Below are 65,000 nucleotides of genomic sequence, written 5' to 3'. Positions count from 1 at the left end.
ATAATTTATTTTCCTGCACACAGCTGACACACGGCTCTGTCAAGCCGGCTCAAACAGGTAGAGGTGTCTCAACAATGTCTGGCGGTGAATATGGAAGGGTTAGGGGGTTTACACTGCTGAACCAAACTCTGCTCTGAGGTTTCCCACTCGTATCAGTAGCACAATGCTCACCTTGATGAGTGCGAGTAAAGGTTACATTTGCAAAACAGAGCTGTGTTGGTAATCGGGGCTGGGCAGTAACCAAGTAAATTTACTCGAGTGCTGTACTTAAGTAGATTTTTGAGTAACTTGTTACTTTTACTCTATTACTATCTATTACTCTTCACTACATGTGAAAGACAAATATTAATATTTATTATATAATATTAATATTATTTTTTATGAAAGTCCCTGTTAGGCTGTTACTTTGAAACATAGCTTTAAAGTCTGTTTTATTTTCGACAATCCGATAGGCCATAAACTATGCTCCTGCAGTTCTGTATGTGCTTTGTCCAAGTGGTTTTGTCGTACCTTGTTGCCCGTGCGCTACTCATATCGGGCAGTTCCTCCATGTTGGATGTAGAGCTAACGTTACACATGTACATCTAGCGAGTCAGTGCATTCAGTAGCAAGGGAGCTGGAAGGTGGGTGCTGAGGGTGCTGCAGCACCCCCTGGTGGCAAGAGATGGGATTTTCGAAATTGTTGGATTTGGCTGTCTTGTGTTTATACCACCAACAAAATGCATTAAAAAAACAGTTTGTGCTTCCCAGCTCTAATCTTATTTCATACGTGTTCTAATGTTATTTCATACGTGTTCTTCAAAAGTGTTATGATTTTCATCATAATCTGGTTTTCCATAATAATAATAATAAGTTCAGTGTTTATGCCTGTGTTGCTGTCTGTTGTAGTGTAAAACGACTAAAGGGAGAGCAAGTGCTTACATGAAAGTGAATGAGAAAAGGAGAAGATACTGAATAATGACATCACAACAGTATAATCCTAATGTCAATTTAAAATTAAATATTCTTCTAAATATGGATGAAAGTCAAAAAAACGTCACATTTTCTTCCCTTCCTAACAGCACGCCCTACCTACAACTTCCAGCGGCACTGTTCAGTAGGTCATTTCAAAGTCATTAGATTCTGTAGAGGCAAGAAAAAAAAGGAGAAAAAAGATTCTGTAGAGGCATTATGGCAATAATACAACAATGCGTTGACAAAGCTTGACATTAAAACGAAAATGTACTTTGAATACATACGTATTTTTAAAAGCAAATACTCCAGTAAAAACGTGACTGAGCAACTTTCACTTTTTTTGCAGTAATATTTGACCAGGAGTATCTCTACTTTGACCAATGGAGTTCTGTAACTTTGTCACCCACTGTTGGTAACAGACGTGGGTAAACTGGTGTTTTTAACTGCCGATGGGTGTGGTTTACTGCACCGGCACAATTCAAATCTGAAGTAGTTTCAGTTTCAGCCTTTCAAATACATTCCCGAACATCTCAACTGTTTGTGACTCATTGAATTCTGCTGCGGCAAACCCCCGCCAAGCAGATCAAAACAACGATCAGTTGCAGTAGTGTTTTGACTCAGGCCCGTTTGGTAGTGATTGAACGGGGCGAGCAGGGATGATTTGGGCCGGGCCAACAGAGGTACAGGTTTGTAGGTTAGAATAGAGGGGAACAGTATTAGCACAGGCTATACTCCAGCCTAGGCTTTAAGCATATGTGATCATCTGGTGACAGTGGCAGGCACATGCTATCATAGAGAGTAGGAGGAGGCTATAGGCTCAGGGAGGTGATATTTTTTTCCCCATGATGGGGAAGGCTAGGCGAAGGCATGACCCGCCCCTCTCAGCCTCTGATTGGCTGACTGTACTCGGCTGCTCCCACCTTCTTTCCAGGCGAGCCAGAAGTATCTCAAACGTGAGCAGCAGGTGTAAAACAATCATTAAATCAACAAGCATGAGATACTTCATTACATGGAACGTTACAATAGCAAACCCTATATCTGAGTTATTTAGGCCTACTAGGCCCACAGACGTGTAATTTTTTCTTGTCATTCCAAATGTAATCACATTGTTGCTCTGATTAAGTAGAAGTACAGTTATTTGTTTAAAAAGAAAGACTGGTAAAGCAGAGGTACTGATTCAACTTAATTACTCAAGTAAAAGGAAAAAAGTACAGGCTCTGAAATGTACTCAAGTATAAAGTAAAAGGTTTTCTGTGCAAGGCGAATAGAAACTCACATCATATTAATATAATTCAAATACTATTCAACTTAAAAGGTCCCTTCGAAACATATTTTAAGATGCATAAAGACTATACTTTAATCTTCTAGTCTTAATCACTATGACCCACTAGCTCAGAGAGTTGGATTGCTCTCTAGCAGTTTGGCGCATGTGGGTTTGAGCCTCAGTGACTTTTGAGGTTGTGGGTTCGATCCTCAGTCAGTTTTGAATGTGGACAGCCAGAGGAAAGAGTCATTTAAAGCCCTGAGAAAACCTCATTCAATCAGTCTGACTTGGTGGCACAGAGAGTAGGCTTGCTGCCTGTCAATATTGAGACCTTAGCCACTTTTGCAGTCGGGGTTCGAGCCTCGGTCAGTTTTGAATGGTGACAGGCAGAGGGAAGAGACAAGAGCGCCCGAAGAAGAGCTGTGAGTGTGAAGGGCAGCTGGTGGTGTGAAGGAATAATACACACAGTGACACCGGGGCCAGAGGTTGTGGGTTCTAATCCCGTTCAGCTGGCACTGCCTGGATCTAAGGGGGGGGATGTTCTCCCCCCCTGACCTCTGCAGAGACATGAGCTGAGGGTTATGAGACAGAAAACCACAGAGAGCTGAAATCTTACTGACATCAGAAGAAGTATGTTATATATTTGCTAGTTGTACCTGGCTGCTGCTAGGTGTAAAAATAACTTTTTGTAAAACTGAAAAGTGTTTGCAGTATGTCCACAGTGTCCATTTCTGTGGATCTGTAGGAGCTGTGTCGCTACGCTACGCTGGTGATGTTAAAGACAGGGCAGTGCTGTAATATGTCTCCTCCATCGGGAATCGAACCAACAGTCTACCTGTCAGACAGTGACGCAGCCACTCAGCCGACTGAGCTATGAGCTGTTGGGAGTTAAGTTTCTGATTTCTACACACTGTATTCACACTGACAATAACACAGAGCATAAAGAGTGAGACAGGTGAGATTTGTACCAGTGAGTTGAGCTAGAGTCAGGGACTGACTAGTCTCCTTCATCAGCTTATTTCTATCAGTGTTCAAACTACTGGTGATGATAAAGAAGGATCACTGCAGCTTATAATGTGAGTGCTCTTTAAGAAATTGCCTGAGGCTGGGATTGAACCAACAACCTTTGCATATCACACAACATTCACATGTTTATCTGAGTGAGCTATAATCCACTTTCTCTCGAGCTCTTATCATATTTAGTCAACCTCATCCTGATTTTATTTGTATAAGTATTTTCATCTCATCTTAGTCAAAGAAAACTAGCTATTCATTAGAATTTCCAAACATATTGTAAAGATATATTAATTTGTTATTCTGGAATTATTTTAAGGTTTGAATGTGCAATACAGACACAGATGTTTAACGTCTTCTTCTCTTCTGATTGGATCTCTTCCCAATTCATCCCTCCCTAACATTTAGTCTAGTTTTCACCAGTGAAAATAGGTAGACTAACATTTTTCCTCATAGTTTTAGTCTACGAAATCAACACTGCTATGGATGCATGTCTCCACCTAGTGGTGCACTCCTCTTCCAAACTCACACACACTTTTCCACAACTACACCATGTATCTGAAACAATGTTTACTTACTGTCAATCTCATCAAAGTGTCTGAAGACCATCTCCACGTGATCCCACTCCATAAAGCTGCATTTCCCAATGAAGGGCTGGGCAAACACCACATACTGATACATATTTCAATTCAATGTGTCAGCCCTGTTACCAGAAAAGCATACATTAAAAAGTTACTTTTTTTGGAATTTTAAATGTAGATATATAAGATAATTTCGGCCTCTCATGAATGCACACCATGTGGTGTTAGCACCTTTACCAGATGGCTAGTACTGGCTGCCAACAACAATTTTCGTCAACCCTGTTACCATTCTACGGTAACAGGGTTGACGAAAGTATGCTTTTGTGTGTACATGAAAATAAACTTTTCTTGCCAATAGTATCATAATTTTTCATCACCTTCTATGCTAAAACCTCTCAATAAATCTGTCACCAAAATATTCTGATTAGTAATGTTGAATTAAAGGTTTATGAATGTCACATAACTAACTCCGTTACAACTCCATAAATAACCCTATTACATCCATAACTATAACTTAAACAGGCAGTATAACCAATATGCTAACTGTTGTCAGCCCTGTTACTTGTATAATATTCGAATATAATTAAAAAAATTAAGACACATGTAAAATAAACGAATTGTATGCGTTAAGTAAAAAGTACCAGTAATCCACTCAAAGAAATTTGGGTATTATTAGTTTGTTTACATAACTTTTTCTTAAACAGAAGATGCTGTGAAAGTGCCAAATGTAAATGGGCATACTCATCCATGGGAAAAAAGTAAACTCCTCAATATTCTCACTTTACAAACACACTTAGTGTAACAAGGGAGACTTTATCTTTCATAATATATCAGATTTGTTCTAAATATGGATTTAAAACCTTTTCCAACAGTAATTGTTATGTCGGTAACAGGGTTGAAAATAAGATAGCCTGAGATGGCACGGCACATTTTCCTGAGAGGTAAAGATCCACTTAATCCAAAAAGGGGCTTAAATACTTTTAAAACAGTACTTTGAAAATCAAACATCAAGAATGCAAAATGCCAAGTTTTCCGATAAACACCCTTCTACTGTAAGTCTATATATTACTGTCAGGTCATCACAGCAAAGTGGAATTTTGATGTCATCACTTCCTAGTAGTGAGCTGGATTCAGCGTTGAGAGACTCATTCATCATTGGACAATACAATGTCAATCTTACTCCAATCAGCAACCAATTAGGTTGAATCAATTAATTGATTGGTAGTGATTGGTGAGGGCGGTTTAGGCTTCACTGTTCCCTGTGAAATGCATTTGTTTTTCAACCAATCATAGATTAGCATGAGATAAAATACCAAGGAAAGAAACGCCCTAGGGGGGAATATCTTTCTACTGTACCCCCTGAGGGCATGACAGACACTGGCACAGACTATGTCTGCATGCCGCTCCATCAGTGCCCTACAGGTGTCACTGTCAAAGCATTTAAGAAGAAACACATTTGATTGATATTTTATTAAAAAAATATATATTATTATATAAAATCCCCCATATCTTCTAAAAAATAAGGGAGGGCCATCCTCCCTTGTACTACATTTAGAACCTCCACTGGTATGTATGTATGTATGTATGTATGTATGTATGTATGTATGTATGTATGCATGTGTATCAGTGTGGATATGTGTGGCTGTGTATTTTTGTGCATGTCTTGTGTTTGTGTGTTTTGGAGGGTTTATATGGTCCATGCCTCCACGTGTGCTTTCTCACCCCTGGAGAGATAATACACACGCTGCCATGTGACCAGGCATCCACGTCCTGACTCCTGGCAACAACACCGCTGTCACATTTCCTAGCAGAAGAGAAGAAAAAATGCTGACATTAGCTGGCCGGCGCCATCTGCAGGCAGGGGTCTGCTGGGGTGTATGGGGGGCTGTTGAGACAGGCAGGGGTCTGCGGGGGGGGGGGGGGGGGGGGGGGGGGCTGTTGAGACCGAGCTCTCAGATGATATTCTTGCCAAACACTTGAGACTCGGAAGTGGAGCAGTGCTGCTTAGGCCTGATTTTTTTTTAGAAGGATATGAATATCAAACAGGGAGGAACATTTTGGCCGATATTAACATTGCTGTTATGGCCGATGACCCATATTTACGGATGTCGATATGATCTGTATAAAAACAAGTTTATATGATAATCAACTGTTTGTACAGACTGAAAAACACATGTAAACACTGTGAATTTGAAAAATGAGGCTACCCTTAGGAAAAATTTACATTTGGAAAAGCCCATAAATCATAGATATCTTTGTTTCCTCTCAATATGAACATTTTGGCCGATACCGATATTAACATTGCTGTTATTTTGCTCATCGGACCGATAAAATATATATTTATATAAAAAAAAAGACTAACATCGGCCAATACCGATATGATACTGATATATCGTGCATCCCTAATATCAAAGTTCATTTCAGGAGCGTATTAGGTAGAGCTCCATATTAGTGTCAATTGTAAAACAAAAAAAACCTTCAACTTAACGTGAAATAAAGGCTGGTTTCATGAGACGCCATGTTCTGACGTGCCGTCACTTTGATCTCGTGCTCGCTCGGAGTGAGAACGTGTTAGAATAGAAGCTCCTCAGCCATTTGGTTCTAAAACCATAATCTGTCCAGGCAGCGACATGACGTTTGCACATCCGACGACGGAGAAGTGAGCTGACTTGCCGCTGTGCTATTTGGTGATGTGCTGAACGCTGCATTGCAGAATAAAACCTCGATCGATGACAATTCATTTAGGATGATCACAGCTGGGGGGTAACTGTGTGCTACTCAAATCTTTGAGACACGTGTATTTTATAAATGGAAAGTGCATAGACTCGATCCACACGATTTAAAAAACACGATTTCAGACGGAAGCCCGTCTTTATTGTCACAAGAACACACTACAACACATGCATGCGGCCACAACACACACTCATGCTGACGGTGGCCAGTGAAATACTCTGCATTTGACCCATCCAGGCTTGTCCTTTCCTCCAGGGGGCAGGCCAGGAGCAGTGGTCGCTTTTTCTTTCCAGCGCCCGGGGACCTTCATTGGACCATCATTGGACCAACTTCAGATGTTGTCGTCACTGGTCGGATGACGATCTTCTGCATGTTTTTAGTGGGGGGTTATGTACGGAGGAACCCCCTGGGGGGTACGGGGAGAACATGCAAACTCCACACAGAAAGGCCCTTTCGACGAGATAGCCCACCTGGGCAGTAGGCACTGAAGATATGGGGGGGTCACAACTCCAGCGGCCACAGCGTCCCAGGCGAGAATCGAACTCAGGACCTTCTAGCTGTGAGGCGACAGCGCTTACCACTGCACCACCGTACCCTGTGTGTATCCATGCTACAGCAGTTGTATGCAGCACAATCCAAAAACTGTTCCAAACATCAACTTCGCAATCAAATCCAAGTACTGTATTTATTTTATTTTATTGAGGCCCCAATCAGCCAGCGGGACCTGCAGCCCCACTGAATGTAGACTAGCTCATCTGACAGCCCAAAGACAAGAGCTGCTGGAGTGAGCACTCCATCCCTTTGAGTTTTCTCTCTCTTTCTCTCAAACGGTGCCCACACACAGTGCAACAAGCTGGCTGCTTAAAAAGAGCTTGTGTTTCTTTTGACATGAGTTGGGGAGTATAGGGTCCTCCTGTAGGTAGGTCCATGCCATGACACTTGCTACCAGTGTTGGGGGTAACTCATTACAAAGGTAACATATTAGATGTAATATATTACTTTTAGCAGTAACTCAGTAATATAACTTATTACTTATATGATTTCAGTAATATTATACCAGTGTTACTTTGTCAAGTAACTCAAGTTACAAATTGAGTTACATTTTATTAAATCAAAGCACATATTTGAATAAAGATACAATCATTTCCTAATCAAACTGTGTGTTTTTATGCAAATAATACAATAACAAAGGGAAAGAATAACATTTAGAATTTTGGATTGTTTACACTGACTTCAAGGCGGTTGAAATTATTTTTCGGGATGGTTCTGGGGCGGCGATGTCATTCTGCTGCCGCTGTTGTTTTGGTAAAAGTAATGCAAAAGTAGTTTAACAAGTAACAAGTTACTCTACACAGAACGTAATATTGTAAAGTAACTTATTACTTTCAAATGAAAGTAACTAGTAATATGTAGTATATTACATTTTGAAAGTAACTTGCCCAACACTGCTTGCTACTGAAGGAAAAGCCTGAGAAGCTGTTTTTCTCTCACTCTATGACTGATCTGATAGTCCGCAAAACTTCCTCCCATGCATACTGAAACTGGCTTAGTTATACGGGTGTTGGGCACAGGCAGTAGATGACTTAAGGTGCATCGAGGGCAGGATTTCCCCAAAAGCATCTAAGCATGAAGACAACAGCAGCGCGACCACAACAAAAAGATGAAATCATCTTAACTCACCTCAGATCTATAAAGAAAATCACACCGAGGTGCTGAAGTGATGTGCTGCAGACATCAGGTACTGTGACAGGCACCACGTGTGACTAAGATAAGATCACAGTTGCTCCAGTGACACCACAGTTAAGCGATTGCAAATGCGTTCAACACACACACACACACACACACACACACACACACACACACACACACACACACACACACACTGCCCGAGTGACATCACTTCCAGGTGACTTCTTAAGCTGTGTTCACACCGAGATATTTATTTTTCTCTCTGTTGCTCGATTCAACCCTTTGGACTCACTCTGTCGCTCTGTTTAAATCGCTCGTCAACAGGCACACGAATTGACGGACATGTGGGGGCTATAAGTAAGGGGTAATGTATATTGAGGCGGTGATTACGGGGGAAATAATGACCGACAGGTGGATTGAGCCCGACGCGCCAGCGGAGGGCTTAATCGTTCACCTGAAGGTCATTATTTCCCAGTAATCACCGCCTCAATATACATTATCCCGCTTAGAACACGGCCTACAACTAAATCATTCAATAATCTGACAAAAATAATTATTCAAATAGATTTTTTAATAGCGTTTTCAACGACAAAGCGGTTTCATTCGTAATTGGCACACAAGACACCACAGCTGCAATTGGTTGGCCTAATTAGTAGTGTCTTGCTGACAAAAAGCTCTTATCAACTGATTAATCCAGGTGTGGCAGAGCAGCGGTCGGTTGTCGAGAAATAATGACCGGTGAATATTGTTGATTGACCAATCAGAATCGAGTATTCAAGAGAGCCGTGTTCTAACGTTACGTAATGTCATGATGTTTGTCCACTACGAGCCACCGTAGTTGTTTACAAGCTAAGCCTATCAGCGTGCTCCTAACGCGAGCTCTCTACCGGTAGTACAGACTTCACTTCATGTCAGCTGTCAGCCTGTCAATCAGCTGTCAATGCGGTTTGTTGCCACACAATAAACCAGCGGTTTGTTCCAAGCCAGTGTGATCCTTGAGTGCCCGAGTGACATCACTTCCAGGTGAGCTCTTAGGTGAAAACATCTTAATAGAGCACCGCAGGGATGACGTATTTTGGTAGGCTTAACCAGAAATCGCCACCATGTTGGTTCATCAGGGGAACAGTCTATGGGGTTTTAGAATGGGGATTTCACTTACATGCATCAAATAAGGTCTGTGGTTAACAAAAGTTTATGGGAGCGCGAATTTGGGTTCAGCATGATCATCTACATGAACGTTGATCACTTTTATGCCTTTTGAAGCGTTTTCTAAAAATCTTGTAAAAAAAAACGCATTTACGTTTCAAAAGTCATAAAAGTGATTGACGTTTGTGAAGATTATCCTGCTGAACCCAAATTACCGCTCCCATAAACTGTTGTTAACCACAGACATTATTTTATGCATTTATGCTAAATCCCCATGTTAAATCCCTGTCGTCGTCGTCGTCATCATGTTTTCCTCTGACAAACCCAAGCGCTACTTCCGGACTCATTCCTGCGGTGCACTATAATTAAATAATAATAATAATAATAATAATAATAATAATAATAATAATAATAATAATAATAATAATAATAATAATAATAATAATAATAATAGTAATAATAATAATAATAAATGCTGGCCATCCTGTAAAGCAAGAGTGAAATAGCTAATAAAAATCACACTGTAGTGTTGAACTCTGTGAGGTCAGTTAGTTTTGGAGCTACAGTGAAACTCACTTCATGTCCTCTGTCTGCAAACACCACATGCAGCGCTGCACAAGGAGCTGTTACTTCTATAAATAGCACTGGCTGCATGAATACCACCTTGGCTACTATTAGACATCAACAAACAGCCATCACCCGGGCCTGACTCTGAGCATAGCATGCACATGGACACACAGAGGCCATTTACATCTGGCGCTAACATGCGTTTTCTGTGATCAGATTGCAATCAGATTGTGTTTTATCACTTGAAAGTACAGGTGTAAACACCCCCAAAACACATTGAAGAAGGATTGCAATCTGATCGGCCAAAACCACCTCCGGAGGTGGTCAGGGATGCATTGTGTACACATTGAACACAAGTGTAAATGCAATGTGTCCTCTCAATCTGGATACAGCAACTTTATGCGGATTGAGAGGACACCCATTTCTGCAATCTGATTGCAATCGGATTGCAATCAGATTGCAGAAAATGCATGTTAACGCCAGGTGTAAATGGAATCAGGCTGAAGTGATAAAATACAATCTGATTGCAATCTGATGGCAGAAAATGCATGTTAACGCCAGGTGTAAATGGCCTCACACACTCATTGCACAAATTCACACACCGCCAATATCAGGTGCGAATCAGTGGGTTTGGTCAGTGATTTCAACCCTGTGAGATGATTTCCTGTTTTCACTGAGGATGTGGTTATATTTTACAGCATTGTATGCTGCGTTCTTTTATTCTTTGAAGTATTTACATGGTGACTGCAGTTCTCTCCCATGGGCCAAATAGCTCACGTGTGTAGCCTACTGACTAAGCAAAGTGACAGCATCCAAGGGAAATGCAACACTAGGTTCATAGAATCACAAATTAACCAACATGAACATGGAATGAGATGCCCCTTCAAATAATGTAAAGAAATATAAAGATGATTAAGGTGCAGAACAATAACAATCATCTGAAAGTCCTCATGGTGTTAAAACATGACTGAGGAGATCTTGCTGCTGAGTCTACCAGATGGAGATATGGCCTCCCATGGCAGCGCAAGTTGGTGCAGCCCAAGGAGAAACAGCAAGGAGACATGGCTGCAGAAAGCTGGATATGGGGCTATGCTGCCCTCTGTTGGCCAACTTCTGTAAGTGAACAGACAACAGTTTTGTACACTGATCATTTAAAAGCTGTTAAACACAATACAATAAAACCTTTTTAATTAAATTAGGAATTCAAATTGTATATATATATATATAACTGTATATTCATGCAGGTTTTAAAATGACTAGTTAACCTTCTTATTACCCACTGTAACTTAAGAAAAAAAAGTAGCACATATTTTACGGTATCAAACTCACATTTACATGTGACGTAGTATCAATATTTGTATGAAGATGCTCACAAGCACCTTGTAACTTGACTCATATGTTCTGGACTTGTCCCAAACCAGCTGGTTTCTGGCACTCCTTTTTTAATATGTGCTCGGGCCTCGGACATTCTGAAGGTGAGAATCTGTCCATCTCCTCATATTGCAATCTTTGGTAGACCATCGGACGAGCTCGTTACGTCGGTCATCCAATCCAATGTTATCGTTTTTGCCTCGTTAATTGCCCGGAGGAAAATTATTTTTCTTTGAAAATCCTCTCAGCCACCTTCATTTAAGCTTGGCTTGAAGACATTTTATTTTTGCTTAAAAAAAAAAAAAAAAAAAATCACTCTGAGGAGCTCCTCTGACCGATTTTACTCGCACTGGAGACCGCTGATCGAATATGTCAAAGGCCTTCCCCCAGACGACGTGGCTCCGTCCTTAGAACTGAGGCCTGGGCCCTCCCAGGGATGGAGGAGTACCTCGCTGCCTGCCCACCACACTCACAGCCGAGCGGTACCCACCTGAGCCAGGGCTGCCCAGCAGAGGGGCACTTAGCCTGGGTGGTGGCAGCCTGGAGGTTGGGGTGGCTGGCCTGGGTGTCTGTGCCCAGCGGGGTGGTGCTGCTGGCAGCGCTCTCCTCCTCTCCTCTCCCCTCTCCTCTCCTCTTCTCCTCTTCTCCCCTCCTCTCCTCTCCCCCTCTCTCGTCCTCTCCTCTCCCATCTCCCCTCCTCTCCTCTCCCCCTCCTCTCCTCTTCCTCTTCTCTCCCCCTCCCATCTCCCCCTCCTCTTCTCTGCCCCTCTCCCATCTCCCCTCCTCTTCTCTCCCCCTCTCATCTCCCATCCTCCCCCTTTCCCATCTCCCCTCCTCCTCTGGTGGTCTCTCCCCCTCTCCCCTCCTCTTCTCTCCCCCTCTCTCCCTCTCCCGTCCTCTCCTCTCCCATCTCCCCTCCTCTTCTCTCCCCCTCTCCCATCTCCTCTCCCCCTCTCCCGTCCTCTCCTCTCCCCCTCCTCTTCTCTCCCCCTCTCCCTCCTCTCCCCTTCCTCTTCTCTCCCCCTCCCCCCTCCCATCCTCCCCCTCTCCTCTCCCCCTCCTCTTCTCTCCCATCTCCCCTCCTCTCCCATCCTCCAACTCTCCTCTCCTCTCCGCTCTCCCCCTCTCCCCTCCTCTTCTCTCCCCCTCTCATCTCCCATCCTCCCCCTCTCCTCTCCCCCTCTCCCATCTCCCCTCCTCCTCTGGTGGTCTCTCCCCCTCTCCCATCTCCCCTCTTCTCTTCCCCTCCTCTCCCCCTCTCCTCTGGTCTCCTCTCGACTTTTATACACGGTCTCAAACAGCGCAGGACAACGTGATTGGCTGGCTCAGATTTGAACAGATCTGAGCCAGCCGATTGGCTGTTATCCTGTGATGACGTAATGTCCTGTGCCCCATGACCACCGGATGGACCATATATGGACTTCCTCCCCCTGACTGGCTTGTGCTATCATAGCTGCTGACTGTTTACTGCACTATCCGTCAGATCCCGTGCAATCCATAAAGGTACATGGACGTTACTCTGCAGAAACTACAGTAACAAAATCACGAATTGCTCTGTTTTTGGAGCTCTGCATGTCTGTGTTTGTCTAGTTAACGTTAGCTAACGGCTAACATTCACTAGTTAGCCAACCAACCAGCAGCTAACATTAGCTAGCTAGCTAGCTTCCCGGAAGCGATATTTTTCTCGGATGATGGCGAAGGCATAACCCACCCCTGGCCCTCTCTGCCTCTGATTAGTGGCAGCGTTATAAACCATAGATATGACTATATTAAAAACATAAACACACACTGGCGTCTTTCATGCAGGCTAGCAAGCGTAACTGCTATATGCCTTTGCCATCATCCGAAAAAAAATATCGCCTCCGGGACAACAACCTTCCTACCCAGCGTGTGCACGTCTTTCCGACAGGGGTGGTTGTTATGGCAACTATCAACAACAACAACAACAACTACTACTACTACTAACTACTACAAGACATAAAGACCGAAAGGCTACCTTGTTAATGTTGAAGCTCCAGCGACCACAAGTTTAATTAAAGCTTATACATACAACGTTTCGATCGATGGTCGAAACGTTGTATGTATAAGCTTTAATTAAACTTGTGGTCGCTGGAGCTTCAACAGTGTGCGGACTTCCTCTTCTTTTATGGTGTGTATTTTTGAGTCCAGCACCTGTAAATTTTCACGGAGATGTGCGTGCTGGTGCCGCGTCTATGTGCCGAAAGGCCGCAGTGCCGACAGGTCGCAATGCCGATAGCCCACAAGCAGAACCAGCTGAGCGAGGCGGCGTGCAGCGTGTCGGTGGAGCTAACCTCCCCAGCCCCCACGCCAAACTTAACCTCCCCCCATGCCTAAACCTAACCTCCCCCAGACCCTAACCCAAAACCTAACCTCTCCCAGCCCCCACGCCAAACCTAACCTCCCCCCATGCCATGCCTAAACCTAACCTCCCCCAGACCCTAACCCAAAACCTAACCTCTCCCACCCCCACGCCTAAACCTAAGGTCGGCATTGCGGGTGGTCGGCATAGCAGGTGGTCGGCATAGCGGGTGGACCCCGTGCGGGTGTGCGGGCTTCCCTTTTTGTTCTGAGTTACCTTGTTAATGTGTCTGTCGGAGACACGGCCTAACGTTAACATTTAATATGAGCCGAATATCAGCCTGCGCTCAGCTATGTATACAGGAAGTAAACCGGATATCCAGGTGGGTTGTGACGGTTGTTATTGTTGTCAAGTTAAAACTGTCTATAGTAAGAAAGAAAGAAAAATAATATTCTTCAGGTCTCCTGCCTGAAATGACATCCCCCAAATGAATCATGATATCTCCTGAACCATAAGGCCTATATGCATGTTTCTGGTCCCCTTTGATAGGTAACAAGTTAAGCAATGAATCCAGTGTAAGTAAACCTTATCTATTACCATTCTAGAGTAAATGGAGATACCAGGCTGAGCTACTGAAGTCACAGTTAACAAAGACACCACCCGTTCTACTATGAATCGGGTGAAGACACAGACTCCTAGAGGCACAACATGATTCAGCCTAAACAAGGGGCGGCTGTGGCTCAGGAGGTAGAGCGGGTCGTCCACAGAAGGTCGGTGGTTCGATCCCCGGCTCCTCCAGTCCGCATGTCGAAGTGTCCTTGGGCAAGACACTGAACCTCAAGGATGGGAGACTGGAGAAAGCCCCACCAGCAAAGAAATTCCATAATCCAGTGAAAAACATGCTGAATACATTCAGTGATATGTGTAAGAAGAGAGAAGTGAGATGAAGCGGGAGGGCAGACAGGTGATGGCACAAGGGTGCAGTCTATGTATGGAGGAGATCCTTTCTCACCCCCCTTGGACCATTCCCCTGGGCCCTGTCCACACCAGATGGATTGCTGAGAAAGACAAATGAAGCTACTTTGGTCACAAAATTGCAGAAAAATGTAGCAGAGCAACTCCCAGGGAACTCTGCTACGGTGGTTGATGGAATGAACTTGATCCAAAGAGTGAAAAGGAAAATGTTCACTCCCAAGATGTGTGTGTTGTAGGGGTGTCACGATACACTCAGTTCACGATACGATACGTATCACGATACTGGGTTCACGATAACGATACGATACGATACGATTTTAACAATATTTTTTTAAACTTGAATAATGACAATATATGACTGGAAAAGTAGTATTTTATTTGAAATGCACAAATACAAAACATGCTGTTGTGGGAAATTGTTATTACAATAACAACTAGAAAAAACATGAGATTGGAGATAAGGCTTATCTTGAAATAGAATGAGTTACACCGTCACTTAGATTTACTTTGAACTAAAAGGTTTCTCAGCAGTATAAATTCTCATTATGCATCTTCAGTTTTTCTTCAAACTCAAACAACAAGACTTTTCTTAGTCTATTTTTTATGCATCTTCAGTTTTTCCTGTCAAGTAAACAGTTTTGCCAGAAACTCAATTGAATGGTTTCTCTCCTGTATAACTTCTCATGTGTCTCTTCAGAGACTTGTTCAACTGAACTACTTTCCACACATTGAACTTCAACAAACAAAGACGTTTCTTAGTCTATTTAAAAAAAATTTTTTTTTTTTTTTTTTGCGATATGAGATTTCATCTCAACGATACATATCGTGACGTTTTACTATCGCGAAATTTCGTGGGACGATATATTGTGACACCCCTAGTGTGTTGTAAATGGCCTCAGGTGTAGACCGGCAGACTGTGAGAAGCAGGCATCCACCTCAGAGAGTGTGCAAAGTTCTGATAAAGATGAAGATGTGGAACACATGGAAGACTTGGACATGAGTGTGATTATTATGTTATTAAAGTATGTAAAACAAAGTATAAGTTTTGTTTTATTATTCATGTTTTAATGTCTGTACTGTAGTACAGTAGTCTCGGCTGCCAGACAATTGGAAAGTGCGACCAACAGCACCACGGATAGAGACCGTCTACATCTAGTCTAGGGAATCTGTGAGAAAAAATGACCCAACCTTAAACTAATTGCAACAGAAATTATTTGTGTTGTATTCAGCTCTTGAAAGCTTCCAATTTAACATACTGAAAATCCCAGAAAATCCCAGTAGTGGAACATTGTCAAAATTGGCATTGTCTCCACAAAGGAGGTGATGTTTTCGGTGCCGTTTGTCTGACCGTTTGTCTGTTAGCAGGAGGATTACGGCAAAACTACTGGGCCGGTTTTCATGAAACTTGGTGGAAGGGTGTAGCATGGGCCAAGGAAGAACCTATTACATTTTGGGGCGGATCTGATCTGGGTCGGCTCAATGGAGGGGGCGGGGCTAGGGAAAAGGGTCCGTTGCAGGTGGGAGGGGGTGTGGTCAGGAAAGGGGCGGGGCTAGGGAAAAGCCCTACCAAACATACTGTAACATAACAAAACAAAACATAAATTATAGCTGCTGCGCAGCAAGGGGTCGTGGCCGGGCAAGTCTCAAGTCTTTTAGCTATATAGTCCAAGTCGCGTCTCAAGTCTTTAGTCACAAGTCCAAGTCAAGTCTCAAGTCTCTTATGGATGAGCTTTCTGTCATCTGCTACATGCAATCCAGTCTGCTTAGATTAGAACACTGCCGTTCATGACAGGGCTGGGGCAGAAGGCAGCAGGTTAAATACATGGCAGTTGAACATAGAAGCGGAGAGAGTAGGGACAGTGGAGGCAGACAGAGATAGACTGAAAAATTGTTTATTTATACTTTGGCATGTATGACATTACCGATGACATGACAGCAACAACTATGACATCACCCACCCAGTCTGCTCAGCCAGGAAGGATGACATCATTGATGACATAATCACTGATAACATCATTGATGACATCACTGATGACATCACTGATGTTGTCATTGCTCAAGTGACATCACATCATTAGGTATAGCTGGTATATATCGTGCATTCCTTTATAACTGGGAACTGGTAATCTTACCGGTTCAAAGTTGATGAGCTGGTACGTGACGTCACTAGAGCTGGTATTTCCCATTCCAAACTGGTAGGAGCCTCAGCAGCCCCGACGTAAAAAATCCAAGATGGCTGATCCGCGCAACAACAGTAGTTATAATCGTATAAATGCTATTTAGCACTTCTGTCTTGTTTGTGTCTCATTAAATCAGCTGTACACACAGCACGGCCTACTTCTATCTGTGTGTGCAAAATGCAAAAGCGCGAAATGCCACGAAATGCCTTGTTATAGGGTGACCATATTTTGATTTCCAAAAAGAGGACACTCGGCTCCGCCTCGAGATACTTTATTATATAGCCTATAATACAAAAAAATACTCTTTTCAAGTCTTACTGGAAAAATAAATACAAAAATATGAAATAATGTTATAATACCTCTGTATTAGAAAATATTTTAACAAAATATCTCTTACAATATTGTCAATGTAATAATGTAAATAATAAAACCATAACAAACCAAAAATTAGGCTACTTCAATATTAATATAATACTATTAATATTACTTCAAGGCACTATAGTGCAATCCATGGACCTGTAGCTGTTGTGGTGTTTCACAGTATGAAATGCAAATCCTCCGTTTTCCCGGGTCCGTTAATTTTGTAGACAAACTCTCCCCCCGCACAGCTTTCTTATGTTTGTCTGTGTCCATGTGAGCTTTCAGATCCCCCGCACCTTTATTTGAAAGGGACACATAGCTTTGCACACAGTGCACTCCGCTTCCCATTTGTCCCGACCAGGACGGTAAGTGGGGAATCTTAATTCACACTTACGCTTCGGCATTTTGTAGTAGGAGGCTCGGAGCCAGTGCTGCTGCTCCGATGTCAGCTCTCTGTGTTTGTGAGTGACACAAGAGCCGCCCACATGGGAGGCAGCCTCTCAGGGATTACGTCACACGCAACAGAGTACTATTTAAAGCGCCAGGCACCGTTATGCCTAATGGTCCTGTGAAAACCCGGACATTTTCAATAATTAATAAACCCCCCCCGGACACCCCGGACAGGACGTGAAAAGAGGACATGTCCGGGCAAAAGAGGACGTATGGTCACCCTACCTTGTTATCTGTTATTGCTAACAATGGCTAGCCTGGCTAGCGAGTGGATCTGACCAGTGAACAAACAGTGAACTTCCCAGCTCAACTTTTCTGCAAATGGAATGCTAACAAAACGGATGTGACGTAATTTAGCCTCCACATCCCAGTTCTTTTGCGATAAAGGAACGCACTTATAATATCTGCTCCTGGAGTTGTTTGAAACACAGTCACTGAAGAACTAAATCTATAAATGAAAATAAATAAACTGACAGTCCTTCAAGTCAGTTTTGGTGGAGCACAAAGTCCTTCATCACTGGTGGTAGTGGTAGGGAGTGGACTTGGTTCAGGCGATGTGTCCCCAGTGCTTGGCGGATCCGGATCCGACACAAGTGGACCAGACTGCGAGGACATCTCTTGGCCTCCAGAAAGACCCTGAGAGCCTCAGGATCAGCCCATTTCTCCAGGTGTGCCTGCTTTGCGGTCACCAGGGCCGGGTCAGCGCCGTGGTCCAGCAGCAGCTGGACGAAGGCCGTGTTGCACCTGTTACGCAGCACCCACTCCAGCAGGTGAGAAGCCACGTCACGGGTCAGAACGCCAGCAGCCTGGAGCAGCAGGTGGAAGCAGTCCAGGTGTTTGTGTGTAGCACTGATGTGGAGAGGGGTCAGGGTGAGTGAGCCGTGTATCCTTCTGTTAGGGTCGGCCCCGGCCTCCAGGAGGATCCGGACACAGTCCAGGTGACCGTGGCACACGGCACCGCGGAGAGGCGTCCAGCTATTCTCACCAGCTAGGTCTACCTGTGCTCCCTGTGTGATCAGGTAGTCCACACAGGCAGCATGACCCAGCCAGGCTGCGAGCACCAGAGGGGTCGTCCAACACCCGTAAAGACACTGCTCATTGATCAGCCTTCTGAAGTGGTCTTCCTGCAGCAGGCTCCTCAGTGTGTCCAGGTCTCCTGCCCTGAGGGCATAATAGAGCTCTGTGTCATCATGCTCTGCTTGAACAGCCATTCCTTCAGATGTGTCACTGTACCACACTGACTTGTATGCTGTGTTTTCCACCACTTATCACAACCTCTTATGACATGACTGATATCACAATGCCTCTGACATCACTGATGATGTCACAATTTATGACATCACTGAGACTTTGTGTGTGAGAGTGATTGGATTCATGACATCACTGATGATGTCATCAGTGGGACAGACAGACAAACAGACAGAGCCCTAGCTCCCTTAGATAGATAGATGTGCTCATTTTTTATGTATTTCCAGACACTTTTAGAGACACTGAGGGAATAAATTCATTACCGTAACACTTTTTTAATTGGAAATATGAAACAACAATTTTTTTTTTCCAATGGCAAGCACTTCAATATGCTCAAGGGTATCACTCAAAATGTGTATGATTAACAAATACAAAGTTGTAGCTAACATTGCGAGAAATGCCATGTTGTATTATGACTACATCATACTACAGTACATGAGGAAAAAAAAATCTGTTCTACTTAGAGACTCAACAACCATTTCTGTGGATTCCTTGCCCCCAAAAATGTGGAAATAGACACCAAATTTGTAATTCTAGGTCTAGTTGGAGTCAAGATATGGCCAACATTTTAATAATGGCAGCCATTTAAAAAAAAAAACGTCATTTTAACATACTTCCACTAATGGGATTTTCTGGGATTTTTCACTACAGTGTTTCGGGTATCAATATAAACATAAAAATGTGAAAATAAATTCTGTTGCAATTAGTTTAAGGTCAAACCTTATTTTCCCTAGACTAATCTGTACTGACAGAACTTATAGTAATTAGTTATAATATAATTATTCATATTGTAATATTCATATTGCTTAGCTTGTTACCTATCAAAGGAGACCAAAACATGCATATAGGCCTTATGGTTCAGGAGATGATATGATTAATTTGGGGGATGTCATTTCGGGCAGGAGACCTGAAGAATATGCTTGGTAGTGTTAGTTAGTCCCCCAAGATGGTACCGACCAAGCCTACTGGCTCACGGCCTATAACCTCATGAAGCCTAAATAGGCCAGTATGACCCTGATGACTTGAGTTATTACCGTTTTCTTGCGATACTACTTTCCACCATGTTTTTTTTCTCCCTTCCCTTTGCTCTTATTTATTCTTTGTTGTTGATGTATAGTTTTATTTTATTTTATTGGGAGTAGGATTGGGTGGTGGGGAGGCGGGTGGGGGCAGATGTGTTGGTTGGGATGTTTCAATGTAAAAAAGAAAAGAAAAAGTAATTACATCTGTTAATGCATTGTAACTGCAATGCTCCCTGCTCAGAAATAAATACTATAAAAAAATAATATTTGTATGAAGAGGTCAGATAAATTTCAGAGAGAAAATAATGCCCAAAATCTAATAAATCACCAAACCCAGTCATGGCATAATACAGTGTAAACAGAGTTGATTAGATTAGATTGTGGCTTTAAAATATTGAGAAGATGGTCAATGGCTAATTTCAAGTAAATAAATAAGTAAAACTAAAAGAAAACACATAAGAGTTATTATATATTTATTGAACAATGTTGAGTATGATAACACTCTCAATGTAGGAACTCTAATAATATAGTATAAAAATTAAAAAAGTACAAATAACAACAAAGACGAGACAAGGCATTGTAAACAACATCCAGAACAAGATAAAGGAAACCGATTTCATCATGGCAGTATTTTCTGAATAAACGTTTTCTTCCCCTTTCTTTCATAAAACATGTTTTCTTTCGCCTATAATTAATAATGTCATCATTGCAAAAACCATGCCTCAAACCGAGACGTCGATCAGAAGCGATCCCAACTATTGGGGTATGAACATAGTGTTTTTTTACTTCCTTTTTTTTTAAGCATATCCAACACAAAACGCTGAAAAAGGCAAAAAAAAATGCAAGTCCATATTGTCATGGGGTACAAAATATGAAATGTACAGAATAAATGTAACGTAACAAAAGCGGGCCAAAAATAGGCTTTTAACAGTTGAAATGGCCACGCCCACATCTGACTCTTCAAGTCGTATGAATGGAAATGCTAAAACCGATGATCACAGACAGGAAGTGGGTGATCCTGCATATCCCATGCTGCCTTAGGGCTGGATTGTGCCACACAAAAATAAACATTCCTCATTGGATGAGGCTGGGAAAGGGATATGGGTATATGCTGGGAACGGGATATGGGTATATAATACCAAAATAATGGTAGTACTGATGGAAGTTGCTACATGTAATGGTCAGTATATGTCCAATATGCAGTGCGTGATATACTGAATGTGGGGATGGGGGGAGGTGGGTTGTAGATTCAGTCCTTGGGAAGGTGGAGGGTGCTTGCTGGCGGACCTCCCTTTAAGAGCGTTTGAGCTTGTCAATGTGGAAGGTGAGTTTGAGGGCGGGGCCCAGCTTCAAGCCCATGTATTTCATCATCATGTCGCTCCGCAGCAGCAGCAGGGCTTTCCCGTCAATCTCCTGGAACAGAGGGAGGAGAGAGAGAGGGAGGAGAGAGAGAGAGAGGGAGGAGAGAGAGAGAGGAGAGAGAGAGGGAGGAGAGAGGGAGGGAGGGAGGAGAGAGAGAGAGGGAGGAGAGAGAGAGGGAGGAGAGAGAGAGAGGGAGGAGAGAGAGAGAGAGAGGAGAGAGAGAGAGAGGGAGGAGAGAGAGAGAGGGAGGAGAGAGAGAGAGAGGGAGGAGAGAGAGAGAGAGGGAGGAGAGAGAGAGAGGGAGGAGAGAGAGAGGGAGGAGAGAGAGAGAGGGAGGAGAGAGAGAGGGAGGAGAGAGAGGGAGAGGGAGGAGAGAGAGAGGGAGGAGAGAGAGAGGGAGGAGAGAGAGGGAGGAGAGAGAGAGAGGGAGGAGAGAGAGAGAGGGAGGAGAGAGAGGGAGGAGAGAGAGAGACAGAGAGAGAGAGGGAGGAGAGAGAGAGAGGAGAGAGAGAGGGAGGAGAGAGAGGGAGGAGAGAGAGAGAGGGAGGAGAGAGAGAGGAGAGAGAGGGAGGAGAGAGAGAGGGAGGAGAGAGAGAGGGAGGAGAGAGAGAGAGGGAGGAGAGAGAGAGGGAGGAGAGAGAGAGGGATGAGAGACAGAGAGGGAGGAGAGAGAGAGGGAGGAGAGAGAGAGAGGGAGGAGAGATTCCAGAGGAGAATGGTGTTACTCGACACTGTCCACCGAGTGCTGTGCAAAACCTGTGAATAAAAGTGCTAAATAAAGTTGATTATTAAATGAAAGGTCTCATGTAATTCAAATTATCTGCACAGCACAGATCCCCCTAGTTTGTCCTGCTGGTGAAGAACACGTATGTAGACAAGTCGCTCGTCCCGATCGCGACTCTTCTCGTCCCCTGGCCCCTCAATGGTGGAATGAGCTCCCCCCTTCGGTCAGAACGGCCGAATCACTGCCAATCTTTCGGCGGAGACTAAAAACTCACATTTTCAGGCTACACCTGGGCCCTTCTTGAACTAACATCTACTTAAAAAACAAAAACTACTAATGCTACATGTTACTTATTCCTTCTCAAACTACTTCCTACATGGTGCTAGTCTATCAAGATATCTTAGCTGTCATTGATTGTGTTGCATAGTGGTTTTCTGTACTGTTGACAAATTGTGATATTGTAAATCGCTTTGGACAAAAGCGTCTGCTAAATGACATAATGTAATGTAATGTAACCTCTACAACTCTATTCCAAAACGTGATATAGATACATTTCAGAGAGAGTGAAGAAAAAAGATATAAAGAAATGCTTTCATTATATTATGTTTTTAGTTTTCTTATTTTCAGACAAATTAGAGTATGGTGTTATTTGACCTGCTGACGGTTTGGGCTGTAACTACAGCCTTCTTCAGAGCTGTCATCTGACTTCCTGGTGATGACGTGGCGGTTGGGCCGGGAACCCTCTGTTGACAGGTTTCCCAGCCCAACCAGCTGATAAGAACCACGTCATCACCAGGAAGTCACATGGCAGCTCTGAAGAAGGCTGTAGTTACAGCCCAAACCGTCAGCAGGTAAAATAACACCATACTCTAATTTGTCTGAAAATAAGAAAACTAAAAACATAATTTAAAAAGAAGACAAAATGAACCTAATTAATTTGCTTTCATTATAGTTTATATTTTATGATGTGTAGAATATAGAGACAGATTACCGTAAATTCCGGACTATAAGCCGCACCTTTTTTCCCCGTTTTTTGGCCTTTTTTGGCCCCTGCGGCTTATCTATGGATTTAAAAAAAAAAAAAAAAAAAAAAAAACTCTCTTTTTTAGCACTCTTTCTAACTATAAATCCTATATAACTATAATAAGTTTTAATTTCCTCTCTTGCCCTCTTTTCACCACACTGTATGACACTGTATGACACTGTGTGCACTGTAAAAAACAACACAGGTGGTGTTGTGTTATGTTGTTTTGTTGAAATGTTAATAAATGGGAGCTTCCTCAAACAGCCATCTCTTTCCCGACAATCCCCTCTGTGCATGAACCCTTACATATGTTAATTAAACATTAAAAAAAAAAAAAAAAAAAAAAAAAAACATTAAAACATTAAAACACCCGCGGCTCATAGTCCGGTGCGGCTTATATAAGAAAAAAATAGTCAACTTTGCAGGTGCGGCTTATACACCGGTGCGGCTTATAGTCCGGAATTTACGGTACATATCAACACCAATTCATGCTAGTATTATGTAAGAGTAGTTCAAATAGTGTCATGTTGGAACAAACCCCTTACGAGATTATACATACATGTTTTCTGAAGAGGTCAGCGTGTGGAGCCAGTACTGGATCGATGTCTCTGATATACTGCATAACATCGTCTACTGTCCACAGGCTGGGGTCCTGACCACTGGGCCTGGGACTCTCCCGGAAACTGCCCGAGCCTGGGAAGAAAGCTCAGGCACTCAGAATAAAACCACTTCATTACAAATCCATAACAGCAGCAGGCATTTCATTTGGCTAAAACAGAAGAGCAAATAAATAACTCAAAAAAGTCTGGTATTATAATTACTCCCGACGATGCAATATTGGACAAAGCGCCAAAATACCATGTAGTGTAACATGGTTTTCAACAGCTGCTGAATATTTGTTCTGCGTATGGAGTCAATTTTGATGTGAAATATAATACTAAAAAAGAGTATCATTATGGTTTGCAGAACAAGAGATGATAAAGATCTCTCCTTCCCTTCTTTGTATTTGTCAGGACAGGTTCTGGAAGTGTGTTGTAGAACCAAGTACCTGGGTCACATTCTCACTGATCAAATGAGTGATGATGATGACATGTATAGGCAGCAGCGTGTCTTGTATGCACAAGCTAATATGCTGAGGGAAAAGTTATATTTTTGCTCTGATGAGGTCAAGATGAACCTCTTTAGAGCCTATTGTACTCCGCTCTATACTGCCCCCTGTGGGTCAAGTTTAAGCAGGCTAGCATTCAAAAGCTTCAGGTTGCTTACAATGACTGCATGAGGATTCTGCTCAGAAAGCCAAGGTGGTGCAGTGCTAGTGAGATGTGTTGTGGTGCAGGAGTCTACACCTTTCATGCCCTGCTGAGAAATCTGACAAGTACAAGTTTATCTGTCGTCTTAATATATCTAAGAACTTGATCATTATGCTGCTGTCTCAACCTGGTCTCAGTGCTATTAAAGTCCCTGGAAACCAAAATCCACAAAAACCTTCTAACTATTAAATTTAGGGTCTTATGTGAGTAATTGTGTGCCTCAGAAAGTAGGAGACATTAGTTTCAACCCAAAACCCCAAAATCGCCACTTTTCTACAAGGTCTGGATTTCCACTTCCTCATTGAAGAGAGCGGTGCACACACACACACAGACACACACAGTAGCGCTGTGCACTCGCAGCGGCAGTCTCTCTTCCTCTGTCAGTATGCGCCGAGCAACGAACGAGCGAACACACACACACACTGCATCTCTCTTTCCTTCTCTCTCTCTCTCTCGCTCTCTCTCTCTCTCTCTTGGAGGAGGAGAAGTCCTGCACGCACACACACGGGACACGCCCACACAATCCGCGGGAGAAAAGACAGTCTAAAATCTAATTGATTCTCATGACTTTTGCCATGACTGTCAAACCTAAATTTATATACTTTGCGACGTTCATCATCGTTCAGATTTGGCTGGTGGCTTATTAACATAGGTTCCTGTGATGTGATGAACTCAAAATGCTAAAACAATATATATATATTTCTGGTTTCCAGGGACTTTAAGCACCAGTCTAGCATTTGGGTACATTGGTACAACCTTTTAATGTAATGTATTTGGCATATGTGTATGTTGGGATGTTGTATTGTTTTTTTTTATGTATCGTCTGTTTTATACTGGACCTTGTGTCTGCTAATAAAGTGATGATGATGATGATGATTACACCTCCGTCGTACGCGTGCTACCAGGTTGAGCCACCAGGAGGCGCTGTTGTTCCAATGTTGTGATGATGAATCAGTGTCTCTGCCGTACCTGTAGAGTTGTGATGCAGCAGCTTGGAGGGCGACCTCAGGCCGGGCGTCTGTGCCGTGGAGTTGGGGGAGAGGGGGCTTTTCTTTAAGTGCTCTGAGCCTCCAACACCGTTCTCTGTGAAGGACTCGCCTGAGAGCAACATGGACAAGAAGGTTCAGCGGTCAGTGAACACACACACGCACACTTACACCAAATAACTTTTATGGAAAGAAATGACAGCTCCATATTGCCCCATTGCAACATCAGCGCCCAGCAGCCTCCGCCATTTTTTTATTTTTGGAAGCGTGACAGCGCCAAAAGAACCTCGCACAGGCTCGCAGTGGTCAGCTGCGGTAGCGCTGGCCCCTATAATCAGCCTCTCTAAACAGTAACTCAACGGGAGAACACTCTAAACTTTGGGGATTCACATCTTCTGCGTACTGCAAATCTTGATTGAAGTGGTGTAGTGCAGGGATGTAAAACAACAACCATATTGTGGAAACTAAGCAAAATTTTTCGTTTTCTTTGTTTAGTTTTTTCAAGATAAATACCTAATGAAAAGGACCCGAGGTTCAACTCCCGTTGAGTTACTGTTTAGAGAGGCTGATTATAGGGGCCCGCGCTACCGCAGCTGACCACTGCGAGGCGCATTCTGTTTCCAAAAATGGCCGGAGTGTCGTCTCTTTCCTTCCACGCTCTTTGCTTACACTTCCTCAAGAACAAAATGGGGTCAGCAACCCAAAACTGCATACTAGTGAATCTAAAAAGATAAGAATACAAAATGTAAAGATGCAATACTAACACAATGCATGCTGGTAAATTCACTCATTCACACGTTGACATATTTCACAGCGATAAGCCCTGGCCAAAGGGTACGTCACTTTTACACATTTCCTTTTGGAACAAATCTCTTCAAATATTCCATTAACTTAATTAAAATGTAGGGGAATTGGACTATGATTAAATGATTAACCCCCCTTCCACAAGACGTAAATGCCATTCGCTCCAGAGCCAACAGCTTATTATATTTGACTCTTTCCTGTTACTAGACTTTATTGGACAATTATTAGGATTAAGTGTCTCACATAAATGTGCCCGCAGCAATAAAAGACCCACTGATCTTGAATAAATACAATATACACAATAAAGTGGAAGATTTGTTTAATCAGTGACATTATTTGATCCAAGTCTTGTTTCCATTCTCTCACCACAATGGAGGAACAGAGAAATGCCACGAACAGAAGACATGTCTCTTAAGGAGCGTTCACACCGAGATATTTCTTTTTCTCTCTGTCGCTTGATTCAACCCTTTGGAATCGCTCTGTCGCTCTGTTTAAATCGCTCGTCAACAGGCACAATAATTGACGGACATCTGGGGGCTATAACGTTACGCAATGTCATGCTGTTTGTCCACTACGAGCCACCGTCATTGTTTACAAGCTAAGCCTATCAGCGTGCTCCTAATGCGAGCTGCATACCGGTAGTACAGACTTCACTTCATGTCAGCTGTCAGCCTGTCAATCAGCTGTCAATGTGGTTTGTTGCCACACAATAAACCAGCGGTTTGTTCCAAGCCAGAGTGATCCTTGACTCACTCTCACACGGCAGCCAATCAGCATTGAACAGCGAGCGACTGATGCCAGCGTATTTTCGCTCGAGTTGGAATATTTCATCTTGAGCGACGAGCGTATTTTCTCCCTATCGCTCTGTCTCTGCCGCTCAGACGCCCAGCGATTTTTCTCCCAGGCGAATATACGCTCAATCGCTCGTTTGCATTGACTTTGTATGTAAACTCGATGCCAGCGAAAAACTTTAATAGGTCGGTGTGAATGCAGCTTAAGCCCTGTGCAGAATACCTCACACATACAGTGCACACAGGATGGCCGTCAATTGGGTATGGCACCTTATTCTTTGCCCATACAACGACGCTTCTGCATGACGTCATTTCGTAATCGTCTTTCTGGTTTTAGACACGGAAGTAGAGTACGCCTACCGTAGTCATTTTTTGACTTGCCAAAAAGCAGTTTTCAAGCAAAAAACAACAACAAACTGTTTCAAAGTTTTAATATTTTTCGGGTGAGAATGTAACATATATGTGACCAGTTTATCAGAATAACGCCTATTTGGAAATCTTTAACGAGCAGCGAGGACCGGGAGCATTTTTCCATTGTTCTCGGGTGGGACAAGTCCCAAAATGATCACTATAAGTGGATTATTCACACAGCATGTGTATAGGAATGATTCTGGACTACGCTTTTTGATCAATATAAGCGGTTGATCACTATAAGCGTATTCCACTGTATAATGACTTTTAAAGCTGGAACCAAGCCGACCCTTGACCTACTGAATCGTGAGTGACCATAAAACATTTCACTTGGAGCAAAAACAAAAAATAAAGAGAAAAAAAAAAAATCTAAAATCCGTTACACCGATCAGCCACAACATTAAAACGACTGACAGTTGAAGTGAATAACATTGATGCCATATCTTAGGGGTTTATTACTCAACAGTCTGCCCATTAATGCCACACAGAAGTTCAGCCAGAAAACACAACGGTACCGTACCATCAGTGGAGTGCCGGTGGGTTTTGGCCAGTTTGTGGGGCAGGGGACTGTTGCACGAGTCCTGGAGGAGGAAGCGCTTGGTGCCTCGGCCCGGGCCCGTCGTCAGACCATCCCCAAAACCTTTCCTCTCTGAAGCCGACATGAATGGAGAAAGGAAAAGCAGTTGATAAGAGCTGGTGACTATACTGCCGTACAACGCCAGAGGGAGGTGGACTGGACTGGACTGTATATCATCTAGTACAGGGAAGGGGCAACTTTGATGATCGAGAGGGCCACAAAAAAAATGCCCTCGCTACCAGAGGGCCAGATTTTGCTGAGGGCCGGGGGCCGAACGGCACCGGCGTGAAAAATTTGGGGCATTTGAAGGCAGGTTTAGAGGAATAACTCATTTTAAATTAACAGAAATAAACAAATTGTAAAAAAAATAAAATAATAATGCACCGTGCATGATGGGATTTGGTAGAGAGCCATTCTTTCTTGTTGTGTCCGAACTAGACTCAGCTCTTAGTCTTAATCCGTTTCACTACTTTAAGACTGAGAATATTACTATTTAAATATTTTCATAACGTTAGGCGGTGCTGTTGGAAGCCTTGCATCGGAGAGCCAATCATGAGCGTTGTGGCCGGGCCTGCTTTCTGGGGGCAGTGACGCTCATGCAGAACCGGTTCTGTCGCGTTTGCGGAGCAACATATGAATCACTTAGAAACAAACATAACCTGTTAATAGGACGTGTTTCATCCGGCCCCGGCGGCTAGAGGTCTTTCCCCCAGCGATAAGCCCGACTCCCGAGGCTAACGTTACAGAGCCTGCTGATGACTCACAGTAGCAAGCAGGAGCAATTCTTATATCATTCTCATGCATATCTACATATCTGTATATTTGCACACAAAACCACGGCAAAAATAAACAAACATGTGGAAAATCCATAGCATCTGGGTTTTTAGCACAATAACCTTTTCAAAAATGGTCTTGCACGCCTCATTATCTCGGTTCGCAATCTCGTTCCCAGCCATCATATTTGGGTTTCTAAAGATAAAGGTATGAGCTCCTCCTGGCTATTGTAAATACAATATGACATTTACACGTGTAGAATATCTCAGGATCCTGAATAATATCAGAATGTCACTGTGTGCGTGTAAAGGCACTCTGTATGAAAAGTAGGGCTGTGAACTGGCCTCACGATTCTATTACGATTCAGAGGGCTACGATTCGATTCGATTACGATTATCGATGCATCTTAAATCGATGCATCACTTTTTTCCGCAATACATGATTTATTTTTTCTCACTTTCTTTTTTCTCACTGTGTGGCTACTTTTAAAATAAAAGTGCATTTGGAATTGCATTGTATTATGATCCATAATTAAAATAAACAACTGCATGTACTTCCATTATATTTTATTTGATTATTAAAAAAAAAAAAAAAAAACTATTTTTGACATTTGTGAATTGATGCAGAATCGTGCAGCGTCCGCATCGCGATGCATCTTATAATGGATTATTTTTGACACCCCTAATGAAAAGCACACATACTGTACCTGTGTATGTGTGGCTGTCATGGTGGAGGCCTCCTCTGGCCACAGGCTGGCTGCCAAACAGAGCGTCACAGTGGAGGTTGTGGCAGAGCTTCTCCAGGAAGCGGAGGACGTAGGTGACGCTGCTGACCGTGGGCAGGGTCAGCGTGTGCTGCTGCTGGTCGAAGAAGGCTGGAGGGGAGACACACACGGGGCAAAGTGCAAAGGTCGCACAGAACATCACAGTTTGTTCATGTAAGTGTACATTCTAGTGATGAAAAAGTTCCTGGGGTAAATTTTTTATTCGGTTTTTCTTCCCCAGATCCGGTATTATTTGGTAGTGTTTCATGTCACATTTAAGAAGACAGAACTCACACACATAAATTTGCGACCACACCGCAAATTTATGCCTCCGCCATGAGTTCATTCTTGAGCTGACAGAGTGCAGTGTGCGTGCGGGCCTGCGGGGGGAAGCACCCACGGGGTGGTGCACGGGGGAACGGGCACTGCACTAGTTAGATGAAATTCCGTCAAGGCATTCCTGAGATCTCATGCTAACGAGCATGAAACGAGCGGTCGTGACGTCACAGTAACCTTGAACTTTGACCACCAAAATCGAATCAGTTCATCCTTGAGGCCAAGTTCATGTTTGAGGAAATTCCGTCAAGGCGTTCCTGAGATATCGCGTTAACAAGCTTGAAAATGGCGTTCGAGAGGTCACAGTGACCTTGGCCTTTGACCACCAAAATCTAATCAGATCATCCTTGAGTCTAATTCGATGTTTGAGGCAAATTTGATGAAATTCCGTCAAGGCGTTCCTCAGATATCGCGTTAATGAACATCGGACGGACAGACAACCCGGATCCATAATGCCTCCGGCCTGGCTATCGCCGGCATACAAATCCTCATCCTTGGTATAGGTTTTATCAGAGCAGAAAATAATGCTCCAGGTGGCGCTGTGGTATCATTTCAGTATCAAAACTGTCACACTTTGGCCGGGTTCAGCACTGAAGTCAAAATAATTTGGCATTGTGACAGCACCAGAACATTCTGTTCTGAATGAACATAACTGAATGCAGGCCTGTGATCAGCTCAGCTAATTCAAATGACGATCTGATGGCTCTGAATATCAAAATAGAATGTAAAAGGATTGGAACATAGGAAGACAAAATAACTAATCCATGCATTACATTACATTACGTCATTTGGCAGACGCTTTTATCCAAAGCGACTTACAGTAACACATTTTTGTCAGCAATAGAGCAATCAACTATGCAGCATGGTCTATGACAACTACAACTTCTGAAGGAACAGTGGTACAAGTTTAGTTTAGGTTAGTATTTTTTTTTTTTTTTTGAGAGAAAGAAGTTAGATCAAGAAGGGCCCAGATGGAGCCTGAAAAGGTGTGTCTTTAGTCCTTTCGGAAAGATCGGCAGTGATTCGGCCGTCCTGACCGAAGGTGGAAGCTCGTTCCACCATTGAGGTGCCAGGGACGAGAAGAGTCACGAACGGGATGAGCGACTTTTGAGCCCTCGTAGTGAAGGAGGGGCGAGGCGTCCTGCACTGGTGGAGGAGCGGAGGGATCGGTGAGAGATTTAGAACCTGACCATAGATTGTAAGTACAGAGGAGCTGTCTGGTGTACTGCCCTGTAGGCCAGAACCAGTGTTTTGAATTTAATGCGTGCCGAGATGGGAAGCCAGTGAAGGTCCCGGAAGAGGGGAGTGACATGAGAGAATTTGGGTTTGAAGTGCATTTGAAGTGAGTGCGTAGTAGTCCCACTCCCTACCTGAGATGAGCTCTCCGCCGTGGCCAGACTTGAGGCAGGAGAAGACGGTGCTCTGGTTGTGGGCGCAGTCCACACAGGCCTGGACACACTGCTGCAGCACGGACGAGGCCCGGCCCGGACCAAAGTGGTCCGGCAGCTGCTGGACACGCCGCTGCTCCAAATGAGGTCCGACCTTGCCGTACTTGTTCAGGTACACACATACTGGAGGGATAGAACAATATGATCAGGAGGCGATCAGCAGCAAACATTCATTTATTTCATCCAATATATCAAATTATAATTGACTTAAGATTCAAATATGACAGAGGTTGAACAGGTTTTGAAGCCATTTGAGGTTTCAAGAAGTACACTGTGTTTAGTCATGGCACTTTAATCACTTGGAGAACACAGTAACATTGGCTTGTTAGTTATTAGTAACTGATAGGGGTGTCACGATACACTCAGTTCACGATACGATACACGATATTGGGTTCACGATAACGATACGATATTTTAACAATATTTTTTTGCGAGCGATTTGTAAGTTGAGGGGGCATCCTCCACGCTAATTTAAGTCATTTCACCATTTTCATCCTCCGTGTCTGTAACGTCCCTCGTCTGTTCAAACAAAGCAATGAAAAGGAGAGCGAGCATGCAATCAGATGCAGATCAGTGCCACCATGTTCAGCTTCTTTTTCTCGCGATATGAGATTTCATCTCAACGATACATATTGTCACGTTTTGATATCGCGACATGAAGCGGTCTAATTGACGATTGAAAAGTATCAATTAACGTTAGTCTTTACTGTCCAACACATGGCAGTTCGGAGAAATTGTTTCACAACAAGAGACGGATTGTTTGTAGACTGCATTGACAACTGACAGCTGCGTTCGGAGGACTCGTCTTTATAATGTTGTGGAGCCCTGCAAGACACAGAGAGCACAGCCCTCGTCGCGTGTGTGAAGAGAGAGGGAGAAGGGGTGAGACAGAAGCAAACTATTTTTTGCAGATCTCAAAAGCAGGTAAACCCACTGTGGGATTAGTGAGACTATTGCTAAAAGAGAAGATACTGTAGTGATGCGCCCTGCAGCCTGGGCTGTCATCCGCTCAAACAGTACTTCACGGGGCGGCTGCATGTCAATTGATGTGCCCTTGATATGCAATACGTGCAGCTCTAAGCAGTATAGCCTATCGGAGGAATGTTTTTGTTTAGATGGCTGGAGGATTCAACTTGTCTTGTCTTGTTTTGTTAATGTGATTTCTTTCTGTTTGTAGATGTAAAAATAAACGATTTATAATGGAAAAAAATCAAGCATTTGTTGTGGTAATGGTTTAATGGGGCACAGACAGTCAAATAGTGCATTTGAATCTTCTCGGTTAACCGACCAATTGTCGGCTAATGAGGGTCTGTAGTCGGTCAAGAAAAATTATGATTTTCGACATCCCTAGCCCAGTCCACTGATAAAGATGTCCAGAACTGTCGGCGCCACCTACCTGTGGGAGCCTGTAGTGCAGAGTTGGGGATGGTGGCGTTGTCCAGGGGCACAGTGCTGGTGTCAGGCTCTGGGGTGCTGCTGGTGGGCGACGTGGGCACTGGGTTAGGGACCACCCGCGGTTTTCTCTGGATATACACACAAACACACAATCACAAATATTATAACTTTCCTTATTTTACTAGTTAACCATTACAGTTTCCTCTCACCCACTCAGGCCATAGTTCACTTCTTATATTCATTTATTTGAACTCCCCAAAGAAAACTGTCAAATATTTCCCAGTAAATAAGAAATAGTATTTTTGGTTGAAATTATTTCAACCAAAATACGACAGGGGACGAAAATGAAAAAATAACCCCGGAAAAACAAGGGGAAAGAATTAATAAAAATCAAACAGAAAAACGGAAACAAAAAAACAGATCCCCCCCCCCCCCCCCGCTCCATTTCATTTTTTCCATTTAAAACCATTAAAAATGGGTTATACTTGAGTACCCTGACCTGGTCTATTTATTTTTTCTTGTCTTACTTTTTTTTTTTTACATTTTCAAGACTGAATGTTGGTGAAATTATCTGTCTTAACCTGTTGGCACAGGAAAAGAAAATTTGAAAACATACAGAAATACCCATTGTAATAGGTGAGCAGCACATCAATAAACTATGTGTCATATATTTTTTTAGGTAGAAATTACATTTTTGGGGGCTTTTCTGGTCTAATCTTTTTCCCGCTTTCAGTGTAAGCAGGTTGAAAACTGCCACACTTAATATTGTTTGGCCTGCGACTCCTTATATTTTTCTGTATGGGGCCCACAACCAAAAACGTTTAGCCACCCCTGCCCTAATGGGCAAAATCATGTGGCCTGCGATGGAATTGCAAAAAATTAAATAAAATAAAAAATGATTTTTTTACAGTGCACCTGAACTCAACATGCAAGATACGATGAATAAGTGTCCAATTGTTCATGTCATTCTGGCCAATACTCCACTTCTGTTATAGCATTTCAGTCTGGAATATGGAATATCTTTCAATAATATTTATGACTAAAAGGCTAAAAGTAATCTCATGTGTAAGAAATGACTGTTCTACATTGAAGTAGAAATTTAAATAATTAACTCGTTGGTTTTGGATTTATTTAGCTTCAAGAGTGCATTTTTGTTCGTGTGACCCTCAACACAGGCTTTGAGAATCCCGGGCCACTTACTGATACTTATGCTTAAATTAACCCACTCATATTCTGGTTTATTTTAAGAAAAACATTTCGGCTAGTGGAAATTCTAATTGGCTGGTAATTTTAAAATCTAGCAGCTATATTGGCAGGTGGTCAAAAAAGTTAATTTCAAGCCCTGCAGGGAGAGCAGGTGGTGACATAGGAGTGAGTGAGAAAAGGATCAAATATTGGTGGTTAAGACTGAATAATGACATCACAATTGTTAATTTAAAATTAGTTATTCCTCTAAACCTGGCTTCAAATGCCCCAAATTTTTCACGCTGGCGCAATTCGGCCCTCAGCAAAATCTGGTAGCGAGGACATTTTTCTGTGGCCTTCTCTATCATCAAAGTTGCCCATCCCTGGGTTACGGCATGACAATATTTGTTCGGCCTCTGTACTGGCAACAATCTGGGTTTCTCATGTGGCCGCCCATGAAAAATAGTTGCCCACGCCCGAGTTAAATGCTATGCTGTGTTGTATATCAGTAAAGCAGGCATCGCTTTATGTGAATGTGTTGGGTTGGTACCTTGCTACCAGGCTTTGGCCCTCTTTTCTTTGGGATTTTGATGGGTTCTGCCTGGTTCTGGGCCGGGCACAAAGCAATCCTCTGTGCCCAGTTGGCAGGTAGTCTGCCTTTGGGTCGCCCTGGGCCTGTCACTGGTCGCCCTGGGCCCGTCGCTGGCCGTCCTGGGCCCGTCACCGGCCGCCCTGGTCCTGTCACCGGCCGCCCTGGGCCCGTCGCTGGCCGTCCTGGGCCCGTCACCGGCCGTCCTGGGCCCGTCACCGGCCGTCCTGGGCCTGTCACCGGCCGTCCTGGGCCCGTCACCGGTCGTCCTGGTCCTGTCACTGGCCGTCCTGGTCCTGTCACTGGCCGCCCTGGTCCTGTCACCGGCCGCCCTGGTCCCGTCACTGGTCGTCCTGGGCCAGCCATAGCTCCCTCCAGCCAGCCAGCTCTCTTGGCCCAGCCCAGTTGCTAAAAAAAGAGCAGTGGAGACAAGGAGGGAGAAGAGTCAATTGAGAGAAACTCTTAGGGCAGTGAAAGCATTACGCTAAACAGGCAAAATATGGTTCATTTTGTGGCAATGTAGATCGAAGTGAGACATACTGTCCAATGTTAAAATGGTCTCAGATAAACATAAAAAATAAGGTTGCAATGCCAAGACAATTCCTTAAGCGTTGTTTCCCATCACAGTTGCCCATAGAGTTGCCCTGTGTATCACTGTCTCAGAAATAATCATTCCATTTTTGAGATTTAAGATTTATATTGTCACTCCGTTGTACGAGTACACACGTGTGAAATGCTTATGCTGTGGGCTCCGTTACAGACACGGTGCAGTATTTAACCCATTGATACCTGATGCAGCATTTGTGTGTGTATCCCTTTAAGACTGTTGACGCGGTTAAAGATGAGGTCATAGATCAGTGAATACTTGAGGGAGTTAAAAGTGTGAACAGCAGCAACATCCATCCTTGACTAGCCTGTCCTGCCTACCTTGCTGCCCGGCTTGGGCCCTCGTTTCTTGGGGATCTTGATGGGCTCCAGTCCTTTGCCAGGCTGCGTGCTCGGCGTTCCCCCCGCTGAGCTCTTCTGGTTCCAGGGCCCCGTTAGCTTGGTTTTCCTGCGGCCTGGCTTACGTCCTCTCTGACCTGGAGGTCTGCCCACCGTGGGCGTGGGGTGCATGGCCGGGTTCTCCACAGTCCCGTCTGTCAAGGCCCCGAGGCTTTTAGGCAACACTACTGCGACAAGAAGACAGACGATGGATGAAGAAGAAAAGGAGAGATGGGTAAGAAGCAGTGGCATGGTAAAACTAGAACGACCGCACCGCAAAATTAAATCAGTACATCCTTGAGTCCAAGTCGGTGTTTGAGGCAAATTTGATGAAACTCCGTCAAGGCATTCCTGAGATATCGCGTTGACAAGCTTGAAAATGGCGTTCGAGAGGTCACAGTGACCTTGACCTTTGACCACCAAAATCTAATCAGATCATCCTTGAGTCTAAGTGGATGTTTGAGGCAAATTTGATGAAATTCCGTCAAGGCGTTCCTCAGATATCGCGTTAACGATAACGATATCGTTAACGATATGGACGGACGGACAACCCGGATCCATAATGCCTCCGGCCTGGCTATCGCCGGCGGAGGCATAAAAACATAAAAATAAGTTGAGCTATTTTGATACTGTCATGCCAAAACTTCTGGCAACTTGTTATCGAGCGTGAATCCCTATGGAATTCCAAGCCAATTAAAACAAACTTGAGACTTGTTTGCTAATATTGCTGCTAGCCACAGGTCTGGTTTGCTCAGGGAGACTGCTTATTGATTAAATGATTAACATGCAAACCAGGAGAAATCTGAAAATGAGTCACGAGTAAATCATTAGTAGTCAATTAGCTTCATTCTAGGGATGTGAATGATTAATCGACAATCAATTAAGCGCTGTTAATAATATGATCGATCGAAGAATGTTAACCGATTAATCGACAATGGCTATGTGCTATTTTTTCATTTTTGCTGAGATGATTTAAAACAGGTGGGAAATTTAACTTTCACCGCTTATACAGAGGAAGAAGAAAACCAAGCAAGCAGGCAAAAAGTAGTGTGGGAGAATTACACCCAAAAAGACAACAGTATTCTGAAATACAGCACGTCTGTAAAAACACTGCTGTATGAATATCAAGCATCACCATGATAACGTGCACACACACATTCATGGACAATAGATAACAAACAATCGACAATGCTGGCATCACTATGTGAACGTGTGCAAACGTACGCAATCACAGAGCAAGGACACAATAGCCTTTATATACAAGGCAGCCATGGAAGGGGGGGGGGGGGGGGGGGGAGAACCACAGTATAGCCAACAAGATAGCTGGCTTCACATGCACCTGCAAGCCTACACACACACACACACACACACACACACACACACACACACACACACACACACACACACACACACACACACACACAGAGTGAGTGTATAGACTAGACTGCAGTGTGGTATTTGTCCTGGATCAACCCCGGGCGGGCAGATTTACGAGAGGAGCGGCTACATCTATTAACACATGTCTTGGCCTGTGGGGGCGTGTGTCCCTCAATACGCTGTACTTATATTAAACACACGCTCACATGCAAAAGCTTAAGGCTTAAGGCAAGTGGTTATTTTAATGGGTTGAGCCAGTGAGAGTCTAAATAAGAATAAAGAGAGACACATGACTGTCACCGATCCTGAACACCTTTGGACGATTCCTGGATCCGACGTCGGAAAGGTGTAAAACGGCTTAGATGGAAAACGCTCGTAAAGACGGGCAAAGAAACGCACAACAAAACCAACCTCTTATTTTCCCCCATCTCCCCTGAGTGCACCGAGTTCACCTACAACAAAACTACAGCCCAGCGTCATATTACAGGAAGGAGTTTTTATTAATCTATCATTTCTACTCACCTCTCTTCCCCCCCAGAGGAAAGTCCAACGGGTCTGTGCAGCTGTCCTCTCCTTCACCCTGTCCTGCCCTGGTCCCACACTCCCACTCTCCCACTCGGCATAGCTCCTCCTCCTCTCTTCCTTTCCTCCTCTCTCTCTCTCCTCCCCTCCTCCGCTGACAGTATGTAAACAGTCTGTCTCTCTCTCCTCGGTCTCTCTCTCCTCCCCTCCTCCGCTGTAAACAGTCTGTCTCTCTCTCTTCTGTCTCTCTCTCTCTCCTCTTCCTTTCACCCGGCTCTCTTACTCCAACTCTCTCTTGGGTGTCTTGATCAGCGCCTTTTTTGCCAGGGCGCCAACTAGAGGCCTGCGGAGGGAGGGGCACCCTAGCTCATTTGAACCGCCCCGTGCCCCTCGACCGCGCCAACTGGGTGAGCGCCAAGCTCTCGTAAAACACTAACAGCCTCCAAAGACCTGTCCTCCCTCCTCCCTCCCTCTTTCCCTCCCTCCTGTCCTCCCTCCCTCCCTCTCTCTTTCTTTTTCCCTGCGTTCACACATCAGGTCCTCCACCAACACAAACGGAGGAGTCTGACAGATGAGTACAGTTGACCTTGTGGCGGATAAGCCTCTTATCGCCTGCTTCCTTGACACTTTGATTTTCCAAACGCATAACTCTGCCGTGGCCTCGGTTCTCCTCTCTCATACTGAATCAGTGCTTCATGGTCTACAACATCTGAACAGCTGCGACCAGGAAGCGGCTGTAAAAACGTCTTTGCTATGAACGGAATTACCAAGCAGAGATCAAACAATAACAGTACGGTTAAAGCGCAGGAATGCCACCTCAACTTAAAGGGATACACCACTTTTTGGGAAGTTTAGCTCATTTGCCACATCCCCCCCACATAACCAAGATACACCATGCCTTACCGGCACTGTCCAGTCAGTTTACAGTGAGCTACAGTCGTGAAGTTAGTAATTATCGCCATAGAATGGAGGCTAATGGTACAGCTGTTAAAAATCTGCCAAAACACACATCTCACGGCAGAATACTTCCGACGTGACATCACTGGTCCACACTTTAACACTCAATAACTGTCAAATTAACACATTCAGTGCCACAGCGCTTCAGTAAAATTGTCTGGAGCCTGTGCCAGATTCACTTCCATTCAGTTGAAAACAGCTATAGAATTTTTTCTATTATGGCTATATTAACGGGGCTGGACTTTAATGAAACATTGAACACTCCTGCTTCTTCCAAAGAAGAAATTTTGTTTCTAGACAGTTCCATTATGAAATTACAGCCTCTCAAAAAAGTGCACTTTCAAGGGTTTTCTGTCGTTTTTTTTTACTTTCCAAGATATAGGCCCTTTTATGAATACCTTTTGCACTCTAATTTCGAGCACATTCACTGACTCTGGCTGGTGTTTTCTGATGTGGTGGCGTGTGGTGTGGTTTCTGTGAAGCCTGTGTGCCACACACCCCTCTCCCCCCCCCCCCCCCCCCTCCCCCCTCTCCCCTCTCCACCTCTGAGCTGCGGGCTCCTCCCACACGCACAGAGTTTGTTTTCTCGTTTTTGCCCCGGACAGATCCCAGCGCCCATCAAGAAGGAAATGATGCGCGCTGGCAAACGCGACTGAACGAAAAGGCTTGGCCGTTCGGCTTCGGATGCTGGCTTTCTAGGAAATCGTGTGGAGATAGATAGAAGCATAAGAGCTCAGTTGTGAGCGCGGATGCAGCCGAGCCCACTGTCCGCTGTAGACAGAGCAATATATACGGCTCTGGCAGAAAGCATGCATCGGTTTCCACTTTCTCCGCTGTCTCCTGTACAAAGTAAAGGATCTGAGGTGGGTGGAGCAGCTCCTGTGACGATGTTTAAGGTGGCGCCGTGTGATCCCTTGAAGGGATTCATGCTCACTGGCTAGGTACGACCTTAAACAGCAGAATTATGGAATAATATGAATTATGATTTTAGGACGTCCACAGACGTCCTTGGCACTCCTCGTTACTTTTTTTTAGGACGTCCACAGACGTCCTTGGCACTGAATGTGTTAAATGACAGACTTCAAAACCGTTTACAGTTTTCTGATATACTACTGATGTTCTAATGATACAAAGCTGGTTGAAAATGGGCGGAGTGTTCCTTTAACTCATTCAGTGCCAGCCACTTTTGGAGAACGGATGCTCCCAGTGCCAGAGTTTTCAGAGCGTTTTCAGTGATTTCTCGAGGCCCACAGAATATTGTGTGATATTACTATGTAAACACCGAACACGCACAAGAACGAGCTGGCTCTATTGTATCATCAGCAAAAAAAAGTTTATTGATACCATTTTCCGTTCTTTAGTTATGAGCCGGAGAAGATAGGTTGTTTTCAGCGTTTTCAGGCTTTTCAAATTATTAGCTGAGATAATCCGCCTTTTGTGAAATGCAGCATTTCAAGCACATTCACTGAGTCTGAAGATAATATTTTCTGATGTAGTGACGTAGTTGTTGTGTGATGCCCTGCGTGCACCACCCCCCTCCCCCCCTCCCCCCGTAAACTCCTCCCCACACTGCACACAGCCTCACGCAACCATTATATTTTCGGAGTGCTGCGTTTGTGTGCTGCTGTCGGCTCTCAGCGCCACAGCAGGGAAGAGCCAACCCGGATTGCTGAATGGTTTGGCGTCAGGGGCTGCTTTCCTGTCTGCTAATCGGGTGGAGAAACTATACAGACAGACAGACAGACAGACAGGGACAGAGGGGCTCAGTTGTGAGCGCGGATTGACTCCTGTTCGGAGCCAATGTCAGCTCCCGCGACAGAGCAAATGGCTCTGGGAGCATGCATCGGGTTGTCTTTGATCCACGGCTTTTAGGCTGTTTCTCGGACCTGTCTCTAATCTGGACTGCACCGAGCAAGCACTGTCGCCACCTAATGAGTCCGTAAAATAGGTTATACACCTCCAATAGCTACTATAGTTGTACAGGAGCTGCGGAAGGCTTTGATCGACGTCCCACCGTCAAAAAACGCATTGGACGTCGAAGGACGTCCGTGGCATTCTACGTCACTATTTAATTGGACGTCGAAGGACGTCCATGGCATTCAATGAGTTAAGTATATTTTATCATCTCTTAGTATGAAGCCGTTAATTTTTTGATGTGCTTCTGTTCTGAAGTTCGTTAGGTAGCAGTTTTTTTGTTACTGCAATGCTTTATGATAATTACGGTAATCGGTGACGGCATGCTCCAGAGACTTCTGAATTTCAATCAGATGGAGAAGAGAAATGGTGGCCTCAGTTGGGGCGTCACTAGTCTCTCCCCAGACTCAAATATTACGTTGAATCGCTGCGCTCAGCATACTACATAAGTGAGTCTGTGCCACTTCACAGCCACTGCTGGTTTTTGAAGGCGGGTTGAAATTGAATGAGTGACAGGTCGTAGCACCGATGAGAGAGCGGTTTGAAAAATGGGCTGCGTCTCCCGTGTCGTCTGATCGCAAAGTCGTTACTGATTGGAGAGGACTGAATCCATCACTGGCATATGACTGGCCAAGTGAACGGTTCCCTCCCATAACCAGCCGGCTATCAGACCCAGAGAGAGCTCTGCAGCATGCAGTAACGTAGTGTATCAGCGTAAGAACACTCATGGGTCTGGCGTTGAGACTAGGGCGTCACCAACCAGGAACAGCTGATTGATAGACAACATGCCACAGCGGTATTTAATGCTGCAGCTCAGAGAGCCAAACCCTTTATAAACTAGAACGACCGCACCGCAGATTTATGCCTCCACCATTGAGTCCAAGTCAATGTTTGAGGCAAATTTGATGAGATATCAAGATATCACCTGAGATATCGGGTTAACAAGCTTGAAAATGGCGTTCGAGAGGTCACAGTGACCTTGACCTTTGACCACCAAAATCTAATCAGATCATCCTTGAATCTAAGTCGATGTTTGAGGCAAATTTGATGAAATTCCGTCAAGGCGTTCCTCAGATATTGCGTTAACGAACATCGGACGGACGGACAACCCGGATCCATAATGCCTCCGGCCTGGCTATCGCCGGCGGAGGCATAAAAAATAAAAACAGCAGGTGAACAGCTGGCTGTAAAGGATGCTGTGAACTGGTACCGGCATCACCGTGTGTGATAACGCATAATTATTTATTACCTTGAGACATCCAGTCCAATTGCCTAACACCTTGAATTTGTCAGATTTAATTGTGAACAGACAAGCTGGGTCACTGCTAAAATACAGTAATGCACTTACTTGAGACTAGGGGTGTCACGATACGCTCGGTTCACGATACGATACGATACACGATATTGGGTTCGATACTGGGACAAGATACTTTAACAATATTTTTTTGCGATCGATTTGTAAGTTGAGGGGGCATCCTTCACGCTAATTTGAGTCATTTCACCATTTTCATCCTCCGTGTCTGTAACGTCCCTCGTCTGTTCAAACAAAGCAATGAAAAGGAGAGCGAGCATGCAATCAGATGCAGATCAGTGCCACCATGTTCAGCTTCTTTTTCTCACGATATGAGATTTCATCTCAACGATACATATTGTCACGTTTTGATATCGCGAAATATCGAAATATACGAAATATCGTGGGACGATATATTGTGACATCCCTACTTAAGACTAATTCAGACTAGAGGTGCTCTCATTTTTGGGGACAAGCATCACTGATCGCTGGAAGCAGTATCGACCGATACCAATCACCGAGTCTATTTGAAGCATTCTATTTATAATGTAGCATTATTTATTGATCTATTCTCAACAACACTGTATAATAATAAGTATTCAAATTAAGAGATGGGAAAGTATCAGGAACTGACAATTGTTTATTTATTGCCAGGGAACATGTGCAGCATATTCCACTCTCCCTTAGGGTGCTTTCACATTGGGAACAATTGCTTTCGTTCTGCTCCGTGCCCCGAGTACGATTTTTCAAGTGGACCCTGTCACGGTTCTACGCCGAGCTGCGCCGATAGGACGCCCAGCTGCGGCGACCCCCTCGGCACAGTCAGCGCCGTCGATTTCGCTCGAGCATCATTTGCGCTTTAGACACAACTTAAAACCATAGCAGCCTATGTCGCTTGGTTATTGGGAGCGGCTGAGAGCTTAACAAATATAGCTTTCCTATGGGAGTAAATAAAATGTTATAAAATAAATACAAATGTTAATAAAAAACTAAATGTGCACAACACACCAAGTTAGAACAGCACAATTATATATAGGCTACTGAATTTTGCTGAAAGGCAACACGTTTGCACCCCTGCATGTCAGTGTTTAAATGTGCGCACGTATGGCTCAAAGCTTCCGTGCTTTTTCCTTTGTTTTTCCCGGCCTGTGTTTGGGGCCGACATTTATTTGTTCATGTCGACCACACCCCCCCGCCATTATTGGAGACCTGGCTTTTGACTACCGGCCACTAATAGATAGGGGTGGGGGGAAAAATCGATACACCATAGTATCGCGATATTTTGCCTGACGATATTGTATCGATATTGCAAAAAATATATATACGGTATATATATATATTTTTTGCAGGCCATGCCAGGCCACCGGGCTACTATAAACTTTAGTTCCAAGGCCAGCAGTAAACAAACGGTAGCATATTTTCATTTTGTTTTAACAGTAACAGTTTTGTCATAACAGTAATTTACAAATTCCCCAGTTACTGAATGGGCTGCACAAGATGTTTTGTTTAAGTGAAGTGAAGGTGCATTGTTCAAAACGACCTAAGTACCGGTACAGTTGGTCCACACACACATCCAGTTAAGGTGGACTGTAAGTAGACAAACTGTAACAAACAGTTCAGTTTGTCAGGTGCATGCAACTATGACATGACTTTATGAAAGTTGTTGGTCTGTCTACTTGACAATGTTGCTGCAATAAAATGGTTGAAGTCAGATGTACAGACTGAAAAATTGTTCTTATATAAACCAGATGTTGACAAAGTTTTCCTTTGGGGACATCATTTGCAGTTGAAAAAGTAAGAAATTGCAATATATCGAAATATCGCAATATTCAATATATCGCAATATCGGCGATATCGCAATACTATTGTATCGTGACTCAAGTATCGTTTTAGTATCGTATCGTGGGCATCCGGTGATTACCACCCCTACTAATAGAGGAAATAAGGTGTAAAGACAAACTCAAACAAGGGACTGTGCAAAAAATGCTCTCATGCAGTAGACTGAGAAAATACAGTGTCAGACACAAATCAGATTTTCCACCATCTAACTTCCCTCAGGAGATGTAGAAAATAATAATGGTGCAGGTCTGTCAAAACCCTTATCCCAGTTAACTCAGAACCTCCCACCCCCCCCCTCCTGGTTTTGGTTTGGTCCACACACCTTTGGTTCCGGGCGGCTGCAGGTTGTCCCCGGTGAGGGTGCACCAGCCTACTGGGAAGATGTCACGTGAGTCGTAGCGGCAGTAGTAGTCGAAGGCGCCCCGCCAGCCGTCGAACGTGACCAGCACCTCCACGCCGCGCAGCGCCCCCACGGTGGCCGGGCAGATGAAGTGCGGGTTCTTGCGGTCCACCGCCTCCAGCTTCATGCCCACCTGGAAGGAGTTCTGCTCCGGGGCGGGGGGCTCCTGCTGGGGAACAGGGAGGAGACAGACATGAGTCAATAATGTCTTATTGTGCATGTATGTTAGTATATCAGGGGTGGTAGACCAAGGGGCCCTTTACACGAGGACAGTTTCTGAAAGAAATGACACAATAGCGTTTCCTTCACACCTTTTCCTTCACACCTTCTCCCTGTTTACATGAGCGCTGTTGAATTTTTAAAACGCCGTAATGTACATGCCAGGTCACTAGGTGGCAGTGTGATCACCTTATTCTTTGCCCATACAAGGACGCTTCTGCATGACGTCATTTCGTAATCGTCTTTCCGGTTTTAAACACGGAAGTAGAGTACGCCTACCGCAGTCATTTAGACTTGCCAAAAAGCTGTTTTCAAGCTAAAAAAAAACCCAAACTGTTTTAAAGTTTTAATATTTGTCGGTGAGAACGTAACATATATGTGACCAGTTTATCAGAATAACGCCTATTGGAAATCTTTAACGAGCAGCGATAACCGGGAGCGCTGAGTGTGCTATCTGTCAAACCCTACTGTAGTTAGGCTACTGGCAGTGAGAAAACACTGTCCACGTGCTTTTGTAACTAACGTTAAATGCGACCGGGTACAGCCATCGGCTCCTCGCAGCAGTAACGTTATGAACATGTAACTGAAGTTGGCCGCAGTGTAGCTTAATTCTGAATGTTGCCAAACTTCATTCATACTGACGTTTTATTTTGAAAATGGTTGCCAACTCGCGCACGGCTATGGCGTGTGTCGCGTGTGCAGGCACGTCAGAGTTCCTGAAATGTGCCGTCTCAAAGCGATTACATGGAGCGCTCAGCGGGAAGCGTCACCAAGAATTCCACTCTGGAAGGTGGTTTCAAAATGTGTTGTTTCCTAAGCCCAAATTCGCCATCGCCGTCTAAAAGGGAGCCACTAAGGATAAAATAATTCCCCGTCACCATAGGAAACCGTCCTCGTGTAAAGTGCCCCTAAAACCCAGCTAAATGCTGTCAAACTGTTTGCTACAGTTTGCTTATAAACAGTATTTGGGGAGATTGGTGTGTAGGTGTGTGTGTGCACGTGTTGAGCTTGTGAGCCTTGTACAGGTACCTTGTGAAAGATGCGAGAAGGTGCCATCTCAGCCCCGTTCAGCGTCTTCAGAAGGAACATGGGCCAGGAGGACGCGTTGAGACGGAAACCTGAGGCAGAGGACAAATGTCATCAATACACTGGTTCTCTAACATCTAAGGGCCACGTGTGATCTTGAGACAAGAGAAGTTAGGTGCTTCTCAGCAAACAGTCACGGAGCACTAATAGCTCCTGCATCACATCACTAGCATGTCTGGGAAGCTAAGCAGGTTTGGCTGTGGTTAGTCCTCGGATGGGAGACCACCTGTGTGGTTAGTCCTCGGATGGGAGACCACCTGTGTGGTTAGTCCTCGGATGGGGGACCACCTGTGTTGTTAGTCCTCAGATGGGAGACCACCTGGTGCTGGAAGTGGTGTTATAGGACCAGTTGGACATGCTCTTCCGTCTGGTATCATGAATAATATCCCTAATGGGGCATAGTCCCCCCCAACCCCCCAGGCCTATATAGATGTAATAAATTATTATTACAGAGAAAACTAGCAAGAATACTTCAATATTAACTGTAGGGCTGGGTTAAAAAAAATAGATATATTGATATTGAATCGATATTCATGTGAAGGAACAAGTATCGATACATAAATCCCAGTATCGATATTTTACAAAAAAATTAAAAAAAATTAAATTAAACATAGGCTATAATATTATAGGCTGTGTGTGGTAGTTAAAACATAGTTTAAAGTTGACGTTTATTTATGTTTGTAGTTGAAACAAAAACATAAATACTGTAGGCTACATGTGCATTGTGCATGCACCATGAGCCAGATGTACAGACCTCAGATCTGTTTGCACTATAATGTTTGTGAACTGGAAATGTTCATGAGCTGTATTTTATTGTATTTTATTTTATTTACAAAGCATTTATACTTTATGAAACACTGTTTACAACATGCTGCTGCTGTTCAATGATTCTGTTGTATAGTGGAAATCTACATTTGTTTGGCTTCTCACAGAAGACTGTAAAGAAAGAGACAGAAGACTGTAAAGAAAGATAAGATGTTGAATGAATATGTTGGTCATGTTTAAATAAAAAAAGAATGACATGATGTAACTGCTTGCTTTAGGGTCAATTCTTAATGCAAATATTAATATTTTTTAATAATGCACCAGGTTAGAGGGTTCCTTGTACAATTTACAGCATTAGTTCTTTGAGAATCTCTTCCATTATCAAAGCAAAACTGGTATTGTAACTAAAATATCGATATTGAATCGTATCGTATCGGAAATCGTATCGACTTGGGACCTTGTATCGGTATCGTATCGTATCGGGAAGTCAGTGGCGATACCCAGCCCTAATGAACTGCCTGACTACAGTGTGATTATATCCGACCTACATGTGCAGAATACAAGAGTGCTCCTGTGTCTTTTATCATCACGGGCAGTCAAGACTGAAATAACCTTAGTTGTGTCAGCAAGTTATTTATAGCCATTAGTATCAAACTCTAAGGCAGTGGCTCTCAAAGTGGAGTCCTGGGAACCCCAGGGGTCCTTGACAGGTTTGCAGGGGGTCCCCAGCAAAAAAAGGGAATCCTTTATTTTCACTTTAATTCCATCCATAAGAGTAACACAATTACAGAACGTATGACTATTTCGGGTCATGGGTTTTCCTAAACTTTCTGTAATAAAAGAGAAAATCTTGTCAGATTGGGGGAACCCTGGGACAAAATCTGATCAAACGGGGGTCCGTGGGTCTAATTTGTGTCAGTTTAGGGGGTCCTTGACAATGAAAAGGTTTGAGAACCACCACTCTAGGGTCTTCGCTGGTCAATCACTGACACCTAGTGGACAAAATCAAAAACACTGAAAAACGAAGAAAAAGATGAGGAGGTACCCTGAGCTTGTCCATAACTTTTTTTTTTACATGCAAATGAATGGAATGAGAATGTAAAAATATAATATAATATATATATAATATTATATATATATTATATAATATTATATATAATTTAAAAGGCCCTATGTGTTGTGTTGTGTGTCTGCGCTCACCCAGCGGGGGCTGCAGCATGCCTCCATTCTTCTCGCAGTTGCCGATGGGCTGGATCTCAGAAGAGTCCACCAGGCGCCAGAAGTCGTTCTTGTTGTCCGAGCCGTCCAGGCGCAGACGCAGCCGCGAGCCCGTCAGGCCCACCACGGTGGCTATGCAGGTGGAGGTGGTGTTCCGCGGGTCCTGCGCCTCCAGCTTCATGCCTGCCTTGAACTCGTTCACCGGAGGCGTAGCGCTCTAAGGGGGTCGAGCATAGGCAAGACAAAACAATCAAAACGGCAAAAACACTAAAGATATGTATTTTAGGGGTGTCAAAATTAATCGATTATAAGATGCATCGCGATGCGGACGTGCACGATTCTGCATCGATTCACAAATGTCAAAAATCTATTATTATTTTATTTTTTTAATAATCAAATAAAATATAATGGAAGTACATGCAGTTGTTTATTTTAATTATGGATCATAATACAATGCAATTCCAAATGCACTTTTATTTTAAAAGTAGCCACACAGTGAGAAAAAAGAAAGTGAGAAAAAATAAATCATGTATTGGGGAAAAAAAGTGATGCATCGATTTAAGATGCATCGAGATGCATCGATAATCGTAATCGAATCGAATCGTAGCCCTCTCAATCGTAATCGAATCGAATCGTGAGGCCAGTGAAGATTCACAGCCCTAATGTCTTTATCCTTTTATTTATCCGGGAAGGTCCCATTGAGATACAAGATCTCTTCTTGCAAGGAGTCCTGGTCAAGAAAGCGGTACATAAAAACGGCTTCACATCAATACAATTTGACATGGTACACAAATACACACGATACATAAAGGCCCAGATCAAATTCAACATGGTTCACATATAATAGATATGCCCTCTCTGCATCGTTGAAGGGTATTCCCAAATTAGTCCAGGCATTTTACGCAAATATGTGGGTCAACCTCACACTAATTGCAACAAAACCAAACTCAACTGATTTTGTATCCTCAATATGTCCTCAATGAAGGAAAAAAAGTGTTAAGGAAATGTATGAAGGGAAAGTTTTGAAAATGACCTAAATATGATGGTAGCCTATGGAAGCCTATTTATTTTTTTTAATGTGCCATAAATCTCATCACTTATATCCTGTATGTGTTTTTTGCTTCAAGGAGAAAAAAAATAAAAAAAAATAAAAAATAAAAAAAAATGTTAAAAAATAAATAAAAAAACGTTTTTGGTAGCATCATATGGGTCATTTTCAAAAATTTCCCTTCATACATTTCCTTAACACTTTTTTTCCTTCATTGAGGACATATTGAGGATACAAAATCAGTTGAGTTTGGTTTTGTTGCAATTAGTGTGAGGTCAAGTGACATTTTTACTGGACTAAATCCTCAAGGGATGGATGTAATGAAATGATACAGGTTTATACGTACATAGCGGGTAGGGGTGGGGGGAAGAATCGATTCACCTAAGTATCGCGATTTTTAATGTCACGATTTTTTGAATCGATCTTTTATTCCAGAATCGATAATCGCAAAAAAAAAAAAAAAAAACAGCAGGCCAGGCGCCGCCTACTGGTTTACTAGTGGTTTTATTACTTTATTAGTTAGTCTGAAGTAATAATTACACTTCAGGGTTAAAGTGGTTGCATCTCAATGTAAAATTGGACTTCAAACGGCCCAAATCTGGCTTCAAACGGCCCAAATTGGGCTTCAAACGGCCCAAATTGGGCTTCAAACGGCCCAAATCGGCCTGGCCTGCTTGGTATCTAATGCCCGGCCTGAATTATGATCCCAGTCCGCCCCTGTTTTTAACTATATCGCCCAGCCCTACTCATGATATATAATATACAGTCTCTAGTGTATGATTCAACTTTTCCCATGTTCTAATCTAGTGTAAAAAAGCAAACAAACTGAAAAAAGAAAAGAAAAAAATAAACAAAAATCGCAATAAATCGTAATATCGAATCGCAATAATCGTAGAATCGCAATACTTAAGAATCGCAATATAAATCGAATCGGCACCCAAGAATCGTGATAGTATCGAATCGGGAGATAAGTGAATCGCCACAGCCCTAATAGCGGGTATAAAAAAAGAAAATAAATGGAGATTCTGTGAGGATCCAATACTCTGACTAGAAAAAGAGAGTCCGAGGCGCACACTAGGAATTAGGGGTGGGCGATATGGCAAAAATATCATATCACGATTTTTTCAGGCAGGATCACGATCCCCGATCTTATCACGACTCTTTTTCATATTGGTTTTTAAGACTATTTTGCAAGTTACTGAACAGCACAAGTACAACCAAACTAATTTCAGGGTTCGTACGGCCATGAGAAACCTAGAAAACTCATGGAAATTGAAAATACAATTTGTTTTATAAATATTTTCATGTCATTCATTTACGCTGAGTTTCCAATAATTCATGTGCTAAAAAAGAATGTTCACAAGCATGCAAACCCTATCTATCTACTCTATCTATCTATCTATCCATCTATCTAATGTATCTATCGATCTATCTATCTATCCATCTATCTCTTGGTTCACTGTTATTTATACAGTAGGTTTGGGCGAAGGGACGAATATATTGGCTATCTGCGATTGAGTTGCGTGATTGTCATTTGTCAATTTGCTAATTTAATGGAGAGAGAGAGAGACCGACAGACAGAGTGTGGGGACAGAGCAGAGACATGCGGCTCACACACACACACACACACACACACACACACACACACACACACACACACACACACACACACACACACACACACACAGCGTTGAGCTTTAAGCAGTGAGAGAGGCGGGGGGGAGAAAATAAGGTGGAGCAGAAACGCGCTCTCCTGAGAATACGAGGCAGCAGGATGAGGGCAGATTAGGAGCAAATATGCGTCCTCGCATTTAAAATTTAAAATAACTGCCAAGTCCGACTGAAGCAAATGAAACTCAAACTATTCCGTTTAGTTGCGCTCTATCTGCCTGTCTCTCTGCCAGTGCCCGCATGTCTGTTTAGTAGGGGTGTTACGATACACTCAGTTCACGATACGATACAATACACGATATTGGGTTTACGATAACGATACGATATTTTAAACAATATTTTTTTGCGATCGATTTGTAAGTTGAGGGGGCATCCTCCACGCTAATTTGAGTCATTTCACCATTCTCATCCTCCGTGTCTGTAACGTCCCTCGTCTGTTCAAACAAAGCAATGAAAAGGAGAGCGAGCATGCAATCAGATGCAGATCAGTGCCGCCATGTTCAGCTTCTTTTTCTCACGATATGAGATTTCATCTCAACGATACATATTGTCACGTTTTGATATCGCGATATATTGTGGGACGATATATTGTGACATCCCTACTGTTTAGTGCGTGTGTGTGTGGCATGTCATTTTTAACGCTGTTCATTGTAACGAGCAGAGCGTGTGTTTAGGCTATCGTCCGGCTCCGTCCCCAAATTAATTAACGTCCCTGGGATGACGAGAGGTCCTTGTCAAGGCAAGCCCTGGTTAAGTGTGTGTGTGTGTGTGTGTGAGTGTGTGTGAGTGTGTGTGTGTGTGTGAGTGTGTGTGTGTGTGTGTCAAACCAACTACCCCTCCGCTCCGTGTTGTCATGCTGCTGCACTTTGCAAAGTGAAAAGCGAGGAGGGGAGGAAAACTCGGGGAGCGTCTTTCACACATAGAAATGCAACTGATAGAATGTGCACTGCGTGTAGAGCGCTTCTAACGATCTGTCTGGAAAGGCAGATCGTGGAGCCATTCTGATCGTGAACGATCTAAGATCGTCATATCGCCCACGCCTACCAGGAATAACTTCCACGAAACATTTATTGGTCACCTAAACCAACATGTGTAACGTTTCGGACACAAGTCCTTCCTGCCCCGTCGTCCAATCATGTCACTCACCTGTCTGAAGCAGGAGGCAGGTGCAGCGGTGGCACCGGTCTCTTTCAGGTATTTCTCCCAACTGAAATGCCCTGCAGGAAGAACAGACAAGAACACAACAAACTTCAAATCATATAGCCAATCATTTGAAGTTTTTTCCCCCTCAGGAACAGAACTTCAAACTTTTAAGGTGGTTGGTTTCTTAGGATAGCAGTTCAACTTTTTCCTCATTTGTAAGTTGACTTTGACCATGTCATGCTTTTTGCACCCATTAGAAAGGCACCAAATTGAGACATGGAGTAAAAACAAATCTATCTCCCACCAGCTTCTTTTGGCAAAATTCTACTTTAAGATAAATTAAATCTTCCCACGAACATTTATTAGTATACCACCGCGTGTTACCTAATAGGGATGGGCTTGATTAATTGATTATCCATAATTGATCATTAAGGATTTTGACGATCAAAACGGAATTTGATCATTGGTATCAAATAGAAGTTGAATTAAAGAATTTCTCTACATGGCAGCAACAGAGCTGAAGAGTCACGTGACATCTCTTGCCCCGGAAGTGAGTTTCCCATTCATTTTCTCCATAGACATTTAAAAGAAGATCCATATACTGTATAACAAGTTTTAAGGCTACAACCAAGCCAACCCATGACGACCTCCTGAATCGTGAGTGACCATAAAACAAAACAAAAAATACAAAAAATACAAAAAATACAGGGCAAAAATGTTTAACAAATAAATAAATTACCAGCTCTATGACAGAGGTTCTCCAATGTTTTTCAGCCAAGGACCCCTTACAAGATAGAAAATATACCGGGGACCCTTCTCAGTCTGATTTGTGATTTTGGGCTGAGCTTAAAGGGATACACCACTTTTTTGGAAGTTTAGCTCATTTGCCACATCCCCCCCAACATAACCAAGATACACCATGCCTTACCGCCACTGTCCGCTCAGTTAGTAATTATCGCCATAGAATGGAGGCTAAAGGCTGAATTATGCTCACCCTGCCGTGAAGGGCGCGGGGGTGGAGCGAGGGGCGGGCGCGTCAAATTACGTAAATTTGTTGGCCGTGGTTATTCGCTAGCTGTCGGGCGCTCGCGTTGTGCCTGATTTTTTTTCTAACAGCGCGAGCTTGTCTCCAAACATGTCCGCTTTCGAGCCACTGAACCCTGAACACTGAGCTGTGTTTTCGCCACATTTCTTGACCCATGTGGTAGGCTATAAACTTTGATTTGCAACTGTTCGTTTTTAGTCATTTCACCAAGTAAATGTGTTGTGTTGAGAGCATTATTGAGAGAGATTAAAAGCAGCACAGAGTAGTAGGCTATCAGGGCTGAGAAGTAAAAACGGCTTTCAGTAAAAACAAGTTTGGTGAGTCCTTCATGTGCTGATGTGCGGTCGTTTGAGAGTGAAAGCGCACTCAGTACTGCACAGCGTTTCATTGCGACTTTTCACGGGCTGTTCTCACCATTGTACAATACATGCTGATCACTTTCTGAGTATAATGGCATCAGCCCCAGCGCGAGGTCTGCACGGTGACTCACGGAGACTCGCGGGGCCCCACCCCGACGGAGCTTTGCTCGAGTATAAGAGCACCTTAATGGTACAGCTGTTAAAAATCTGCCAAAACACACATCTCACGGCACCAAAATACGTCGGCTATGTTTGGAAAGTAGTGCCGGCTACCTCTTTTCCTTCCAAAAAGACCAATTATGTGCATTTTGGATTAATATTTCATCATGTGGTGAGTACCCGAAGCACAACATGTATTTTGGCCTACCTAACCTACCTAACTAACTATCCGGTGTGCAGAACATTGTCAGACTAAACTCCGGCTGACACCCCAAAAACCTACAATCTGCTACAGAAAAATGTACGGTATATTGATTGTTTATTAACTGGCCCCTGGCCTTCTATCATTTCACGAAAGTGGCCCCCGGGCAAAGCAAGTTGTGTATCCCTGGGTTAGTGTGTGGACTCCACATCCGAGTTGTACAGAAAGTTGCCCTCTATGCCACTGCCTTTAGTGCGTTGTTTGCTGTACCTCCTTGGTATTGTGAAGGCACTCGGGAGGGTCGTCCACTCCGAGCATGCTTGATCCTTCTGGCATCTTTCCACTCAATAGCTACAGGAGAAAGAGAGACACGATTAAGCTCTCATCAACAGCTGGACTTCTCATCAGTTAGTTACTGTCCTGCGATACATCTCAAACACCATCCCTGCTCCAAACGTTCTCCACTCTTACCCTCACCATCCAAACTCAAAAGCTTTGGGAGAGCGAGCATTCTCGACAGCAGCACCCCGACTTTGGAACTCTCTCCCCCCCAACTCTCCACTTTCAAATCCAGACTAAAAACCTACCTGTTCTCCCAAGCTTACAACCTCCCCCCTACCCTCCCAAGCGTACAACCTCCCCTATCCTTAACTACCTCCTCCACCCTCACCAGCCCCCCTCTCCCCTTCCCTCACACTCCCTCCCTCTGTTTTGCATACTGTATATCCCTGACTAGACATGTTAATTGTTATTTGTATCTGTTGCCTGTTGCTCGTTTGTTACTTTTGCTATTGTTATTTGTATCGGTTGCCTGTTGCTCGTTTCTATTGTTCTTGTTTTCTGTGGACTCCTATTGTAAGCATCTTTGGGTCATTGAAAAGTGCTATATAAAATAAATGAATTATTATTATTATTATTATTATTGTTATTATGATTGTCTCTAGGACAGCCATTCCCAACCTATGGGCCAGGGGACCGCCAAGGTATCGCAAGTGGGCCGCCAAATCATTTACAAAACATTACAATCTTAGTGGGGGGGGGGGGGGAATAATAACAATAACAATAATGATAATAATAATTATTATTATTATGAGAATGCATTTCTCCATTGTTGAATGATACCCTTGTTTAATTTGTAGGCTAATGAATTATTATTATTATTATTATTAAGATATTATTATATCTTAATTACCCAATTTTAGACAGACCCTTACTTTTAGTTTCTGATTTGTGTGTGGTGTCTCCTTTTATCGTTAAAATCCGTACTGTTTACGGTTGGATGTGGGCCGCAAACATTTTGGAGATTTTCAAGTGGGCTAACGGTTGGAAAAGGTTGGGTCTTTGGAACCGCTCCTCTAGGATCATTATAAACAAGACTGGCTAAAAGCTAGCTAGTATCGTGTAGTATATGAATGACATAATCCATAATTACCTTTCTGTGGCACCGGCTTCCTCATGCTCTAACAATACTGACCAAGTTCACGACACACAGTGGCCTCCGCTCTAAAGACAGTGAGAGAAAAAGACAAGACAACAGTCGCTATGTTACGCCTGCGTTGGAAGCTGTGAAACGATGTGAAGACGTGGAAAAAAAGCGTATTGTTGCTGCTGTTACAATTGAATTTCCTGCTGATAATAATAATAAAATAGCTACCTATCAATCTCTCTTTCTTATCCAAATTCAAATTCACACTTCATATAAAGACTCGCCTCAGATAAGTAAAGACTGGCTTCATAACTAATGACACATAAGCACATAGGCTGGTGTTTCGGCTACCAGCTGTGTGTTGTATTGCAGTAAAGGTAGTCTGGAGAGAGCTAGCCTTGTTGTTAGCTCACTGGCCTCACGTCCTTGGCTCAGAGCAGGGAGGGAGTCATTGTGGGTGGCAGACGACAACAAAGAGTTTGCCCAAGATGTCAGCTTGTCCCAGTCAGTCACCCAAACACACTACAAAATTACTGTCCCATAACCAGGTCACAGGTTGGATCCTGAAAACAGCCAAGTGTCCTTTCAAAGTGCCCAAACTGTCTCTCTCTGGGTCAGAGCATCAGCTAAAATGCCTAAAACCGCATATTGCATATTTCACCTGATTTTAAATTGTACAATTTTTCCATCACTTGAAACACCCGATTTAAATCATGCATTATAAAATAAAGAATATATTATCATCACAATAAGCGGATGCAAAGGAGTGGAATTGAATAGGCAATATGATAACAATGTGCAATAAACCTCTGATCAATTAAAACTGATTGCCTCTTAAGTCAAAGTGATCATTAAACCATGGGGATTGTTTTCTAAATGGCTTGTAGTCAAAGAATGGCCACATGTGTAGACTAGAGGAAGTGGACAATCTAGCTCAGTGACCCCCTGTAACCTAAAACGTGGGTTCACATTACCAGCCAGACACAACATACAGGTCAGCGGGTCAAACTGCTAGAAAGAAACAAGTGATTTACATCTGTTTTCTCTGGTCAACTGGGAGATACACACTGATGTCCAACCTGGCGTTTTATAGACACTGATTTCAACTAAGATTAATTTGGTGCCGATATTAATTACAATCATAATACGTTTATTCACACGACAGACGCGTGTTTTTAGCTTCAACATACCCATGTGTCAAAAACGTAAACAAATCTGATTTTAGCATCGAAACATGTCAACAACCAGCCTTTCTCTGCCCCACATATGTTGATTAACGTGATACAATTATCCCAGCTAACTTTCCCAGCGCTTTCATAATGAGTACTAAAACATCAATGCCAACAACGGATCCATAAAGCAGAGAGTGTGATATTGACACAAAACATACCTTAAAACTTCATAACAGAAGAGACGTTTCTCTTCTCCTCCTCACTCCGTCCGCTTTTTCTTTCAACAGAAGTGCGCCCTTTTCTTCCGCCAAGGGGGACGGCGTCCAAATTAAAGCGACCCGCTCCCTCTTTCTGCGTCTGGGGAAAGTGACAGCAGCACTGGCATGAGAGAGAGAGAGAGAGAGAGAGAGCGCAGACAGCAGTTATACACCTTCCTCCTCCTGTTGCTATTATGTGCTGCGGCTTGTCTGACATCTAAAAAGAGAAGCTAGGTTTCCATTTATAGCCAAAACACGTTTGGCATTGCCGAAATGTGTTGAGCTCCATTCAAAACACAAAGCCAATACGCAGATTACGCACAGGAGACCCCACAAAGCCAATACAAACAGGAGACCCCCCCCCCCCCCCCGCCATAGCCTGTGCTAACTATAACCGCTACACTTGCATGAACGGCTAGATGCTCATTTAACATCTTTGAGCTAATTGCGAGTATAACGGTCCTCCCGAGGTAAAGGCATCCCGAGGCTATTATTATAATGAGCTAACGCTAGATGCGTGCTACAAATGAAAACAAAACAGGCATGCATGCATCCAGTGTAGCCTTGCAGACACATCCAGCATGCTATGCTATATACACGGCTAAACCCACCAGACATGCCCACTGCCCTGATGCTAGGTGGCTAGCTAGCTCGCTGACCTGATTATACATATTAGCATTAGCAAAATGGGAGCGCACCAGCACAGCAGAGTTAGCCAGTGATAGCGTGGAGTCAACGCTTAAGTCGTGCGTAAAAGGAGACGTTGCTCAGTATATCCGAGGATGTTTACCTTGCGTTGTAATGTGTGTGTTTATTTCGATGTGGATTTAGTGCTTGTCCGCCATTTTTCCCCTTCACACGATGAGGAGGGGGCTGTTTTTGCCAACATTGCTTGTGTTGGGCAGAGACAGACAGGCGGGCAAGCCAGACGATGGAGGAAGAGGAAACCACGACCCCTGGCGGCCGAAAGACGTACCTCTCAAGCAGGTGAATATTGAATGCTTTTATTAATTATTTTATGTTTATATTGTTGTTGTTTTTTATATCCACCTGTTTTAGACCAAGGACCACAATGGAAATAAGTCTTGACTTTATTGTGCTTATCCTTGATGTTATTTTTTGAGATCCATGTCTGTGCTTTGTTCAGTATATTGTATTTCAATTTTTACCCGTCAAATAATATAAAATCAAATCAAATCAAATCAAATACAAAAAAACACGTTTGTTTTCCGAAATGACAACTAGTGAAATATCTCTAATATTCTCATAAGGACACATTACAATTGATACAATTTTTTGAAACTTGACCTCACTGACCCTTTGTGACATCTAGCTATAATCACAGCTACAAACTAGAGAGATAGGGCCGAGGTTCTCAATTGAGGTGGGCCTCCCCAGGTGGTGGTGGGGGGGGGGGGGGGGGGTTCCAAACAGTTTCAGGGGAGGCTCAGTGAATGGACTTGGGGGGGAAATATTCAATTAGTTATTATATTATTCTCAAAAGGAGATCACATAGCCTATAATAATAATAATAATAATAATAATAATAATAATAATAATGCATTTATTTTATATAGCGCTTTTCAAGACTCAAAGACGCTTAACAGTAAAACAAAAGACAAGCAACAGGCAGCAGACACAGGCAACAGATACAGGCAACAGATACAGGGGACAGGTACAAATAACAGTGACAGACAGATGTGTGTGACTCACTCCCAGAGTCAGAAACAAATTCAGACAGACCTTTTTTATGTATTTGATGTAGTCTGAAGTAAAACAGCAATATCCCACGTGGGGGGAGGGGGGGGGGGGGGGTTGGTTTCCAGACCTTGTCCGAGGCCCACAGTGTCAGACATTGAAAACCCCTGACCTAGGGCATTCAGGGGATTTCCTATGTATAATGAAAATAAGGGGTTTCTGAGCAATTTCCAGAACAGAGGTGCTCGCTACCCAATTGCAGAAAAAATTTGAACAGAAATCTACAAATGTCAAGTTTTTCTGTGGTGTTCCTCAATGTCTTGGTGTAAATGTGGTGTTTTGGAGGTATTTCTTTTTTTACAACAAAACAGTATTATTATTAGTCAAAGTTATTATTGTGTCAGCATTGCTCTAGTTTAATTTCAGTCCTGCTCTAGTTCTGGGTGTTTGCCTAAAGGTCATTTGCCTTGAGCATCAAATCTGATGATCAGTTCACACACAAAGCTAGAAGAGATAGGAGAGATAGGAGAAAAACTCTATTTCAAAAGATAACCACACTCCTGTGACGAAACCATGGTAAAATAGCATTGAAATACTGCTGTAGTGTAACAAACCAGGCAGAGTACACTATCTCAAAAGATATTAAGATAAATCGTGTAGGTGTGCAAATCAGAAATACAGGCCATTTGGTAATGCCATGCCAATTTGGTCTGGATAGCAACTGTAACTATGTGATTTGGAGGAACACCCAGCGGTTCAATTGTGCGTTAATGGTCACCTGCTAGCTCCGCTAATGCCCATTTCAGCCTACGCTGGGCAGGCCATGGCCCAGTGGCCCCCTGCCCCCTCAGTGGGCCCCCGCCCCCTCAGTGGGCCCCCGCCCCCCCAGGCAATTATGTTTGGTTTCACACGGTGAAAAGGGTTAATTGGCGGCACCCACGCGCCTGATTGGACCTGTTTCACGCCTGTCGGCCCTCATCGCATCAAAGGAGGCCCCAGTCCACCAGGCACCATTATTAGAACACACACACACGCACGCACGCATGCACACGCACGCGCGCACACACACACACACACACACACACACACACGCGCACACACACACACGCACGCACGCACGCACGCACGCACGCACACACGCACGCACGCACGCACACACACACACACACACACACACACACACACACACACACACACACACACACAGTTGTCCACAAAGGTCATGCACAGAGCCAAAAACGCTCTTAGAAATCAGATCATGGCTGATCCTCAGTAAGACCACTAGGGGTCAGTGTTGTTTTATACAAAGCGGGCGCAGGCGTTTACGCCACTCGTTCCTTCTCTCCATTCATTTCCAGTGTTGGGCAAGTTACTTTCAAAAAGTAATAAGTTACTTTACAATATTACTGTCTGTGTAGAGTAACTCGTTACTTATTTCACTACTTTTGCGTTACTTTTACCAAAACAACAGCAGCAGCAGAATGACATCGCCGCCCCGGAACTATCCCGAAAAATAATTTCAACTGCATTGAAGTCAGTGTAAACAATCCAAAATTCTAAATGTTATTCTTTTCCTTTGTTATTGTCATCTATAGTGGTTATTTGCATAAAAACGCACAGTTTGATTAGGAAATGATTGTATATTTTTTTTAAACATGTGCTTTGATTTAATAAAATGTAACTCAATTTGTAACTTGAGTTACTTGACAAAGTAACTGGTATAATATTACTGAAATCCTATAAGTAATAAGTTATATTACTGAGTTACTGCTAAAAGTAATATATTACATGTAATATGTTACTTTTGTAATGAGTTAGGTTTTGTGTGTGTGTCACATTTCAGATAATTCTGCACGCTGAATTTGAATACTGATCACCAACTTTGTGTCACATCCAGTGTGTGTAGTCCAGTTAGGCCATTTACACCTGGCGTTAACATGTGGTTTCTGCCATCAGATTGCAATCAGATTGTACTTGACCACATTAACCTGATTCCATTTACACCTGGCGTTAACATGCGTTTTCTGCCATCAGATTGCAATCTGATTGGAATCTGATGGCAGAAATGGGTCTCCTCTCAATCCGCATAAAGTTGCTGTATCCAGATTGAGAGGACACATTGCATTTGCACTTGTGTTCAATGTGTACACAATGCATCCCTGACCACCTCCCGGAGGTGGTTTGGCCGATCAGATTGCAATCCTTCTTCAATGCGTTTTGGGGGTGTTTACACCTGTACTTTTAAGTGATAAAAAAGACAATCTGATTGCAATCTGATCACAGAAAACGCATGTTAACGCCAGGTGTAAATGGCCTCTATGTTGCTCAGGATCTCCATGTGGTTCTAGTTGGTTATTAAAAAGCTTCAACCACTACGCTACTGGTATAGTCTATGAAAGTCTCTCAGCCATTATACAAGTCAAATAACACTGAGGATGTAGCAGCCCATCCAACTCAGAGGTCACAAAACATGTTAGCAGATACAGTTGTGTGCTCTTATGAAAGATAATATTACTGAAGTTACACACCAGTGGCATTTTAGAGGTAATCTCACCTGCATCTTGTGAGGAGTTAATACTGTACTTTTTTTTACAGTATTTACCAAACGTTATACACTTACAGTACGATGTTTTGGCGGATACAATTACATCACTATAGAGTTGGGTCATCTCCAGCAATTCCGTGACCATGGAAAGCGACAGTTCGTTCCTCAGTTTATTTGTCATCTATAACAAATTTTGCCCACATGAAAATGCGGGCAAAATGTTTGGGGGCCCTAAATCCAAAATGACTACTATATTGGAAATTGCCCTTTCAATGGTTTGGCCTACAATGCTGCAAAGAACATAGTCTCTTAGAACAGACGAGTTGGCTTCCGCAATTTTCAAATGCTTCCGCCATACCGTCGGTAATTCGTGGGGGAGAAGCATGCGCCAACCGGAATGGGAAGCAGAAAGGCGGGTCTTCCGCTCATTAGTCCAATCAGAATTTGTTTAAGGCGGGTCTTCCGCTCATTAGTCCAATCAGATTTTTTTCTCGTGGACACACGTGTCGTGATTGGTCGGATTCCGTCGAACTTCCTTCCAATCTGAAGGTTTTTTTCCCAACTTCCTTGTGCATGTTCTGGGGGTGTAACGTACAGACTGTTTAGCTGCATTCGCCGGATGTAGATGAGACAGTCTGTTTTAAGAGACTACAAAGAACATGGTTTCTGTGACTTTTTGGGTCGAGGAATTCATAATTGAGGTCCTTTTGATGTTTTGACCTATTTTTGACCTTCAAATCCAAGATGGTTGCCGATCTTCAGCTCAAAAAGGAAAACATTTCAAATGCGTCCTAGGGCCATATTGCATATTAGGCTCTAATGAAAGCTCTGCTCATGCTGAGTTGAGTTATAAATTGTACAACAACATTTAAATACACAGAGGCCATCTCAAAAGTCAAAAAGGTCAACAGTTTGTGATTCATGAGAAACAAACCTTCGCTTTCTATGGTCACTTAATTTCGGAATTAATTAAATTGAATGATAAACACTTTTATTCAAATACATGGGCATTTGTACATCAATATCCAGTACAATGTGGAATTTAACAAGGTACTTAAACTGAATTTGCAACTTTACAATGATTAGGCCATGGACTGCTATCTTCATCTGATAACACTCACTCCTCTCATCATCACTACTACTGATAGATAGATAGATAGATAGATAGTTAGATAGATAGATAGATAGATAGATATTAGATAGATAGATAGAGATAGATAGATAGATAGATAGATAGATAGATAGGTAGATAGATAGATACTGTAGGTAGATAGATAGATAGATAGATAGATATGTAGATAGATAGATAGATAGATAGATAGATAGGTAGATAGATAGATAGATAGGTAGATAGATAGATAGATAGATAGATAGATAGGTAGATAGATAGATAGATAGATAGATAGATAGGTAGATAGATAGATAGATAGATAGATAGGTAGATAGATAGATAGATAGATAGGTAGATAGATAGATAGATAGATAGATAAGTAGATAGATAGATAGATAGATAGATAGATAGATAGATATATAGATAGATAGATAGATAGATAGATAGATAGATAGATAGGTAGATAGATAGATAGATAGATAGATAGATAGATATTTTATTCAAGTGTCATGCACACAGGGTGCCCCAGAACTCAAATCAAATAGACAGCATATTTTTTCTCTTTTCCCAGGCTTTAGAAATGAAATTGGGTGTATGGAATGCTCCCTTTCTAAAACATAATTCAAGTGTTTTGTAATCATCCAAATAAAAGAAATCATTATATAACAAGCTCATTTTCTCAAAAAGCACATGTCATCATACAGAGGACAGAAGAACATACAATTAATCTAATTTTCAATCTGTTCTAGATCACAGAACAGAAGTGTCTGTTCCTCAGGTACACCGCTAAACCTGCCTGTCTCTATGGCAAGAGGCAAGGTACCTGAGTGTAGCTGGGCACAGAGAGATCTTTGTGTTTTGGATACTACTCTCATATGAACAGTCCTGAATTGTGAGCTGCTGGGGCGAAGGGGGAAGGGAGGGTGTGATGGACTGGTCAGCACTTTCCCATTCACAAATTCCCAGCCATGACCAATGTGAGAGGGAAGCACATTGTAATGGAGCCGGCAGTACGCAATATAGTTTGTCCTTTCCACATGAAGATCCAGCAAGTCCTCATCAGGTGGCAGACGGATTGTACACTTGTTCAGTTTGTGCCACTTGGAAGCTCTGGCCTAGCCCGCAGGTAACATCTGCACTCGCACCATAGACCAGTGATACTCAACTGGTGGCCCGCGGGCCACATGCGGCCCGTGGGCGCCCCCTGTGTGGCCCGCGATGGAATTGCAAAAAATAATAATAATAATAATAATTTACAGTGCACCTGAACGCAACATGCAAGATACCCGCTGAATAAGTGTCCAAATGTTCATGTCATTCTGGCCAATACTCCACTTCTGTTATAGCATTTCAGTCTGGAATATGGAATATCTTTCAATAATCTATGATTTAGCTGCTAAATTGTCAAATACCGCCGTCTGCTCGCTACCCAGGCACTTATGTATATACTTAACCTAACTAACTATCCGGTGTGCACAACATTGTCAGACTAAACTCCGCCTGACACCCCAAAAACCTACAATGCGCTACAGAAAAATGTATATTGATTGTTTATTAACTGGCCCCTGGCCTTCTATCATTTCACAAAAGTGGCCCCCGGGCAAAGCAAGTTGAGTATCCCTGCCATAGACGATGGAGAGGACAAACGCCTTCATATTAGCTCTGACTCTGTCTTCTAACCTGCATTCTCACCCACTCATCCCAGCAGCTCTCATCATCACCTTCTTCCTGTGCCCATAGATCCCTGAGGTGTGGTCACTGCCGGTGATGACGTGGAGAAGGTGTGATGATGTCTTCTGAGAGCACGGCATGGCAGTTGATGAACACACGCTCGCGTTTAATCAGCAGATCACCTCAAAGTAGGTGTGAGACATAAAGACACTTGGACAAACAAGTCCATGTCTTCACAGTCTACAGTAGTTAGTACAACTGTTCCAGTGTATTTCCTGGTCCTCGGCTTAGCATAGAGCAGAGAGCAGCATTGTATCTGCCTCTGGATGCTGGAAGACATAGTCCCCACTCGCCGCGCCAGCCCCCATGTTGGGTGGTGTTTCTCGCTCGCAGTATAGGTTGAGGCCACGTCTCGTCATAGACGCTGGTTTAGCTGGCTCAGCCTGGCTGGGGGCGTGGTCAGGGTGGGGTGAAAACCCCCGTTCTATCCATTCAGCAAAGTTAGAATTTAGCTGATAGCCCAGCCCAGACAGACACGATCGGGGAAATTAAACCACCGCAGTAAACGCACATCTGAGCAGACGTCTTGTGTTCTGCTCTAGAACCCCCAAACCTGTAGTTTAGAGCCGCAGCACCGTCTTTTGGTGAGTCAGCCCATGAGATATATGGGCGGTTTTACCCCACTCGCGCGCCAGCCGTTTAACATTTTGTGGGCGTTCCCAGACATGCCGACTGTCTCTATATGACGTCACCCTGCACCTGTGACCAAATTGTGCTTTCTACTGTCACTTCAGAAGCTTCTGCAGTCTGATGTCGTTTTCCGAGTTGACCATGAGTTTGTTGAACTCATCCGCTGAAGGTCTCTCTCATGAAGCACAAATGTTGACCTTTTTGTTTAACCTTTGAGATGGACTCTGTGTTACATGTTGTTTTACACTCAACTCAGCAGAGCTTTCATTACACGTCAATGATCACATTACATTACGTCATTTAGCAGACACTATTTTATCCAAAGTGACTTACATACATTACGTACATTATGTCAACAGTAGTGAAACCAACTGTGCAACACATTCTGCATCAGCCAAGACCTTCGAAAGGAATAAGTCGCATTAGCCCCCCCACCCCCCTCCATTTGAGCCTAATATGAAGACTCTACGATGATTTCGAAATTTGGAGCTGCAAATCAGCGACCATCTAGTTGGGTCAAAAATAGGTCAAATCATCAAAATAACATCAATTATGAATTCATCGAGCCAGAAAGTTCCAGAAACACGCACTTTGCAGCATTGTAGGCCAAACCATTGAAAATGTCTTTCCAACATACTGTAGCTGATGGTAGCCATTTTGGATTTAGGGTTCTCGGGGTGGAAATTACCCGCATTTTCATGAGAGGTATGGGGCCATTTTTTTTTAAACCTTCATAGATGACAAATAAACTGAGAAACGAACCTCATTGCTGAACTGCTGGAGATGACCCAACTAACTCGTGAGTATAGAGCACAGCACTTATTCACATAAAAGATGAGGAAATTATGAAGAGAGAGATTTGCGGTTCTCTAGCCACGGGATAAATACAAGGATTTATCATTTATCAATCATTTATCAATGATTCCGGACAAGATAGGCCAGATAAGTTGGGCCTCATTTTTCAGAATACTTGGAGGTTTGTAAGACACTGGAAATGCCTGGTGGTGAAAAGCAAAAAACATCAAACACACGTGCAAATCATTTGATTTGCAGATGCAAATGCTTTTGATAGCCGTCATCAGAAGCAATTTCAGAACTAATTTCCTCTCGTCTTGTCATCAGAGATTCAGGGTTAAGCTGTGTTCACACCGAGATATTTATTTTTCTCTCTGTCGCTCGATTCAACCCTTTGCAATCGCTCTGTCGCTCTGTTTAAATCGCTCGTCAACAGGCACAAGAATTGACGGACACCAGGGGTGGACTCGACACAAATATGTCAGTTTAAAAAAAATCGTACCGTCAAAACGCCTGGTTCGATCACTGTGTATCCCCAGGGGTGGACTCGACACAAATATGTCAGTTTAAAAAAAATCGTACCGTCAAAACGCCTGGTTCGATCACTGTGTATCCCCAGGGGTGGACTCGACACAAATATGTCAGTTTAAAAAAAATCGTACCGTCAAAACGCCTGGTTCGATCACTGTGTATCCTGGACTCGACACAAATATGTCAGTTTAAAAAAAATCGTACTGTCAAAACGCCTGGTTCGATCACTGTGTATCCCCAGGGGTGGACTCGACACAAATATGTCAGTTTAAAAAATATCGTACCGTCAAAACGCCTGGTTCGATCACTGTGTATCCCCAGGGGTGGACTCGACACAAATATGTCAGTTTAAAAAAAATCGTACCGTCAAAACGCCTGGTTCGATCACTGTGTATCCCCAGGGGTGGACTCGACACAAATATGTCAGTTTAAAAAAAATCGTACCGTCAAAACGCCTGGTTCGATCACTGTGTATCCCCAGGGGTGGACTCGACACAAATATGTCAGTTTAAAAAAAATCGTACCGTCAAAACGCCTGGTTCGATCACTGTG

At 43.4% G+C, this 65,000-nt stretch overlaps 1 protein-coding gene across 4 annotated transcripts; it reads right to left on the bottom strand.

Moving 5' to 3' along the window:
* Positions 1–20,407: 20,407 nt before the first annotated feature.
* On the bottom strand, positions 20,408–56,281 carry LOC310770921 (polycomb protein SCMH1-like). Of its 4 annotated transcripts, none has more exons than XM_083663617.1 (17): positions 56,198–56,281; positions 55,369–55,528; positions 53,985–54,055; positions 52,823–52,903; positions 50,791–50,861; positions 46,908–47,142; positions 44,886–44,974; positions 43,560–43,806; positions 35,281–35,525; positions 34,315–34,761; positions 32,581–32,707; positions 31,107–31,307; positions 29,344–29,511; positions 27,807–27,935; positions 25,264–25,392; positions 23,544–23,677; positions 20,408–21,287 (listed from the first exon to the last, which is right to left on the bottom strand). In XM_083663617.1, the coding sequence occupies exons 3-17, from the start codon at positions 54,007–54,009 to the stop codon at positions 21,168–21,170; spliced, it is 2,448 nt and encodes an 815-aa protein (XP_083519743.1). In that variant the 5' UTR covers positions 54,010–54,055; positions 55,369–55,528; positions 56,198–56,281; the 3' UTR covers positions 20,408–21,167. The 4 variants fall into 4 exon arrangements, with proteins under 4 accessions (XP_083519743.1, XP_083519745.1, XP_083519746.1 ...); XM_083663619.1 differs by having other exon boundaries at positions 35,281–35,522; XM_083663620.1 differs by having other exon boundaries at positions 43,560–43,803.
* Positions 56,282–65,000: the final 8,719 nt, after the last annotated feature.

Source organism: Poromitra crassiceps, assembly GCF_964638095.1.
Source record: "Poromitra crassiceps genome assembly, contig: HAP1_SCAFFOLD_261, whole genome shotgun sequence".
NCBI classification, from domain to species: Eukaryota; Metazoa; Chordata; class Actinopteri; order Beryciformes; family Melamphaidae; genus Poromitra; species Poromitra crassiceps.
The sequence above is the reverse complement of the archived record's forward strand: the minus strand, read 5'-3'. Positions and strand labels throughout refer to the sequence as shown.

Coding starts and splice junctions, on each gene's coding strand:
- LOC310770921 (XM_083663617.1), bottom strand. CDS start 54,009: ATGAGGAAGCCGGTGCCACAGAAAG. Junction 52,904..53,984: donor GAAGCCGGTGCCACAGAAAG/GTAATTATGGAT, acceptor TTTCTCCTGTAG/CTATTGAGTGGAAAGATGCC. Junction 21,288..23,543: donor CTGACCTCTTCAGAAAACAT/GTATGTATAATC, acceptor CCTCTGTTCCAG/GAGATTGACGGGAAAGCCCT.